The sequence below is a fragment of the Scomber scombrus genome, chromosome 16 (assembly GCF_963691925.1).
Source record: "Scomber scombrus chromosome 16, fScoSco1.1, whole genome shotgun sequence".
Lineage (NCBI taxonomy): Eukaryota > Metazoa > Chordata > Actinopteri > Scombriformes > Scombridae > Scomber > Scomber scombrus.
The window spans coordinates 24,684,249-24,756,337 of NC_084985.1; the positions used below are offsets into that span (position 1 = coordinate 24,684,249).

A 72,089-nucleotide genomic window follows, 5' to 3' on the forward strand; every position below is an offset into this window, starting at 1 on the left:
TCCCTCTAGCTATGTTTTTATTCTATTTAGTTCCAGCAACTCCAGAGCTAAATATCTTGCACCACAGCTATAAATTTATCAAAAGTATTTGGCTGAAAAACACCTGCTTGTTGCATCTGGCCACAAGGCTGATAAGAGCTGTGAGACTGAACCAAAACAGTCAAGCTGCGGGCCAAAGCAAACTGTTCTTTGTGTGTCCATCGGTATGAGCGTCAATTCTTACTATAAAAAGATTGATGGGAGCAGATATAAGGTAGGTCAGCACATCCTTAAAGACAGAAAAAGTAGTTTCACTGCAGCTTTAAGAGATTTCAAATTGAGTAAAATGCCACAATGAAATCATTTCTCTGCTCAGACATCTCACTGTCTTGCTGTAATCAAAGATGAACCTCCCGCAGACGACACTGACAGGTCGATATCTGATTTGACCTAATAGGCCAATATTGGCAAACACATATATCGGTCTGACTGTTGTTCGGTTTGGGGTGGAGTGTCAGCAGCAGCATCCGAGCTTAGGACAGTGCTGGCTCCATCCTGCAGTGCCACAGAGGGAGTTTCTGGGCACTGTGCCACCTGTCAGAGGAGAGAAAACACAGGCAGTGTCCTCCTCAGCATCCCAGCGGTCCCGGGCTTCACATATGGCCTTTAAACACCACAGAGACAGCAGAATCTGTCACTGCCACTGCCTCTTAAAGTACAAGGTGGTCCTTACTGAACTTTAATGACCGCAGAAATACATTATCAATGTGTTAAATATACAGGATTGCATGTCTGTCGAAGCTCATACATTCAGTGCAAACTGAGTAAAGGAGAAGAGGAGCCGTTTCAGGTATTTCAACACAGTGGACTGTACTTGGCTGTAAAAATAACAGCTTGTCTGGATCTAGAGGGTTGATGTGTACCTTTTTTGCATGAGTATGTGTGTGCATGTGTGTGTAAGCCCAGCCAGTAAATCCCAACATATAACCATAACCACCCCTTGCCTCCCTCCAGACGCCCAGCCACAGACAGACCAGAGACCCCCCCCTCCACCCTACGACCGCCAACCAGAACGGAACAGATGCCCCTCTCAACCTCAACCTGCCCCGATGGCCACAGAAAACAGCAATGTGACCGACACATGGTAGGCTATGGTGCCGCAATTTAAAGAGTCCACAGAGAGAAATAGCTATCCGAGCTCCAAAAAAACGTCTTGCTGGAAGACCCGAGTTCCCAACAGTAGACCATGTTGACAGATGTTATGCAGAGCTCAGCTGTGGTGGGTGGTGGGAGTTCAAACCCGACTACCTATTGCTCCAATAACATACTAATTCCATGTATGTACAAATGTGCCTTTATGGACCAAAGAGGCCTTTCTGTGTATTCAAGGAGCAATAATTAAGATTTTTTACTGTGCACCACATCAACGTGACCATAATACACCTACCAAGCAATTACAGTTTTAAGACACTCCCTAACCTACACACTATGCACCACGGCTAATACATTTTCATTGGTCAAGCACTCCGTTATTTCAAAGTACTTTCCATAATAATATGTTACTTGTTTTGTTGGATTTTTTGTTTTTTATTTGTCAGTTTACTGCTGACTGTGCTCAGGCTTTATTTTTTAGTCCTCATTAAAGGGAGATTAAACCAAAATACATCAGATTTAGGGTCTGTCATAATGTATTTTTGCAATATAGAGGGTTTGAGACAGAGTGCCATTGTGGCAATGACTGGAAACTAGGGGAAGCAGCAAGCCTACACAACACTCCAGGAAATTGTTGCTCCTGGTTAAAAATGGTCCAACGCATAACCCCTGAAAAAGTGCAGCTAGTTATTTTTACAATTTAAGTTTAGATGTACTTGTTTGTGGTTTTTGTTGCCTTTTGATAGAGCCAGGCTAGATGTGTTTTGACTGTCTGAAAAACACCAACAGAGATAGCAAATACCAGTCAAATACTGGTAAGCAGCTAATGATAGCCAAATGTAAAGAATAGTTGGAATCCCTCAGTTCTTTTATGCAAATCAATATTTTAATCTCATTCATTTGGGACTTTTGGAGCATTCAGCGCAGTTTGTCTGTCTGAGAAACTTTAACATTATATTCAGATTTAATTGTAGGAATTTTTGAAAGCAAAACAGTACAATTGTAGTTCGTTTTAGTACATTTGGGAAAAAAATGTCACAATCTTTGAATGTTGTTCTATTAAATCACCAGAGTGAATAACACACATCAGCAACACTGCCATTTCCTCATTGTTTGTAGACATATCAAAGTCTGGCAAAAGCCAATTAATCATCTGCCAGTGGAATTGCAACTGGTTGTCTGATGTGACTCAGGTACATCAATAATATATATTTATTTATGTATTTATTTATTCATTTTTATTGAAGCTTTTAAGCCCATTAATCTTTGTAGCATGCCTCAGTAACTCACTATCATGAACAAATACTGATAAATGCCTCTATTTCCTTGTCAAATTTCACAGGAAGCTGAGCGCATCAGCGTATTGAGCAAGGACCACCAAAGCATTAACCAATCCCTTAACACTTTCAGTCTATCATGCTCCGCATACTGATCTGCACGGGTGGTCCACCACCAAAGCACTATTTTGAGCCAGGAAAAACCCAGCTTCCAGGCCGCTGGAAGCTGTGCCAGACACTGGCTGATGTTACTGCAGCTCCTTGGTCAGCAAAACAGGCTGATAAAAGTGGATGCTTCATGGCCTTAAATTATAAAAAAAAAAAAAACAGCAAAGGAATATTATTTGAATAACTAGCCATACACTGTGTTTGTGACTTCAAATGGTGACAACGTTTAGAAGAATCATTCTAATCCTAGTAGTGTTGCAATAAGAGCCAATGTATTTTTGTTTGACAGCATTCATAGCAATACTGGAGATTCCTTTTTAAACTTCCCAAGACCCAATTTAGGTATGATACCTTAACCAAGGGCAATCACTCTATAAATACAAATTTCAATATGTTGATATTTACAGACAGAGACTCGTTGACAACGGCTTCATTTACAGAAAAGTATAATTTTAGACCAGCGGCAAGCCAAATCAGGAACAAGGAAATAGGCACAAAGAAGTGAATAATGGGAGGCATTGTGCAAGTGAAGAGAAAACAAGTTGAAAATGTTGAGGGGAAATGCTAAATATAGGAAAAATGACTAGCCGCTCCCTATATTTGTCCCCACATCTATGTTAGGCTGTTTTCTGCCAGTGTGTGTGGTTTCAGGGTGTGAGCGTGGGTTTCAGTAAGACTGCTGAGTGAAACTGTGACACCATTTGCATACAGTCATCACCATCATGATGACAAAAGTGTACTGCTGAAGGCTACACCTGCAGTCTAAATGAATAGCTACGCCTTGTTAGACTGTGTGAATCCATGTTCTGGACTTGTTGGAGCCAGGAAGAAAACCAAGATTCATACAGCACACTTCTGAGAATGTCTCCTAAACATTTACTGGACCTGATTGTTGACTATTCCCTGTTGAACAGATCCAGGCTTTATACATGATGACATCAGAGGGGACTTTCCTTGTATGGTTTTTGGCTCTGTCATACCAAACAGAAAATGCTTGGATTCTACTAAACACATTGGGCATTAACTAAAATTGTAAAGAGGAGATGTTTTAAAATCTAACAAAAATGGTTTATATAGGAAGTAATTGAAAGGAAAAGTTATATAAATACTGGTGTATCGTGAAGCATGTGAAAGCATTGACTGGGTATCATTTAAAATATTTTGATGCCAGTAAGGTACAATACCCAAGTTTCAGTTCCAAAACCAAGCGTTACTTTTTAGATATCTTACAACAAAACCATTTTCTCTGAGAACATAACCCCAACAACTCAAGGTCTACTCACTATTCTTTTCACGGTCTTCATTAACAGATGGACTTTGTTTAGTTGGAGGTGTTGGAGCTTGAGATGGATCAGTTACTTATAACTTATCATCTGTGTTGAAAGCTCCTGAAAAAGCCGGTAGGGGAACCTTGAGTTCCGACTGTTACATCAAAACGACCGCTTCAAAAGTCAAGAATGAACTTTAAAGTCGAACAAGAAACCGACGCCGAGCCCTAAAGGTGTTATAGCTGAAATCATAACTACTGCGCTCACATGTCGGCAGATCCATCTCCATGAACTACCGATGAAGACCAAGTCAAACTACTGAAAGATGCAGAATAAAGCTAGTAAGTAGACCATGAGTCTCCAAGGTCAAGAAAGAATGAACCTTCAATCGTAAATGATCAATTCTGGGCTGCCGTACAAGAACCTGGCAAAATTAATCTAAAATTAGAAGAAAATTTGATTTAATAACAATAAATGTAAGTATATGTGAGAAGATTTAATTATTTTTTCACAGTTTTTAATACTTGGTTCAGAAGTATTGAGGACATGTACCATGCCTGTGCACCACATAATCAATGTTCTGTTCAAATTCACAGGACCTTTGTTGCCTGTCACCAGTCTTTCTTTCTCCTGTATTTCTCTAAATTGTACATTCTATAATAAAGGGAAAAAAAACTGATATATATCTTTTTCTTAAGCATTGAGTTTCCACACCCGGTCTCACATACCTCTGTTCTACATTTCAAAACAAGCCTGTAATGACAGTGGTTTTGGCCTTGGTATGAGGAAACTGAATCTGAGCTTGAGATGCCATGAAGATGTTTCAAACCAAATCGTGACTGGTATCAGAGTAGTGAGAGCACACACACTGCATCAGTGCATGAAAAGAGTCGGGCAGAAAGGGGAAAAACCAGGAAGCTAATGGAAACCAGTGAATAACCGATAACAACCACATGCAAAGTCTTCACAGGGGCCTGAACGATTGCGGCGGGTAGCGACTCTGCGTGATGTGATATAACTCAGATGGATCAATACTAACACAGTTGAGCCTGATGCATCTGGCTGGTCTGTGCGCTGGGTTAAGCGGGATACGGGAGTACACAATAATACATCCCAGCCTGCTTTCAAGCAGAGAGAAAAAAAGTACAAAAAAAAAACCGAGTTGCTGACCTTTTGTGCATCTACTTCATTAAGACACAGTTCATTTCGGAGGCCAACTTTTGTAGAAAAACATGGCTCAGATGATAAAAAAACAAAACAACAACATCCAAATACAATCAGCTTTTCTTTTTTTCCTTGAGCTTTAAACCAATCTGCTTGGATCTCAAGGTGATGTAATGCAGGGAGAGAGTGGCCATATGTTCTCTTATTTCACTAACAGTGTATCAACACACAGGAGTGAGGCAGCCTGCCAAAGGAGCACGCCTCTCCAGGAATCTATATCATCCACCCAGAGACAGGGGGAGAAGCTACTGTTACTGTAGGCACCGCTAATATTTTGACACGCGCTCGCGAAGCAAAGCAATAATACGGGCCGAGCCAGCAGATGATGCTGAGGGTCTACCTGTAGGTACCGGCTGAGTCAGCAGTTAGCTCTGTGTGAAACCAGGCTATCTCCCAGCTCTGCAGTATCTATCTCAGGAGCATCGTGGACAAAAGACCTACTGTGGAACAAATACAGCAAAAAAAAAAAAACACACACACACAAGTGCTGTTATGTAATACAAAAGCCTGCGGTCTGCTACCATATAGTTCTCTCTCTGCTCAGAGGAAACATGACCTTGATTGATAATGTCAACAGGATTGAGTGGTGGAAGAGGAATGGACACAGTGTGGTGTGGATGTCAGTCAGATATTATATACCAGTTGTACTAAATAATATAAACGGATACAATGACAACTGGTGATGTGAAAGGTGTCACTTGTAGAGATGAACCCACATAGATGGACACATAGATTTTTCATAAGTCTTTTTAGCATCTTTTAGCTCATTTTAGTTTTTAAAGCATTTTTACTGTTTTGGTTCAGTAGATGGTGGAGAACAAAACAGAGATAAAAGCAGAGTGCATATTGGACTTATGTTTGCCTGATAACCGGAAACGTATCTCAAACTGAGTACTAATGTTGTAACCAGGCAACTGTTTGCTCAGATAAACAACTTAATAAGGTGATAATAAGCCAGTGTTGTGTTTACAGCTTGTTGCACGACACTCAAATCAACTGATTATCAACTATCGCAACTTTAAGATTTGCAAAAGAAAGTTTCAAGAGTGAATCAACATCTATAGGATTTGTGTGTCTGATTGACTTCAGATAACTTTAAGTATTATTTAGTACATTGTTTTGGCAATTTTCATCCCCTACATCATCCAAACATTACATTTTGTATATTTAAAAAAAATCTTTTTCGTAAAGATCCCCTTTGAACACGTTTGAAGACATAAAATTAAAATGGTTGAAAAAAGTAATAAATTACTGATTTGAAATTCTTAAAATGACATCTTCTCCTCCTGCTAATTCATAATAAAAAAAAATCTGAATCTATGACAATGTAATTTTTTTTCTTTCAAAAGTCCAAAAGTGTTTATAGTAATGATTATTGTGTTATAAAAGTAGTTGAATACTTATGTCGGCTAAAGTACTTTGTGTTACATTTATATTATTATTATCATTATCATTATTAAAGCTATGATATTATTCATAAAAGGGAAATTTAGCAATAATAGAACTCTCCTGTATGTTTTTTGTGACTATTAAAAGCTTTGTAATAAAGGGTCTTAACATTGTGTAATTCAACTTCTCAAGGAAGCAGGGACAGCTTCGAACATGAATGTAGATGTATTTTAAGTGTGTGTGAGTGTGTGTGTGTGCGTGCGTGCGTCCGCTAGGTGATTTGTGAATGAGACTGCAGCTGACAGGCCTTCTGCCTGACAGGCTGCTCTCTCCACAGGGGTTGCAGAAACCAGAGGCCCTTCCACCTCGCAGAGCAAACCAAGCTGGGTCCATACGCTCGCCTCCAGGGTCACTGACGGCATCCAACCCCTTCCAGCAGAGGGCTGCAGCTCGGCCAAGGGCCTAACAACTCGCAGCGAGCGCACACATGCTCTGATTCCCATGCACCTCTACACACACACACACACACACACACGCACACACGCACGCACACTGCATGTAAACACAACACTTAACACCCCGACGGCGTTCACAAAGCACACGTGCAAGCTTTTGTGCCAACACGTTTTCCTGTGCACAAGCACAAGGAAAAGCAAATGTAAACACACACACACACAAACACACGAGCGAGTGTATTCTTTCATTAACAAGGACGAGAGTCAATTTCCGCTACCCGTCGACTTCGGCTGGTTGCCGACGGAGAGGAAACCTGTTCTCTTACGGCAGTTCTGACATTTCAGCTCGTGTCTCTGCGGCCGGGGGAAGTCCTCCTGATGGATGACCACAGCCACCCTAGGGTCCCTTCCTGCATGACTAGCGGGAACGTTATCACCCTTATCAATGTGTATATGTATGTACGCGCACTACACAACCCTAACTCGCATGTGAGCACTGGTTACATGACACCATCTTAAATCATAAACACCAGTTTTGCAACCAGGATATCTATGATTTATTACTGCTGTACTCACTTAGAGTTATAAAATGCTTTTTTTTCAGGTTGGAGGCAAGGACATGGAGTTGATGATATATTGCACTGGGTAGAGATTTGTTCCAATAAGTGTAAAGCAAGCTCAGCATTATGTACTGTAACCACTTTGGGAAATGGTGAACTCTCATTTCCACCTTCATATTTTTACTGTACTGGACGGTCAAAATGAATGATTGTGACTTCCTGAAATTCTTGTAGGATATCCTGGACTTATAAAAATTGACCTCATTCACTGATACTGTCACTATTTAAAGTTGGTAGTGAATGTCTGGAGTTTGTTGGAGAGTCTCTACGGGGACCGCTACAACCTGCAGGGCGAAGGTTACATGGCTAACTGAGCTAACACTACGTCTAGCATCTAAACTGCTAGCATGTTTACTGCCACTACTGACTCACATTTCTTTGCCTTAGTTAAATCAGAATCAGGATGAGAAGGTACTGTCTCAAAAAACAGTTGGTTAGTTATTAATAAGACCCGACTGATATTGGACTTTTGGGGTCGATGCCGATACCGATATTAGGGAGTAAAAAAGTTCAATATATCGGCCAATAATCTTATATCAGAATATATACATAAATAGACATTTTTTGAAATGATCCATTAATTATCAAACACCTACTAACAAAAATATGTAACGGAGGCCATGATATTTAACAGATTAACAATAAACTGTATACTATATAAAATCACTTTAATGCACTGAAACAGTAAATTTCATAATTATAAATAACTATAAATAAAAAACAGAACAAAAAAAACATGTACGTATATAATAAATTTGAACTAAGGAAAAAAGATCATAAAATGCTGCTGATATATCTTTAAGAGCAATACTGGCACTTACTGAACAACATAAACACTGATACAGATATGTGATAGGCCAATATCGGACGACAATATCGGTGGACCGATATATTGGTCGGGATCTAGTTATTCATTTCACTAATATTTCAGAGACAGATGTGTTATATCACCCTCTAAAAGTACAAAGAGACAAGCTAGCAAGGCTACCAAAGAATAGCCTATTGAGTTAGGTCCTAGCATACTCATTTCAGGTCCAGCTGGTGACCTTTGTTGCATCTGCCGTCACCATCTGCTGTTGAAATTTAGTAAAGCAAATATTATCCACCTCTTATGTTTACATGGTTAATACTGGAATCAAGTGAAACCTCTTTTTCCTGATGTCATCCATACATTTCAGTTTGTCCTGGAAGGGTTCAGATTGGTAAACTCATGAAGGATGACTCCACATGTTCTCCACTGCCTCACCTGTACTAGTGTTGGTTTGATGTTTCAAAAAGGTTCAGGTTGTGTGTGTTTTGCTTCACATTTCCTCCCTTTTTTTAAGTGCCTGAAGACTGATATGTACAACGCCGGTGAAGCCCAACACACACAGTCCTTCACATTTCACCTGCTACCAAGGACACTGTAATGATTGACAGTTGAGGGATGAGGCGCCCGCTGGTGACTCCTTAAGAACGAGCTGCATGAATATCAATGTTGTCCCCCCCTGCCCCCGGGCTCCGCTGCCCTTGGCTGAACAGAGAGACCTTTGACAGGGCCGTACCCAAAAACCTGAGAGTGTATGTGCCATTTCATGATGCAACAGCTCACCCAGGGACTTCAGGACACACTCTGAGACTCTGCACACCGCATAAATGTTTACCGTACCACCACTGTATGTGTTATGAGCCGGGCAAGCGTCCACTGCGAGACTGCTTGTCTTTTGAGCTCCGCGGCTCGCGTCCAGTGTCGAGAAACCACACGCACCGTTCTGGCTCCGCCGGCAAACACGGTGAAAGCAGTTTGGGCTCGGGGCCTATCAGAGCCACAGTGAGGCCATTATCCTCCCGCGTTAGCAGCCGTGACTGCATCGGGCAACGCATTACAAGCTAACAGGAAGTACAGTGTCGATGATGATGGTTTTGTTTATGCTCGATACGCTGGAAGTCCCGTCCAAGTGCCGGTAAGATGCCTCACAGCAAGATTTTGTTTACCAAATGAGTTTTTCGTTTGCTACTGGTTTCATGGTTCATGGTTTACTGCTATAAAACAATAATGATTCAACCTCTATCCAATCAATGAGAGCTTTTCTGTCTGGTCTCTGTGGGGAAAGTTGAATATTTACTGTTTCAGTGCAACAAATACAAATAAGAATGGGTAGTTCAAGTGAACAGTCAATGCTATATTCAACATGGTTAAATAGAGACAACACATCAACAAAAAAAAACACGAAAGGGAAAGAGTAAGTACGAGGAAAACCATTAAAACAATGAGCGATAAACAATAAAGATGGATAAAAAGAAGATGAAGGTGAAAGTTGCATAGTACCACTTTAAAGAGGTATTCCATAAAATGTAGGTACTCACAAAAGTCACATCAAAATCAACAAAGCAGAGGCCGAGATATCAGTACTTTTAGTCCCACGTATGGCTCAGGCTCAAAAACACTACATCCTACATCTCCCATAATGCAACTCGATGGCTTGATTTTGAAACATTTTGATTTTGAAAAAGCTCCCTCAGAGCCACTGGTACCCAACTATTTTCACAGACTGACTAATACTCCTCATAGTAAGTAAACTAAGCTTGTTAAATTGCTGGACTGGCCCTTTAAATATGTACAAGTAGGCCTGTCATGATAACTGCTTTTATTGGACGATAGACGCAATACTGATGTCAAAAAAATGATCACGGTCATGTCCATGTATCATATGATAAGTCCATATGTGGACGCGATGATATTGATAATTACACTATGTACGATAAGTGGATAATTATTGTGACAGGGCTACGTACATGCTCAGCTTTGTGACATAAAGAATACATTCTGTTTTTAAAATGTTGAGCTGTGCTTTTAAAAAGGTTCATGTGGTTAATGTTGCCCTGACAAGCCATCCTACAACTACATAAACAGGATATGCCTGCTGTTCATCATGTGTTTGAGTGATTGATGCAGGAACACAGCATCAAACCTGACTGATGGCGCACACACACACACACACACACACACACACATACACACACACACACACACACACACACACTCACACCAGCAGACTGTTATGTCCCCTGTGCACTCTTCCCGAGGTGAAGGACGACAGCGAGGAAAGAAAAATGATAATAAACAACCAGAGTCACAGCCGCTGGCTTTTCCACCGACTCTCTGAGGACAGAGATTCCCTGTTGAAGAGGACACGGTGTGACAAAAGAATGCCAGAAATGTGGACAGCATGACACAGAGAGGCAGCTCAGGATCAAGTTTCTCTTCAGATTCAGAACAGCAGGACTGAGGATGATGAGATTATGGGGATGAAGAATACCAAACCTCTACTGTAAAACTGCTAATCCATTAAGAAATGAGTCATCTCTGTATCTGTCATGCATGACTGCTTCCTATCAACATTAAACAAACCAATGCACATTGCACATTTTATACTTCAGTCAAATTCTGTGATTGGCTGAATATTTTCTGGTGTCTTCAGTCCTTCATGACAGTAAATTGAATATCTTTGGGTTGTGGACTGTTGATCAGAACAATAAAAGACATTTGAGGACATCACATTTGGCTTAAAGAGGCAGTGATGGATATTTTTCACCACTTATAGACCAACAAACTAATAAATAAACCCTTATGTACGGTTTGGGTCAATTTTGACCCATTTTGACATTTGACAACTGTAAAAACACCACAAATATCTTTTATCCTGAAATTTGATGACTTTTCCTAAAATAAATGCACAAAAATGTAAATATTATAAAATGTTTTCGTATAAGTGCTACAAATGTCTGTTGAGTGAGTCTGTTCTGGGTCAGATTTGACCCGTATCTATTGACATGTCTTTAAGTTAAATGAATAGTTAATAGTTTGATGTAGCAGTGAAGACTGATGGCTCTAATGGTTATACAATAAACCCCACGGTTCCATAAAGTTCTTGTCATTTTCACTTTACAATAAATACATTTACATAATTATTGCTATGTTATATTTTCATGTCTTAGGTAAAATAGGACATATTGTGTGATAGGAGATGTTTAGTGGTGTAAAAGCTAAAAAAAATACACTCTCTCTGCTCTCTAAACATTAATCAAGGTTTCATCACACATTTATTGATCAGTCAGATCCACTATTGATACTTTCTAAACACATCTTGTTTGGCATTTGGTATAAACACTTTTTATGAGGGGATTCTTAGACGGGGTCAAAACCTACCCAGAACATACTGCGAGGGTGTAAAATATGAACAGTATGTAACAGTTAATCAAGAAAGTAATGGGCAGATTTATAGATAATGATAATAATTGTTAGCTGCAGATATTGAAATAGACGTGTGGTTACTGTATGCCTCTGTTCTGTGTGATCAATCAACCCAATTAAAAAGCATTTTTAGTAGGTAAATCAAGACTTTTTTCTGGTTCGATCATTTGAAACATTTTTCGTGTGAAAATAAGCTGATTCTCTCAGTTTAATATCAGTCAATCAAATCAATATATTGCAAATATGTCATGTAATATAATACATAAATCAATATAACACAAAGACATCAGCTGGGCTATGGGAAATGGTGATGGCATTTTTAAAAACTTTTTTTCCATATATTTCTTTTCTTTTTTATAAATTAAATGAGCTAAACACATGACCTATAGATGAATCAATAATGAAAACTAATATTAATGATAATTTTTTGCATCCACGACCGATGCTTTTTCACAGCTTGATAACAGGCGATTAATCATATTGATCAAACGCTGCGTATCCACATCATTACTCCGCTTTATATGCCCAAAAATGTGCTATGCCTTTGGAGAGTGAGCTTATTCTAAATCTTGTAATAAACCAATCACATTCACACGGAGAGAAAAAAGAAAGAAAAAGAAAAACACCCTGTTGTATCAAGTGTCTTTGCAGCAGAGCGGCGTTACGAGCCCCGGCTGTCCTCAGATGCCCTCTAATCCAGCGGGCATCATTGCAATGAGGAGGCTTCATGTGTACAGTAGGTCATTCTCTTGCTCTTTGTGAGCAGCATCCTCCTCTACATCCTGTTGTTTGGATCACAGAAAACACGGGAAATAACACGGGAACGTTACAGCTTATCCACTTGGCCACTACACAGACATCCAGATCAACCCACCCACCAATGGAAGCTGGGGTGTGATTATGTAATATTATTGGCGATTTTAGTTCCCGCGGCCCCAGGAATGGAACTGTTTTTTTCTCACGCGCATGATGTCATGCTTGTTGAAGTGCTCGCGGCAGGTTAGTGCAGACATGTCCGAGCCGCGTGGCAGCCGAGAGGTTAACGACGCTTTCTGTTGCGCGAGGGAAAAGCAGCAGCAGCGCCAGACTCCGTTATAAAAATCACACATTTTAGATTAAATACGTTTCTCAACAAGATGCGTACATGAAATAACACACAATAATTATATTGTCTAAATATTGAAAGTCCCTTTGTTTATTCGGCATTCACGAATTCAATAAATATGCAATAAAAAAAACATGGTCATTGATTTTGCTGCAAAATAGAGGTGAACGGTGGAGACTGGATGGAGTAATACAAAAAGGGGGATTTTAATAAAAGGAGTGTTGGTGGCATCTTTGTGCCAAAATACCAATAATTGAAAAAAACAGCTGGAGTTGTTAACAGACATGCGCGCTCACAGCTAAATTAATGAAATGCCTTAAAGTGTCAGATTTTTTGAATGGAGTTAGGCTACAAACGAGGCTCGTAGCGACCACTGCAACAAAAACAGTCAAGAATTAGATGAACCTGAGCAAAGCAGACAAACACCTGTGTAAAACAGCCTGATTTTTTGGGGGGGGGTTAAATGGGGTAACTGGTAATAAGCGGGGGTTGCTACACAGTGTTCTCCAGCAGCAGCAGCAGTCTATAACACAGTATCTATGAACAGAGCACCTGGGGGACATGCAGCCACACTACTCCAGTTTCTCTACATGATGCCACACACCGACCGAACCGTACAGTCCAGCCACCGAAATCAGCGTCAAGTTAAGAAAAAAAGGACCAACCCCCCCCCAAAATGAAGCGTTTCCAAAATAAAACTGCATCATACAACTACCATTTCTACTCATTCTTTCAGTCTAGTTCCGCTCTGTTTTTAAAAGCAGCGTTTTTAAATTTTATTTTAACATCACCTCTGTTCTGTTGCGCTACACGCCCAACTGCAAATATATTACACACAAAATTCAAAACATTATTTTGAAGGTGCCACACTTCCTGTCTTGTTTTGTCAGACTCTGGCTGACTTACCGCATCTCACCATCACCACCACCACCACCTCCTCCTCCTCCTCCCTGTCACAGACAATGAATGAAGGCAGTTTTGGGGGAACGGACCAGCCCAGGACCAGTCTAACATGATAACCAAAAACATTAGAGAAAAACAACATCATCTCCTCTTAGCTTCGGCTATGCTATTCGTTAGCTACATTTTATCTTCTCATTGTGCTGAAATAGCGACAAGAAAAAAAGCATGCTAAATGATATTACCCGTCCTTCCACGACATGTCAAAATGTTGCAATTAAAACAAAGCTACGCACTGCGTTATAATATTTCCAACAATGCCTCGCTGACACCGTGTATGAGCTTACGTTACCTGCAGGATGCTCAACTTCACTTCTCTGCGGTGCGGCCACAAGCTTCAGCAGCTGCGTCAAGCTAGCAGCGCTTGATCAAGACCAAACAGGAAATGTTCACATGTGGCCTTCAGAGTAAAGGCGGAAATGTGAGCCAAGGGAGTTGTTGACGACGCTTAGCGCAACTGAAAAACTGAATATCTGAGCTGTTTGTAAACTCCAAGCACTGTTGTAAATACAACCACGTTCAGCGTAACAGTTCACTCACTGCATCATGTTTAAATAGCCAAAGGTAGACCGGAAACGCCCTATTTAAAGCTCGCCCGATTGATATTGGCATCTTCAGCAGCACCTCATACAACACCCCTCAAGTAACAGTAGTTCTGCTAATTTTTCTACATCACCTCCCGCTGATATGCGGCTCTCTATCCGGTCACACGTCTGTCTCTATCTGCATTATCACACTGTTAAAGAGAAGTTGTTACCGGCTGTAACAGATGGGTGCTCCATTCCAGATGCTCTGCTGGTTGTGGGATGGAATGAATCCTCTTGAAAGTTGATGCTGCAATTTGCCAACGCGCCAGCATCACTGCTGTCAATGTCCGGTAAAAAGAAAACACAACACTTCCGGCCATACCTATTTTAAAGTGACAGTTCATCCCAAAATAAATCAAAAATACACATTTTTCCTCTTATCTGTAGTGGTATTTATCCATATCACACCCGCCAACCGTATCACTCCACAGAAGGAAGCATGTATCTATCCCATGGTTGGCAGGTGTAGAACATCTCTAAGGCCAATATCTCCCAAACTAAGCAACTCACACCATAACGATCTAAATGGGTAAATAGCACTACAGGTAAGAATATAAATGTGTATGATTTTGGGGTGAACTGTCCCTTTAAAATAAAGTATGATATAACCCCCAATAGATAAGATAAAAATAAATGAGGGATTTATGCTCCATTAAAAATAGCGTCCTTTACTTTATTATAGAGAGCAACCAATACTGGATTTTTGGGGCCGGTGCCGATACTGATATTTGGGAGTAAAAGAATTCCAATATAGATTTTGGTTGATAATATTATACGTACAGAACATATACAGTTGTTGTAATGATCCCTTAAATCAAATGTAATGAAGGTATATTTTACAGTTTAACAATGAACTTTATTATATAAAATGACATCAGTGCACTAAAACAGAAAACTTGTCTGGGAATTTAATGATTAGAATTAGCTATGAATTGGAAAAAAAGAAGTGCAGAACAAAAAAACAACATATTAAACGTGAATTAAGAAAAAGGGCCAAATATACATAAAATGCTATTGCCTATTTAATTCAAAATAATAATTGAAAAAATCTGTTCATATCAGAAAACATTTATTGATACCTATATCTCTGTGATAGGTCAATATCGGTTGACCAATATATCGGTCAGGCTCTACTATAGGTCAGTCCTCTCCCTTCAATCTATTAATATGATAGATAATGTGTAATATAATGTCATGAATCATATGAGAATGAATAAAGCAGTTAAATAATAACTTTGGGTCCATAAGTCACATTTCTGTGCAATTATTCTGAAAGCAAACTTGCTTAGATTCTGGTTTTAACGTGTGTGATTCAGGCGAGCTTGACTTACTGCCAGCGACAGAAAACCCTTGAAACCTTTATCCTAATTTAAGGATAGTCACACAAACATTTTATGGTTATTATTAGTACTGTTTTTATATCTGTGAATATTAACTCTGTCCTGGAAAAAGTCTTTCAAACCGCACTGAGAGCATCAGGACAACAAAAACGCTCCAATAACACACAACCTGAAATGTGTCATAGAAATAAAAGAACCACACAAACAGTGCATCAGCTCAACAAGATATGACTTCATCAGAATCATTGAAGGTCGTATTCATAAATGATTCAACTAATGTTTGAGTCTATTCATTATTTATCGATTTGAATATTGAAATTTAAAATGTAAACCATTTCCTTATAACACCTAACCACACACTCATCATATTCTGTACTTTGTCCTATTATTATTATTATTATGTCCTCACACACCTGTGATAACAAGTATGAGATGAACACCATACACTCGCCTAATGAAGACTTTTGGGGCTGCCTATTCATTTATGTGTCAGGGCTCCATTTAGCTTGTTTTTCCACCTGGGTTGCCAGGTGCGTCGAACCCTCCGAGGAGGGTTAAGTTGCTGTTGATGAGCCTGAAGGTGTTGATGATGATGATGGTGAAAGTCCCTCGAGGGTAGAGCAGGGACCAAACCGCACATCAGCACAGAGAAGAGTGGAGCGTAGTGAGCCCCAAATGAGAGTATGATCCTTTAACTGGCTTATGCAACTGATCGGAGCCTCATTTGGCATTATGTAACGGCATTAGGTCGGCCTGCTGCTCACAGCTGGGCCGGGGGCTACCGCTGTCACCGTCACCCGTACCAAAGCGGGTCAAATCCCAAAATTAGGCGAAAATACTCTGTTTATAGATGACCTGAGTGTTAGCCCTGCATCTAATGCCATCTGCTACCAAATGTTAAGCGCTAAAAACATGAGCAGGATGAGTTTCTAGAGACAAAGCAGACCAATGACAGATTTATTGATGTAACCGGTGGCTGTGCTAAATTACCCTGCTTGATGTTCTGTGTGTCAACAAACCTATCAGCTTAGAGGGAACGCTCGCCCTCAATGCCTCCTGTTGTGTCCTTTTTTCGTTTTATCCTTACTGTGATTTGACTTGTTTTTTTTAAAAATCCCATCAAGTTGGACTTTGAAATAAGGTCATCATATTTATTGAACAACATGGGGAATCGTATTTTTGTGCCAGAACCAGAAAAATGGCCACAAAGACCATGGTGACAGCAATTGGGGACAGGTAGTTTATTTCTTCAACCACTGGGGAAAAATATTCATTTATCCTAGAGAACACTGCTGCTTGTGAAATAACAACCTGTCAGACTGAATAATGAATTGAAATGAATGGAAGCAATCGAGTTATATAAACTTTATAAAAAGGTACATCTAAAAAAATGTCCCCTGATGATGTCATTGGGGTTATTTTGGCTTTAAATTATAGAATAGAAGAAAAAAGACTGTGTTTCAAAGTGGAGGTGCAGAGTGTTTCCAGCCATTGAGAGTCTGTTGATGCTTGCATTATGGGAAATGTAGTGTCTTCGGGAACTTGACCATTAATAGAGACTCAAAATGTGGTTATCTCGGTCCCTGCTGTTATGATTTTGATAATTTTATCTTAATCTTTATCCTTTGTGAGATTCCTGGCTGTGTGGAATTGCAGTACTAAACTGCTGCCGCAGCCTTTTAATCCAATAATTTGGTTTATGTGGTGCATTAGTAGTATTGAGAATGCATTTCTTTTATCAGACCGTGACATAAACAACTGCAAACACATGTCTGGTGCATATACTGTTGGTTTATCTGGGCGTCTAAAGGGATCACTGTGATGGCTGAAAGGCATAAATAAAAAGGATGAAAAACAAGCAGAGGAAGTCATTGAGGATATCCTATGCTTAAGGAAATATATCATTATTTAGTAAGCAGAAATGTGCACGGTAATATTGCAGGTATACCAGACTTCAGAAGTCAGTATTATGTCTTTCTTCCCCAGCAGCACAGGCCCTGAATGAATATTTTGAAGTATAATGAAGTGTTGTGTTCAGCCCCTCTGCTCATGCTGATCTTGTGATAAGGGGAAAGCACATTGCTTCTACATTACTTGCCAAGTGTGTGTGTGTGTGTGTGTGTGTGTGTGTGTGTGTGTGTGTGTGTGTGTGTGTGTGTCTGTGTGTGTGTGTGTGTGTGTGTGTGTGTGTGTACTAGGGAATCCTGCATTGAGGGAACACAATAAATCACATTTTAGCAGAATCATGTGATTAATAGGGAGGAGGGGGGGCCGTGAAGCATTTGGAAGTCCCTGCAGACCGAGACTTGATGACATTATGTTTGCAGTTTCTGGAGAAAACATTGACTAATTCACTATGTAGTGTGTCTAGAAGAAGAACAGATTCATATGTAGGTTTAGAGAGCCTGCAGCACACATACAGTTTGTCCACATCAGTTATCTATCATGAAATCCAGCAACAACAACAACAAGAAAAAAACCATTGTAATTTTGAAGAACAACAGCACCACCTACAGACCAGAGCTGGTGCCTTTTTCTTTTTCAGCTTTATTGATTATCATAAAAAGGTGCAAATATGGAAGAAACAACATAATGATATCTGAATGTCACATTAACAATTAAAGATATAAAAAAAGGTTCCTCTTAATAGGTTTTGTGTGCAAAACATAAGAAGGCACTTCAACCGTGTGTTAGAACGATGCTGAGCAATAAAAATCTATCATTTCAAAAAGTTTCTCACAAATTTTGACATTAGCTTAAACTAATTTAAATGGAATGATTTCAAAATATAAATGTCTGTAAATGTAGTGAAAGAAAACATTTCTGGACAGATTTTATTTGGTCTTGTTCTATAAAAAAAGGCGCTTAGTGCTCTTAATTTTAATATATTGTAACAGTAAAGAAAAGAGAATTTTAAAAATAACCTGAGATAAGAAAGTGGAATGTGGGATTAAAGCTTAACTCTTACAATCTTGTGTTTCTGAAAAACTGCTCATTTAAACTGGTTTAAGCCACAAGGATAAACATTTAGGTAAGATGTACAGTGACTAAAGTCTACAACAAAGCATATCACCATTTAAATCCCCAACCTTAAATGTGGAGCCGTGACTACATCAAAGAATCAAGCAGAACAACTTTAAGCTTTCTTTTTCCATATGGTGCAAATAGCGAGAGGCTAGCAACCACCTAGAGTGAGACTTCACCGTTTTAGTTGAAGTCTCTGTCTGTGAGCACCAGCGGGGCCACCAGGGTCCAGAGGTAGAGGGCCAGGCCGAGCCAGCTGGAGCTGATCTTCACCCACACGGCCGGCATGGAACTCTGCATGGCCGAGCTGTCGGTGTTGGGCCTACAGAGCCAAGAACAAAGTCAGAGGGAGTTCGGCCTAACTGTGGGAGTTAGTGAGGAGGCAAGGCAACATGGGAGGACACTTACTTGTACCAGTTAGTGAGGGTCATCATGATGTAGAGGGAGGCCAGAAAGAGGCTGAAGTGGAAGAAGGAGTAGCTGTAGGTGACTCCCTCTTCTTCATTGTCTATGGCCCGTCGGACTCCGTCTTCACTTGCCACCTCTTCGTTAGCGGTCAGACCCTGACCTTCCTCCGTCTGCATCAGCTTGTTCACCTGGGAGTTGTTGGAAGATCGGATGCTGTGGCAGGCGAGATCACAGGAACTCATATTGACATACAGTAGCAGATCATAGGACAAGAAACATCTGAGATACGTGCCTCCTGCTATGTGGTTGTGCGCTGTCAGAGAACAATATTAATATCCAGGATGCATGTCGTGAAGATCATAGTTTTCACAGTACACTACCTGGCGTAAAGAGTACAGAACAAGAAAATGATCAATCCCACGATGCCCTGTGCGTCCCACCACTGGACACTTGAGGGAGCTGTGGTAGGAGAAGCAGGTGGAGGTGTTGGACTGCTGGGCTGGACCAGACTCAACAGACTGGGGTTACACTGCTTGTCTGAGTTGGGAAACAAAGAAAACAATGAGGACAGCTAATAATAGTGAAGTTATCCAATTCGAGTCATGAATAAAATGCTGATGTGTTGTGACTCAGACTGACTGGACTTACCGGGATTGTTAGTCATGGCTGACCAGGTCACGTACATGGTGTAGAGGGAGATGATGGAAGCCTGGAGCAGGCCTGAGCTGGGCTGAGATTCCTGTGGAGGAAAATAAATAACGTAGTGACGGTAAAACAAACTGCTCTCCACTACTGCAGTAGCATATTTCAGTAGAAATAGGAAGACCAGGGCACAAAGTATCAATGATTAGTATCTCCCATATGAATAAAACCAATAGCATCTGCCCTCTAAAACGTCTACATTACCTGAACTTTAGGCAAAATGGCCACGATGGACACAATGATGCAGAATATGAGGTTGAGGCTGATGAAGACCTTGTGCTCTGTGCAGTTATCAGGTTGGGTGTAAAACACGTAAAACAGCACAACGGCGGTGAACGCCAGGGCATAGTGAACGATGGTGAAGGACAGCAGAGCTGCGAGAAAGAACAGGAGAATTTGTCACACATTAAAATGACTGCAGCTGGTTTGGCAGCTGAGTCTATAAAAGTTATTTTATATGAACACTGGCCTTTTTCCATGTAGTTCAATCAGTGTTATTTATTTCTCACATGGTGTAGTTTATGTAGTGTATATACTGTATATTCACCACTACCACACATGTGTACTTCAAGGTTTCTTGAGATAAATGGAGTGTTTGTTGCCTTTCTACCTGCAAACCAGCCTTTCTGATTTCCTTCCTCTGCCTTCTCCAGCCAGGATTGGTTCCAGGAGTGGGCGAAGTCTATGAGCAGGATGAGCTGGATGATGATGAAGATGAAAGAACCGGTGGCACCGAAATAATACCACACTGTGATGAGACAGAAGAGGGTTGAGGACATTTGTTTAGAAGGTGATTAGGTGGTGCAATGACAGGGACATTCATAAGGAGGTTAATTACCAAGTAACCAACAAAAAGCCTTACAGAAGATTAAACACAGAGCAACACATGGACCACCAGCCTTCTAAAACCTCTTGCTGTGACTAGTGCTACTTAACTGTCTGAAAATGTTCAATACTTTAATACAAGATAACCAAGCTTAGGGCTGTGTGATATGCTGATATACATCGTATGACAAGAGAAAACATCTATGGTTCATATTTAGCTCTGTTGTTTATTTAGTTGTGATGCAAATCACACATTTTATGGCAGCATTTTTCATCATTTGATGTCTATCCATCTTTTGTGCAGATTACATTGATAATAGATAGATTGGATGGGCATATGAAATTACCTATATCAGGATATGAGATTTTGGTCATATCGCCCAGCCCTACCCGAGTTTACTAAAACCAAAACAATTCTTACTTTAATTTACTTATTTTACTCTAATGTCAAAGAACATAAATACATTTTTCTAAAGAGCTGCAACAATTTGTTGATTAATCAACTGACAGAACATTAATCAGCAACTATTTTGATAATCAAATACTTGTTTTAGACAATTTGTTGGTTCCAGCTTCTCAAATGTGAGGAATTGACACTTTTTAAAATACCTGATAGATTTGTTTTGGGCTGATGACTGGACAAAAGATATGTTTTGTCACAAAATGATTAATTGGTTAATTGAGACAAAAAATAGCAGATAAATTATTGTTACTTCAGGATGTATCTTTTTTCATGTAAAGAAACAAACTTAAGTCCTAAAAAATGCTAAATGTTGTTTCAAGCTGCCGAAAAAACGTTGCCAAAACAAACAAATAAAAAGTCTATAAATGCCTAAGTTATTTAAATCTGATTTATAACTGACTAAAATAAAAGACAAAAACCAGACAGTATGATTCTGAGAAAGCATTTGTGGCTAGCTGTGACTTTATAGTTTTCCATCAGTCGTTCAAACACACTGTGGTGACGTACTGAAGCTTTTGACACAAACACACATTCTACCTGTAGTAAATTCTCCATCTGGAATGAAGAAAGCTCCCACAGTGATGCCGACCAGCGCCAGAAACTTGAAGAACCAGAAACTGAAAAGAAAAAAGTAAAGTTATTCTGAGTACGTGCAGAACAATCTTAGTGGTGCAGTACTGATGTTTGGCCAACAGAGTGCAGCACACTCTCATTACACAGAGCTGTGGTCCTGAAGCTGCAGTTGGTACAAACCCATTTTGGAGGGCGGCTCGGGGGTCCTTGCTGCTGCGCACTCGGATCATGATGATGGAGAAGAGGAAGAAGAAGCAGGCCATGGCGAAGCACATGCGGTACACTGACTTGTAGCCGACGATGATGTCACAGTCCACCTTGTTTTCTATACCAGGTATGGACGAGCCGCCTCGACAGAAACCTGGAATCTGACATGTGAACACACACAAAAGGAAAAAATGAGTGGAAGACAGCACATTGTGATACTGACTATCTTTTTTTTTTTTTTAATTAAACAATCAACCCTGGTTATTTAAAAAAAAAAAACAGCTCATCTGTTATGTCACTGTTGCTGGTTTACAACCTTGTGAACCATGTTTGTCTTGAATGGGAAATGAGATGTTGGTTGAGCAAACTTGGGCCTTATAAAAAGATTGATAGTGGCTGATGCAGCAGCCAAGCACCCCCAATTACACTTGATCTAATCCAGTCTTATCTAATGTACCTTTTTAAGATGTTCCTCCATGCCTGGCAGGATCATAATGACTGACACCAGAGTCCCGAGCATCAGGAGGAAGGAGAAGGCCAGCCGGCTCATGGTGGAGTTGTATGTTGAAGGGCAGCATGATGACAGGAGGCAGGAGGCCGAGCCGCACAAACAGGACGCCTGGAGTAAAGAGACAAGGGGAGAGAATTAGCAGATTCATATTAAATGAGTCTCAGGGACAGAGCTGCTGTGGTGTGGGATAATCAGGATAATGCATGCGTGGCTTGGAACGACTGTGGATGGAGGGAGGGAGAAAAAAACAAACAAACAACAAAACAAACATTGTGTCTGCTGTCACGGCAACCATCTTTCTCCTCCTGCACGCTTCCAGGAAAGCAAGAGACAAATGGTGATTCAAGGCGGCAGCGATCGGTCTCGTGATTAGAGCCGCCGTCTTTGCAAATCTCTTCCGTCCCTGATCCGGAGCTGTGAACGGGATCACGGGGATTCCTGCGTGATTCACACGGAGACTGCTGAGAGGGGACTGTGGCTCAGATCAGCCATCCTTCATTAAATATGAGCGTGCAGTAGAGTACACAGGCCCTGGGTGTAAACAGTGCAGTGACGATGAGAATCATCTGCCATGGCAATAAAACCACTCTTTAAAACATGACGGACAACAGCTACACAAAAAAACATTACAGTGGCCTTAAGTGCCTTTTTTCTTGTTTTACTTTTACAATATTAAAACTGGGTATGGAACAATGACTCTTTTTTGGTGTGGACCAATCACACAGTATCACAACACAAGTACTGAAAGCTCTCAGATTTGTGCATTTGGACCAGACAGCACTTTATTTTGAAGTTCTTGTACAGCTTCTTGTATTTAAACAGTTTATTTTAACAGGAAATGCATGATTATTTTCATGTCTCAATAAGTCGAATAATTGCTTTAATTTATAAAATATTAAAAAGAATAGTGAAAAAATTCAGTCCACAGTGATTTCTTTAGTTTGTATGTATATCTCACAACTAAAAAAATATGAACTTTTCTGCCAAATATATATAATTCTCACATTTGACAAGCTGAACTACAGCATGTAAAAGAGCTGAAACAGTTGCTTTGGTTTTAGAAACACATTAATTTCTCAAAATAAGGTATAAAAAGGTTTTGGTACCTGTACTCAAGCTCAGATGTGGATAATAAATAATATATATCCTGAGGTGAGCCATCTCCCCAAACCTTAGAATCTGCTCTATCTATGTGGGGAGAAGAGTCAGTGTGTAGCAATAGCAATAGCTGCAAGAAATGTTCAGTACTGTCAAAAACTAAGAGAAACAAGCTATGTGATACATGTTTCTGTGTGATTACCTCTGTGGGGGAAAAAGGCTTTTACTATATCAGATTTGATATGTTTGTTGATATTTCTTTTATCATCTGTAAAGCTCTGGCAACACTGATTTCTGAGTTGCCATGCCAATAAAGCTTATTTAAATTGTAATTCGCTGTATCTGCACGAGTGCAAAAACCAAAAACAAAGTATTGACAGTGGATGAACAGAACATTCTCTATAAAATGCAAAACACTAACATTAATAGTGAAAGTATTTTTCACTTCCTTCAAGTCAGTATTTGATGGAGGTACTTTTGGGATCAGTTACAGCTTTGAGAAGAGAGCCAACACACACTGTGTTGGCTCTCTTCTCTGCAGACCTTCTCCAGCTCTGACAGGTTGGATGGAGACAGTGAGTATAATCTAACTGTCAAATCCTGCTTTGGATGGAGATCTGGACACTCCAGGACATGTTATGTTTTAAGCCAATTTAACTTTGAGTAAATCTTCTAAATTCACAGCTCTCTTGCAGACTTAAGTCATATTTTCTTAAGGATTTCTCTGGATTTAGCACCAGCCTTCCTTCAGGGTCCAGCTGCACAGACACATCCCTAGAGAATGACACTGCAAAGCTTCAGTTTGTGTTTGGCTTGTTTTGGTCTCATTGGATCACAGATTGTTTCTGAGTCTTACCCTCTGGCAAAAACTAGCCCAGATGTTATTTGAGAATGTCTCAGCTGAGCACCCGGGCCACAGCTGTAATAAACAGAGGCAGCTGGTGGCCTCCATCACTGGTGTCCTTCTCACACAGACACACAAGTGTTTGAGGATTGCCTACTTGAGCTGCTTTTTCAGTGACTTTATTAGATTATAATATGAGGAGGATTCAGTGTGTTGGAAATCATATCCTTCCATTGTTTGGTGCTTAGAAGTTGACAGCGCAGCAGCTGGAGCTTTCAAACGCAGGTGTATCCAGGGTTCCCACACATTTTTACCAGTGAATTTTCAAAACTTTTCCATAATATTTTACCACATCTCCATGACTTAATTTAAGTGGTTTAACAAAGGGTCCTCCCTCAGAACATTTTTAACAGAGTAGATGTCATTTCCTGTATTCTGGAGCCTTTTAACAGGTGTTTTGACACTTTGATCTCACTAAATGATGGGTCCTTTTAATAATTACATCCAGAGGAAGTGTTTGGCCCCAGATCACATATTAGAAGATATTAAAAAGCTAAAAGTATAGAGATTGATGATTAGTATATTCTTCCAAGGGGGTCCAAGTTCATGCAGCCTGTCTTATATCCGTCAAAACTTTTCCAAAACATTCACCTAATTCCAAAGCATTTCCAGGCCTGGAAAACAGTTTTTCTCATTTCATAACTTTTCCATGAATTTCATGACCCTGGGAACCCTGTGTATCTGACCTAAACACATGGATTACAAACAGATGATCTCCATTCAAATTATTAGGCAACTTTTAGTAAACATCTTCACCTGGAATGACTTGAAAGAGGTGAATGCTTTTGCTTTGTAGTGGGTTTTACTTTACAGGTTAGTTTTCATGAGATTCATAACAGTGTCAAAGTCTCATATATATAAACTGCAATGCTATGTTGTTAGAAAAACCCAATGAACGTAAATGCACACAGAAGGGATCAATGCAATGATGCTTATGATGGATATCATTTATACAAATAGCCAACTAAAACAGGAACGCGTAGGATCCTTGAGTAAAACCCGGAAGTGTTGCATTTAAAAAAAAAAAAACACCTTTCACATTAAACAGGTTTACATCTTGTACATATACTCATTATAAACCGCAAATAGAAAAAATAGCTTATAAAAGACCTTAAAATAAAGTTAAAGCACAGCGCGAAGGCCCCTGCTCTCACACCAAACTCCATTCAAAAATCTGGAAATTCATGCATGTCAACATAAAACGTCATGTAGCAAAACATGTTAGACAAGTCGGTCTTGTTTAAGTCAACTTCATAACACCACCACTTTATTCACTTAAAAAATAAGGGGGCGCTTATTTTCACAATTTTCCACTAGAAGAGGACGACTAAGTTAACGTTATCCAACTGTAACGTTAACGCTTTAAAGACATGTATTATGTGTTAATAGGTTTATTGGTTGTTTTAAGGTTGTGGCTTGTTATGCCGAATTTAACAGTAACTACTTTTCAGCTTAAAAATAAATGTAAAACCACATGAGACATGTACAAAAGCTTTTATCAATAAAATATCGGATTTTTTTCTCTAGTTTCACAGGACGTTGTGTCGAAACCAAAACACCAAACGTCGTCTTAGCTAATAAACGCATGACCTAGCTAAGATACATTAGTCGAGAAACTGTTTAAAATACTACGTTTATGTACTTTATGTATCAACATTACAACCGGTAAATGTTTACTTACACAGCTGCCAATTGAACCCAGCGCCAAACAAGCCCCCATGATGGTTTTAATTCACTATTTGGATGGAAGTCGTACAAATTCACAAACTTCAGGAAGAAACTCAAACAAAATGGCGACGTCAAGTCTGCTTAAATCAACCCACGGACATCCCTCTAATCCTTTCAAAATAAAAGCTTTACAGCTCCTGTGAACATGATTGACTATTAAACATACACACTAACGACATATATGTTATTCCAGTTTGTATATTTATGTATTTTAGGGGATATATATCTATATGGAAGGCAACAAATTCACGGAATAATATATTAACGTGTTGTTGACACCGTCTGTGTTGACGCTATTATATTTTGATGGATATTTCTTCCAACTTCCGGCAGTATTCGGGTGGCTCACATCAGTGAGTTGACTTCTTACAGGGCGTGCCTGTCAATAACATGCTTGGTCATAAGGAGTCTCTGTAATCTCACACCCAGGCTGTGATTGGCTCAGCGAGTCTTCACTCCAAAAGTTTGACCAATTGGATGTCAATGCGCAAAAGCGAGAACGTCCCATTATCATAGTGTTGTGTTTAATTATGTCATATTCTTTATTTCCTCAAATGTGTACTATGTGTTTGCTTGAATGTGTAATCCACAAAAAAATCCTGCCTCAAACGTCTCATGTAGCCTATAAATGATATTATAAAATCACATGATTTACTATATCCATGTCACTTACAGAAAGAAAGCAAAAATAATGAGAATATAAATAGAAGAATAATATAGACATTTAAATCTAATAATACCAACACAACAGAAAAACACTATATTATTTACTTTTATTAGATTTGCTATTTTACTTGTTCCTATAATATTACCGTACATGGAGTATCCAATGTTATTAGTTGTATTATTCATATTGGATTTCTTGTGTTTTTACATAATATTTCTTAAATTGTCTTACAGTGTGTGTGTGTGTGTGTGTGTGTGTATGTGTATGTGTGTGTGTGTGTGTTTGTGTGTGTATTTTTTGCCTCTTGCAGCATCACATATTTTTCTAACATAAGAATGAAAAACTGGTTGCTGTTAAAGGTATATATTCTTATTGGGTTTTCCCCCCCATCAGCATATTGAAACTTTATATCCATTATTAACCACTGCATCATGAGCCAATGAGGTTTAAATCATGTTGTTTTCAGTTGTAATGTTCACATTGCTAGTAAATATTCATCAACATGGACTTTGTTCAGTGTGGTTGAACTTTCATGTTCACAGCCAAATAAAATCATATTTTTTGGCATCCGTTCCTCTGTGGTCACTTTGCCAGTCCTTAATCTCTGCTGTCATTTCAAAGCTTGCCATCCCCTCCCTGTCCAGCAGTGGTCCCCAGTGTGTATATTACTATACCTCATCACCTACTTGGACACCTGCTCTCAAAACCTGCCAAGAACCATAACATATCACCATTTAAGATACCACCATATCATCAGTTGGGTCACACCTACCTTGCTTTTTTTTTTTTTTACCTTTGCCTCCTTTTGGACTCTTGCCTGCCTGCTTATGCTCCTTTAGTCTTGTTCTGTGACGCCTGTTCTGATCACCTAACTGTTCAAAGTCCCTCCTAATGTTGATATTCTCATCAAAGGTGAAAGGATTGACGTAGTGACTGATTTGCAATATCTTGGTGTGACGCTGGATCCAAATTTGACCTTTAAGAAATATGTTTTAAAAAGTGGTTAAAACCATAAAGTACAACTTAAGCAAACTTTAGACATATTAGAAACTGTTGCTCTTTGGATGCATTCAAGATATTTATGCATGCTATATGGTTCTTTTCCATATGTTTTATTGTATTACATGTTGGTGACAGGCTGGATAAGCAAGGTTCTTTTTCTCATAAGCATCTCCGGTCTGATTGCTCTCTTATATAGTTGGTCAACGCAGCACCATGTTGGATGACATCAAGCTGTGTTCCAGCAAAAGTTGGCAACCGGTTCAACTTTTTTGACGGTTTACTTTGTTTTTTTTTACCGAATCTTATGTGGTCCCCACCCCTGCAGCTTAAATGCAATGCCCCCAATAAACAAAGGCTTACCGGTAAACATGCCTGTGAGCTGTGCCTGTTATAGGCAATTATATTGTTGCAATAGAGAAGTTTATCTGGACAAAATGTTGTCTGACAATCTGGACCTCTTTACAGTGAATGCTGAGTAAGGGAAAGACTGAAAATGACGCACTGAGATAAGCTGTGTGTTACATTTTAACCCACTGACGCAATCATATATCAGAATGACGGAGTTAGATACAATAAAACAATTTGTACATCTATCTGTGAACATCCACTAAACTGACCTCTTCTTGCATAAACATGTTTTTTTTTAGACTTGTTAAGGAGAAAGCAGTGGGAGCCTTATAATGCATCACAACCTGTATTCATATTTCCATGCTGAAGGGAATTGATTAGTAAAAGCTCTAATAGCCTACATGCACAATAAAGCCATTGCAAAGTCACCTTAAAAACAGGAGGCAAATAGGAATAATAATGATTTTGTTTCAGCAGAAGTGGCAGTGGGCAGTGAGTCAACACATGCGAGACGATGAAGGTCAGACGGTGAGTCGAAAGCAACAGGGGGGCAAAGCCTCCATCTGTGTGTGTGTGTGTGTGTGTGTGTGTCTGACCTTCACAAACACAGCGAAGGTGTTCACCTGTGAATCGTTCGTTTTCAGTGCAAAGATGAAGCTTCCCCTTCTCTTTATTTATCTCCCTTAAACTAAGGAGGGGCACTAATGAGTTTGATGTTAATCAGATAACAGCTTCATTACAGTGTTATACCAATGTCCAGGTATTTCTCCAGGGGCTGCTCCTGTTTACATGGATGATGGAGCTCTTCTTTTGATTGGATGTTGCTATAATAATGTGTCTATAGTTGTGAGTGGTATTATCAGCAGGATGTGTTTTCCCTGTTATTCTCCCATGGCTCTTCAGTCTGTTGGTGGCAGTGAGTTCATATAGTGACGCATTTGTTTCTAATTAACTGATAGCAAATAAGATAAATAAAAGACAAATACTGACACTGTAAGAGCCTGGTGATTAAAATAAGCCATTTCTATACTGGAAACACTGTTGATTATTCGCTCTCCTGCTATTACTAGACCAATGTTTCTATTTTAAGGTGGTAGTATGTACAATACACGTCCCTCGGTTTTATTATCCCCCTATGAAGCGATAGATGAGGCGGAGATAAATATGCATATGCGCGGGTTAGGAGCGCAGGGTAATTAGTGAGTGATTGGATCAAATGACAGGTAAACAGGCGGTGCCATGTTTGAATATTACAGTGTGGAGATAAGGTGCACCCCTTACCGACAAGACAATGGTACGAACCTTTGAGCAACAGCGGCGACACAAAACAGCGAGAGCTCACGAGAATTACGCAGGAAGCGGTACTACTGTCGCTTCAAAATAAAATCAAAGACTCAAAACATTGAAAATAAATACTTTAAGCCCCTCTAATAATATGCTACTTTTACTACCAGTACTACTATTTATGATACTACTACTACTACTACTACTAATAATAATAATACTGATAATTGTACCACACTGCACTCCATTGTAATTAGTCTATTTTGAGTAACTGAATGAGTGAATTATAGTTACTATATTGTTATAATATTGTGTCATGATGAATAGTATTTCTTAGTAAACTAAATGTTCTGTTTTAGCTGTTGAGCTTCAGTGTTGTTACTACACATGGAGAGCTTCAGGTCAGGAATTGGTCATTTTTTTGTATTGATCTCTATTAAGCCGATACATTTTTAATTTCATATATTCTGTAGGTCACTCACATGTTTATTGCTGTTGTTATTTTGATATGTTCATATTTTGCGTTTATATTTACATCCTAATAATTTGCATGTTCTGCTATATAACATTTCCCCACATGGAAACAAATTACGGGGAGCTGTTGTCTTAGTTTTTACTTTGAAGGTATGTCCCTCAGTTTTCCTGTATCGTCCGGCCTCACAGCGCGCAACTTGATGCTCCTCCCTGTTGCTGCTGCTTGGGTATGAGCGCACAGTGAAGTGGGGATCAGCTCTGTACAGTCCACTGTGCAGCGGCTCCGGCCGTGTCAGCTGTAATGAATCGGTGTAACGCTGGGAACCGGGCGGACTCCCTCACACTCCTCACTTTCTCGTCTCCTTCATCCCTGCGGAAGATGGTAGCTGGCGGCTAGTTCCAACTTCGGACTTGCTTCTTTTTTTCTCCCTTTTCCTCGTTAAAGCGCGCTGAATCAGTTGGTGAGTGTCCGTCGTTGCGCACATTCACTGTCACCTGTTCTGCTCCACAGGTAGGACATGAGAGTGGAACACATCCACCATCCAGCCTGCAGACACGAGCAGAGGAATGACCGCTGGAGATGAAGCCGCTTGCATGTTATAGTGTAATAGATTATAGGCGTGCAGGGAAAGAATCAATGATCCATGCTGGAGCCATTGTCAAATAAATCCAAACAACAAGGATGTGATTTATCTGCAAACAACAGTCCAATCTGATAATAGCTGTAGGCTTGTTGTAATGTACCTTTCATACCATAACTGTAGCCTCCAGTCAACTCCAGCCTACCTGTCACCTCCATATGGGCTCACATCATTGTTGTGTATCAGCTGTTCTTATTCAAATGCCACAGGCTCCCTGCAGGGTGCTGTACGGCAGCTGGATTATCTGCTTTGGTTTATTAAAAGGTGCTGTAATCCTGACCTTTAGATTATAAAAAAATGATGGTAAACTGAAGCAGAAACATAGTCTGGATTGATAAAGGACACTAACATTTGAAAGGTTAAATCTAAGAGTCACCTCATGCATTCTCAGAACAAGCATACCAGGGTATTGAATCAGTTTTTCAAGGTCCAAACTTACAGCCGGACAGTATATTTTGTGCCATTATTAAGTGTTTTACATGCATTAAAAATAGACTTCATTTCCCATCATCACATGAGACCTTTAAAACCTAAAACAGTCATAAAAGTCATATTTTATGACCCTTTACAAGCAAATCCATATAATGTTTGAGCAGTTCTGGGTGTTAAAAGGCGCTAAACTGCACATGTGTGTTTTAGGCCTTTGTGACCTTTTCCTTAGGAGAGCATTTTCACATACACACAACTGCAGCTCCACATGTGTGCAAAGGCCTTTGAAAAAGCCTCAGTCTTTATGCTTGTAGTGGAGAAAAAGATTTAAAGCAGTACTAGGTCGAGCCCGATTCATATATCAGTCAGCTGATATTGACCTATCACAGATATATTGGTATCGGTTTATGTTGTCCAGTATGTGCCCACATATATATATATTTTTTTAAATTGTATTTAGTAAAGTTATATAGGCAGCATTTTAAGGATGACCCTTTTAGGGTTTAATATATGCATATGTTGTTGTTTTTCTTTTGTTTGTTACACTTTTTATTATTCATAGCTGATTCTAGTTATTAAATTCCCAAATATTTTTACGATTGTAGTGCACTGATGTCATTTCATAGTTAAACTGTAAAATATCATACCTTCATTACATTTGAGGGATCAATACGAAAAATGTGTGTTTATCTATATATTCTGTACATATGATATTATTGGCCGATATATCAATAACTCTGTATCGGCATCAGCCCCAAAATTCCAGAATAGATCAGGCCTAGTATTAGGGTGTCTCCACGTAGGATAGTCATGCTACTGCTATCTAATGTGATACACTGTGTCTACCAGCAGCTCCTCCCTATTTCTTTTTTTTTTTCTTTTAATTTTAGCTTCAGGACACTAATTTCTATGACTTCATCTCATGTTAATTAAACATCCATGAGGTCATTTTTTAAAAATTGCTCAGCATCCCTGGTTCAGTGGCAGGCTGCTGTGGCGTTCTGGCTCAGTGGTCCAGTGATTACCAGCTGTCAGTCAGACAGTGTGGGCAGCACAAGCACTTCTTTTTTTCCCTTTATTCCTTTTTTTTTTCTTTATGTGTTGCTAATCTTTCAGTGTCTTGGGTTGGCGGTGCTTCTGTTCATTAAGGATGACTCTTCTTCCTCATGCTTACAACTCCTGTTTATTACTATGAAAAAAGCAGGAAAAGACTATTTAATATATGAAAAAGGAGTTAATTACCTGGTCACTTAAGTCACTAATGTGTTACATTACATGTAGTAGTGAAGATTAAGATAATATAAATCTAATGTTGACTTCTTTAAAGCTGCATTAACCCTCCTGTTGTCCTCAGGTCGAGGAAGGAATGAAAGAGGGAAAGAAGGAAGGAAGGAAAGGAGTAAGGAAGGAAGGAAGGAGTGAGGAAAGAAGGAAGGAAGGAAGGAAAGTAAGAAAGAAGGAAGGATAGGAGGAAGGAAGGAAGGAAGGAAGAAAGGGAGGAAAGAAGGAAGGAAGGAGTGAGGAAGGAAGGAAAGTAGTAAGGAGGGAGGGAGGGAGGAAAAGAGGAAGGAAGGAAGGAAGTGAGGAAAGCAGGAAGGGAGGAAGGAAGGAAGGAGTAAGGAGAGAGGAAAAGAGGAAGGAGGGAAGGACATGAGGAAGGGAGGAAGGAAGGAAGGAAGTGAGGAAAGAAGTATGGAAGGAGGAGGGAGCAAAGAAAGAGGGAAGGAGACGAAGAACGAAGGAAAAATTAAAGAAAGAGGAAGGAAGGAAAGAAGGAACAGTCAAAAGAGACAGGGTCAATTTGACCCGGGAGGACGACAGAAGGGTTAATGGATTGTTTTGGCTCCTTGGGGATACACAACACAAGTTGTTAGCTATCATGTTAGCAAACTGTTTCCTATTTACACTTTTGGCAGATATGGTATAACATTAGGGGATTTTGGCCACATGACAAATGTAATATTCACTTTCCTTTTAGCCTTGTTTACACTTCCACCAACTTCTGATAGAAACCTCTGTCTCCTGATGCTGAACATTAGCTGCTACAGTAAATGCTCCACCAGCTAACCTCTAACTTTGTCTCCCGCTTGGTGCCAGATATGTAGTTTATCAGAGCTTATTGTTGAAAACAGCTGCACACTACAATGGCTAACAAGTAATAACAAATGTTGCTTAAACCAAATCCAACATTTTGTAGGTGGGAAAAGCCAAAACAGCAAGTTAAAAGATGCTAAAATGCTATTTATAGCTGAGGGGAGCTACAGAGTCAGGTAGAGTTTATTACTACAAGTGGCACCTTTTACATTACACATAGTCATTTGATTCATTACTAGATATAAGCTACTGAGTGGAAATCTTTAAAATGTGCCTGTGTAACAGTTAGTATAGTGCAGAGGGGAAGAACAGCATCATAGTCATGGGAATACAGTCACTTCTAGTCATGTTTAAACTCTCTCAGTTCATATTTTGTCACAGGAAGTGAAGGTACTTTGCTCACACCGTCATCACAGGCATCCCGCTCTACTCTGTCACCTCTGGGTGAATCATCTGACTTCCTATCATCTGTTCTCCTTCCGCATCCCGCTCCGTCTTGGAAATCAGGCTTTTTGCATCACTGTGTGTTAACATATATGATAGCAGACAGATGATGACATCGCACCGCGTGCCCTCCAACCTCCCAGTCTGATTGTGGAGTCCCAGAGGTGCCAGACATGGCAGGCTGCTCAAGTCCTTTATCACTAACCTCCTGAGCGGCCTCTGCCTTATCGTTATCTTTTACAAGGAACAAAGGCTGCCACTGTAATCAGTGAACAGGTAACTGCTTTACCTATACGATCTGTTTAATCTCCAGTGGCCTTAACACGACTGAGCGGCTTATCTTCATCCCCTATCGCTTTCCCTCACTGAAGAGCCAAGACAGATTTAGACCAATATGGAGAACGTACTGTATGACACACATTTTGTTGTGTTGCTACTCCTACCTACTATACCTACATTTGCATATCAAGAGTAAATATTGTAACATTGGAAAGTTAATCAGCAACAGATTTTATAATTGAATAAGTCATTTATCAAGCCAAAATTCTAAACATTTGATTCGGGCTTCGGGATTGGCGCAAATCTTTGGTTCAAGTAAAAATATTCTCAACTAGTGCAGATGTTCTTTCACCTACATTTACACTGTTCAGGGCCATTACACATCTGTTTGTGTTTACTCGCATCACCTTTAAGGTTATCTTTGTGCTCAGTCTTAACACACCTGTAGACAGACACAACTATTTAAAGACTTCACTGTGAGCTTTGTGAAATTCACTCATGGTTAGTTTTAACTAGAATTCTCCTAACCAGTAACACGTCTCTTACACCAACAGGGCTGGGAATTAAATCTTGATACTTTTCTGTTACCAACCAAACTGTGTCCCTAGTGTTAAGAATCATGTTAACTTAAGGAAATTGGCATAGATTCTGGTCAATCATTCTCCTCTTTATGAACTCTTTGATGGTATTGAAAGGTATAGTACAAAGTTTGAAAAGATACCCCCAGCCCTGCTGATCCCTGCAGACTTGTAAAATAAAATTCTGGAGATCAAAAGTCTTCTTTCGAGTAGTTTTTAATCAACCTTTTTTCTCTGTGCCTGCTGTCAGCCATGAAAGTGTTATTGATGAACAGAAAATGTCCTTCACTTTTGAAGTCTGTCTCTCTGCACCAAGATAAACGGTGGCCATGTGTCGCCTGTCACTTATAATTTCACCACCTGGTGCTAAATTCAATTCCTATCGATTGTGGGCTTTGTCACTTTGAGGATGGAAACAGTAATTTCAAGCCAAATGCTAGTCATTCATTATTCCTCTTTATTGACCAGTGACCTAAAAGAGTTAAGTCTGGGCTGGTGCTTCTGTGAAGACCATTGCCCTTTAGTCTGACCTATGGCTGGCTGCCATTCCGCTATGGCTACTTTTATCTTTCTGCCATTAAAACATGTCAGTCAATTCTTTTCCCACCTGGGTCTAGAGGACATATAAGATGCTGTTTTGCAGAGATGTACTGTAGAGGACGGAGGATGATGATAAGAACAGAGGGGACCTGTTTCCTCTAAGAAACTGTGTTAGATTGTTCTGACCTCAACCACCCCGTGCCCATTTTCCCAGCAGCCCACCCCGATGAGAGGCAAATGGGGTGGCAGATTAACTCAATAGACTTCCCCCCGGCATGCCCGGGCTCTATGGGAAAGGACTACGGTTCGTCAATGTCATCTCTCCTGCCAGCCTCTACATACTGATTAGATGGGAAGGGAACAGTAGGTGAGATGGGATGGTTCCTCTGTGTAGACAAAGGGTTTATTGTAATTCCCTAGGCATCCATTCAGTCCACAGATCAGTGACCTTTTCAGTGTATGAGACCACACAATAGAATCAGCTGCTTCGTTTTCCCCCGCAATTACCGCGTGGAATTCCGTCTGCCCTAGAAACGGGCACAGCATCTCAGAACGGTTTGTCAGACATCAACAATCTGAAGAGCTCATTCTGTTGATGGGCAAATGGAGAGGCTGTAAGAGGGTGAGAGGTGCAATTGCTTGTTTGAATTGCATTTCAATGGGGACTGTCAACTATGGTTTTTTGCTGAAGATGCTTCTCTATAGCTGCACCTGGCAACTTGGCACATTTGCATCTTCAAACAGCGACAAGAGGGAAATGTTTGGAAATTATGAGTGTCATCATCCAGAAATCACAATAATCTTCAGTCCTCAGCCGATCTGTAGATGTACCCAAAGTCAAGGACGACTAGAGAAAGGCTTCGAGGTCTTACAGATGCAAATACTGTATATTGGAATGAAGTATTTTGGGGACATTATTTTAACAAAGGGTCAAATGATAAGTTATAATGTGAAGCCTGCCATTTGTAGTTACAACCCACAGAAAATCATCCAGCTCTCCTCAGCTCAGTGGAGCTTTTTAGCCTCCTGCCAACAAACTCTGCTCTAATCAACTTTGCTTCCATCTGCAGCAGGCAGCTGTTTTAAATTCTGATAATCCCACTGTATGCAACCTGCTGAGCACCAAAGAACAGTCAGACAAAGTTAGTGACTAGCTGGCGAACATAGTGGAGCAATTAGAAGCTAAAACTCAGATTTTTTTCTTATTAGTTGACAGAGGCCAAAAAAATAGCAAAAAATGTAGTTGATATAAGACTAAGATTCATCAGGTGGCCACAAACTAGACTCTAAATCCTCTAAATCCAATCCTACTGTCCCTCCTGCTAGGTAAATAGGAAACTGTTTAATATGCTTGAATGTTTGCTCATGAGCTATAAAAATGATTAGGTGCTAGTAGGTTAGATGTGCTATCAGCTTGTTTTACAAAAATCATTTCAGCAGGATATTCAGACCAATATAACCCCGCATTAAAACAATACAGGGGGCGGCTTTTTGTGGGGGCTTGTTGGTGCAGTTTGGTCTGAATACAACGTAATGCAGCTTTAAAAGGGGAGGTACAATACATGTTGTGATTGTAATACTGTTATGATGTTGAATGTTTATTTAAACATAGTTGAGGTTAACATATGTAAAAATGCTCCAAAGCCTGGTCTTTAACCTGTTTGGTACACTTCATTTTGCAATGTTACCTCTACTTCCTCGTCATGATGATTTCGGATTGTTTGTACATGCAAACATGCCACAAACAGCCATCTTTTCCATAGCCTTTGTTACTAAGGTCGTTGCTAAGGTTGTTCCATGTGTTGTTTGCATGGCCCAGAGGAACTGAGACCCCCCTTCCAATCTTCTAAAAAAATGCCAAATCATCTGTTTTCAGCCTCTCAATTGTGAGGATTTGCTACTTAACTTTGTTTTATGAGTTGATGTGTCGGTGGGACAAATACAAGCAATCTAATACCTTCATCTTGGGTGTTAGTCATTTATTTATTGGGACCATGTACAGTGTTAGATATAAATGATTTGATCATGTGACGTACTGTACCAGAGTTACATTATAGCACATTACATTCAGTAGAGTCACTGGTTACAGAGCTGAGAAGCTTTTAGCAGACTTTATCATCTGGTTTAAAATATACTGATCCTCAGGTCATAAGGTAGAGTATTCCACTAAGTAGTGGCTTTCACAGAGAATGCTGAGTGCCCAAATGTAATGCGACAAAATGTTATAGTACAATCCCCTATAGAGGATATTCTGGACCAAACCATGAATTGATTCGAACAGTTTGTCTGACACCCTTCAATTGTGATTAATCTCTTGCTGCGGAGAGAGAACAGGCCATACATGATAATGGAATTTTGTTGGGTGACATCCAAAGTTTCCTTTTTCCTCCTTCTTTTTGGTTTCATTTGCCAATCAAACTAGATTTGGCATCTCATCAGGATGCCTCCTGGACACCTGTGGAGGTATTCCAAGGTAAAAGTAAGGGCAGACCCAGAAGCCTATCGAGTTATGCTGCCACCCGCCCCACCATAGTGGTGGGCGTACATAACGCTTTGGGATACCCGTGGAGAATGTTGGTCTCACACTGTCCAATTTGGATATGTGTCGAAAAATGGCAGGGAATGATAGAGATGAAATCCTCCTTTGTTGCAGCTCCTCTTTTTATCATCATTGCTGTGGCTTTAATCACAAACACAACACAAGAGCTTGACACGTCTGCTTATGCTGGGTGGCAGTGTGTGTGTGTGTGTGTGTTGGCTTTACAGCATTGTGTGTCTACGTGCACGTCTCGATGCCCCTTTTTTGCCATGGTGGTTGTCAGAGAGTGCCAGAGGCCCATGGGTGCTAGCCAGCGTGCAGGAGCAGCACGTGCAGGCCGCATCGCTGTTGACACGATGGTCTAGTTCATAGAGCGCCCGGGGTGGAGGACGGCCTCGGTTCCACTCTTCAAAAACAACAGGCTTTGTGCTGAAATATTGATGCGACGGCAGCACACACTGTCCTCACGGTGTCACACATGAATTCAATGTGTGTGTAAAACATACAGTAGATTTATTCTCTGGTATCACTGTTGCTACTGGGGTCCAAGCAATATATGGATTCTGAAAGCTGACACTACTGGTTTTCCACTGAACAAGTGCTGAAACAATTAGCTGATCAATTGATTAGGCAATGGAGTGACATTCACTGGTTCCAGCTTCTCGTATGTGAAGATTTGCTTTGTTGTAATTTTACTGTTTTGGACTGTTGGTAAGAGAAAATAAGCTTTGAATTTGAACATGTACTGGGAAAGTATGATCATCTTTGACTATTTTTACAGTTTTTTTTTTTTTGTCTTGACCAAACTGTGTCTGTAGCACCGACTATTGGAAGCTATGATGTTCCCAAAAGCTGCCATTGAATGTCTGTATCTAAAAGAGTATCGAGTTTGTACCGGCACCTAAACTTAAGTATCGTATTGAAACCAATATCAAAATATTTCAAGCAATACCCAACACTATGCAGCCCCTAGATTAAAACTTTTGCTAACTGACCTCCAAGAATTTTGAGCAAGTTTGCAATAAATACAAATAAATATAAAAAATAAACACATAGTATTGAGTTTGTCCTCCAGAGAAACATTTTTGAGATACAGACCTTTTCATAGGATACTAAAGCTTTCCTGCTACTAGAATTAATGATAATTATAATAATAATAATACTGATATTATATGCTCTTGTTGCATGCTTGTGTGGTTTGAATCAATTTAGGTCAAGTGCTTCCAATAAAGATAACTGGTTGATGATTAAATAATAAATACAGATAATAGTGTAGTGACACAAAAACACTTACATATTATATGTGTCAGTCAAACTCGTAGTTAGGTCAACGTTTATTATACATGTTTTATAGCTGTCTCATCTCACAGCTATGATACATTTACTGCCTTTATATAGTACCTTTCTAATCTGACTGCTCAAAGTGCTTTACACTACCTACCAGCATTCACCTGTTCACACATACTTTTGCTGATCTTCTCATTAGTGGACGACCTGCTCTACCACCTGAGCCACAGCTGCCCATAAAAATAAAATATAAAACTCAAGATTAAATTGCAGTCTAAATTATTAATAGATGTCATCACGCCGGTATTAAAAGAATGCTCCAGATATTTTGTATTGCGTTCTCTTAATGTTGCAGAACTAGCAAGAGACAGATTAAATAAGAACTGTCAAAACTGATTCAGCAAAGTCAGCGAAATCCTGATTATTAGTTCTTGGTATGAGTCAAACTCTGATAACACAATAAGGGTTATTTTGTTAGACTTAACAAAGATCGAGAGCCCGAGAAGTCATTCTACAACAGTTTTTTTACAGGCTGAGTGGTACTCCAATTGACAAGTAAACTGGCTTTGATGCGCAAAATCGATGGAGTCCCCCCTTTGATCGTTTGTTGAATCGAACCCAACAGGTAAAAAATGGGACTCACAGGCCACTGCTCTATGCTCACTTTCTGTCAGTCTAATAAGCCCTGAGAGCAGAGACACATCAATAGGAACAGTGGTGTCACGTGTGCAGCCACCACCGGGCAAAAATAGGACATTCTGTAAGGTGAGGACACTGATTTCCTCATGTTTGACCTTCCCAAACAAATAGAAAAGGCTGCTTGAGTGTGGTCAGGATTAGTTGATAATCAGACCTGAATCAGAACATTAAGTGTAAATGCCGTACATGCACCAAAAACAGTCTGTTCTCGCTCGACATGTTCTGTTCTTCGTATCGGCCCCGATGCTTTCGCCAGTGCTGCCTGTCAGCCGTTCTTTACAGCTCTCTGTCAAGTGTGCTAATTGCTGTAAATAGCTGGGCTCTCCGTTGTTGTGATTGACCCCTTATGAAAAGCCGCTCAATCTGTCTCATATTTGGCAACGTGGCGGCCACTTTGTCGGCCTCATTTTGCGTAATGGCTTTGTTGTTATTGCACATTAAGCGCAGTTAATTACGGAGAGGGCGGTTTGTTTTAAGGTCCTACTTGAAGGCCTGCGACACAAGCTGCTCTTTGGACCTGTGTTAGCAGTAAACAACATAGCCAAAGTGATATCAGCTTGTCAGTGCTTGTAGCGTCATGGTAGTTTTCTGAAACTGGTAATGGTGTTCAGTCAGAATGCCAGTAATCATGAGACTGAAGCTGTAATATTGATCGTATTGTTAAATAAACAAAGAATTGAATAGATAAGAATCGACCCCTTCACTAAGCCTGCTGCATGTGTCTGACTTTCCAAACTAGCATGAGGTAAACCGTGATAAAAGCTGCTGGTTTAACTCTTGAAATTCAAAGTCATTTTTAAAGCCACACAGAAGTTCTACACAAGCAGGTTTCTCATTTTTAGCCGCCAACCGTTAGCAGCTAGCTAATTAGCTCTGTGAGTTTGACATATTTAAGTTGACTCCATTTAAAACACAAATTGTAAAAAAAAAAAAAAGGTTATGACCATAATGGCTATATACATGGTATCATGCTAAATGACTGATGCTAAAGCTACATGCCCTAGGCACATAATACATTTATTAGAAAAAGATGTTAGAATGAGAGCTTGGCTAACGTAACAAAACCTTAGTTTACTCCTGAGTGGGGCTTTTTCTATAGTTAGCTATATTTGGACTATAGCTGTTCATAGCTATTACAATTGAATGATTCCTTTTTGGGTGGAAAATCCCCTGAAACAGCATTTAGACCCTCACAGGACAGTGAAAGTAATATTATTGTTAATAGTAAGAAGATAAAAATATCCATCCATCAGAGTCTAAGAAGGGTATTGACTTATCTAATAAAATCCCTGTAAAATTCCTCCATTTCAAGAGCCACTGAGAGGTTTATCTGTGTGATACTGCACATGCACAGACCTGTAGCACAAGACCTTGATGATCTCTCTCTCAAAAGATTCCCCTCCTAAGTAAATTATCTACAAAGTAAAAACCTGCGCTCGTGTGTTTTTTTGTCTGCAAGACCTGGTTTCTGAAACATGAAAGCAGCAGCCATAGTGTGTGTGTGTGTGTGTGTGTGTGTGTGTGTGTGTGTGTGTGTGTGTGTGTGTGTGTGTGTGTGTGTGTGTGTGTGAGAGAAAGAGAGAGAGAGGAAGATCTGCCCGGGATGTTTGTGAGATCTGAGGGGAGGCTGTGATCACACTGTCTCATTAGATCAGTCTCACCTCCCTGCTTCTCTCTCTTCCTCTTTTCTACTGCTGCTCAAGAAGATGGAAAAAAAACACACACATACACATACACACACACAGCTTTTCTGAAAATCAACTGCTGATATCAGAGTCGTGCTTCACCTTCCAGCTTTTGTGCGTACTGTATGTATGACCTTCTGTCTGATAACATGATGTGTAGTGTGAATATGATGAGTGACGTCCATTTATTTTCACAGCTGGTATATTGCTCATTTGCACTGCATATACCTTATTTCATTTGATTTTTTTTCATTGTAAATGCTCCATTTTTTCTATTTAAAACCTCTTGATTTTTTAATATTATACGCTCATTTATAACATAATTTTTACAGTTTTATTATATTTCTGCATTGTTTTTATTATTTTAACCTGCAGCAACAATCCCAGTTTCCCCCAAACTTCATGTCAACATCAAATCTGATGTTAACATAACAAAAGACACCTCCACGAGCAGACACAAACCAATACCAGTGCTGTATAAAGATAGTCTGCTTCCTCCTTGGCTCCCCTCCTCCACTATATAGCAGCCTTATGACAATGGTGCAGTTTCCATGGCAGCTAGAGCATGTTAAGCTTTAGGATAACCGTGAAAAAAAAAAGTGGGGAGAAAGACAGGGAATAATCACAGGGTATGAGGGACTAAAAATAGTGAGGGACTTAATCCCAGGCATTATTTATTCATCTAAAACTTCTCATGTCTGCTCTGGCTGTGTAAACATCATTCCTTCTGCAGCCTCCTCACCGAGCTGGCAGGCAGTTTACTGACTGACTAATACGGTAAATACAGGAAGGTCAACACTGTCTGGATGGACATATAGAGGCTGCATAGTAGAAGCTGGTTTTGGAAAACCCCAAGGGACCTTTATTAACCTCCCTACTTCCTTATTATTAATGCTAACAAACAGTTTTTGAGACAGGCCAAGAGGAAGCAAGAGAGAAAAGCCGGGGGATTGTGTAATAAGAGTGAAATGAGGACTTCACTACTGCTTTGTCACTGAGAAACATTCACAGTGACAGCTTGCAAATTTTTAACTCTAACATCCGTCTAAATGATGCTATAAACGAGCAGAGGATGTGATGGCGTTTAATTCAATCATTGCCAGTTCATGTGTTCTATGCACTTCTGTGTAATGTAAAGACTACAGTGAAGCTGGAGTGTGTGCAGTGATGTTGGCTGCTTCTCTGTGGCTGTCACACTGTGAGTGTTAGACTGATGAGAAGCAGAATAGAGGTCAGCCTCAGGCAGCAGGCAGGGCCAGGCTGCTTGGCTCAGAGAACTGATATCTATCATTGTCTCTTGTTTGAAGAGAAGAAAGCTTCGACTGATGCTGAAGGTTTTTCTGTTTTTTTTAAAAAGCCAGGAACAGATATTTTTATGTTGATGTTGCCATTAGCTTGTTTATTTTTTGTGCTGGTGTTTCATATCTGTGAAATATTTGTGACTGTTTCATGCCCAGTGCAAATTCAGAAAAGTTTGTCATCTATAGAGGCATCTAACAACTGTGATGGAAATGTTTTGCCTAAATTACTCTATACTCAAGATTCACTTACTAGCTTTTTTTATTTGTATGTTATGCGGAGCTTTCTACCATATCTCACAGTCTTCTACTATGCATAGAACTTGCTCAGGTGTCATCATGTGACCTAAGTATGGAACTTTGTTAACATAATTGCTTGTCATTGGATGAATTACATTGAAGAAGGTCATGAGATGTAGTCAAAAGCTCTGGAAAATAGGGATGTAGGGTAATTTCCAACTGATTAAAGTTTCCAGTTATAAGAATAAAGGGATATTTACTTTATTTGCCATTTCTTTCAATGAAATTCCTATTTCCCCTACAATTTGTAGTATGAAGAAATGATTAGGAAATAACTCATAAAATACACTCACCACTAGAACTAAATGATTTTATACTCAGGATTCACTTACTAGCTTTCTTATTTGTATGTTTTGTGGAGCTTTCAAACATATCTCACTGTCTTCTCCTGTGCATGGAACTTGCTCAGGGGTCACATGACCTGAGTAGGAACTTTGTTAACATATTAACATTGGTTGCTTCTCGGTTGTATGAATTCCACTCACTGAAGAAGGCCATGAGATCGAGTCAAAAGCTCAGTTTAGAAAAGCAAACCATTATCTCATTTGAGAAAACGTTGATATTTTTACTTTAAAAAAAAAAACTAATTGTTGCAGCTCTACTGGTCAATAAAAAAAGTGAGGAAGTGAACTTTGACTGTACAATATTTTATACAGATGTGCTCCCAGTGTCAAGAATGATTCCCTGCAATATGTTTTTTTTTTTAAAGGATTAACAGTTAACAGGATTGGCCATAAACACAATCTTCAGGATAAACTTTTACTTTTACTCTTTTACGATATGATGTTTTATAATCTTGATTGCTCTTTCTGTGTTGGACTGCAAACCCAAGAGAGATGGTCACACCAAGCTCTAGGCAAAAATCTCTTTTATTATCAGCAAATTTGCACACCTTCACATAACTGGGTGACAATTTCATAGAGTTTATCATTCGATTTGATATGTCTCTCTGCTGTCACGATCTTATATATATATCCAATCCAGTATGTTAGTACATCTCTTTGTACATTTTCACTTCCATTTTCAAGTCATTTTTTAGTATTCTGCTTATAAAAAAATCATTTTTAAGACTTTGGAGTCAAACAGAAAAGTTCTTATTGACCCATTTAGAGAGTGGTTTTCTCAGCACTTTACTACAAAACAACACCTTTTTTTGTAAGTATCTGAGATAAGCACATGTGATTCCAACGAAGTAAATGCAGAAGGCATGTCTTATTTATTTTAAATTAACCACTGACTATAATGGGCATGACATTTTCAAATATCTTTGCTCATGCTTTGTTATCAGGCAGCTGCATCCTTAAAAGCTTCTCTTATGCAACTCGTTACACATATCAAGAATGACCCATTTATTGACTTGCAGTTTTGATATTATTCAGTATTATTGACAATATATTTTTAATCCTGGGATTTGAGAGTTTTGCTTCTTTTGTTATAAGAAAAGGGTTTGTCGAATTTTAAAAAAAATAGTCCCTTAAGTAAAGTACTAAAAAAGGTATATATTTGATACTACTGTATGATAAATGGTAAATGGACTGTACTCATATAGTGCTTTTCTAGTCTTTTTGACCACTCAAAACGCCTTTACACTACATGTCACATTCACCAATTCACACACACACAATCATACAATGTTGGCACGGCCAACAGGAGCAATTTGGGTTGAAGTATCTTGCCCAAGGACACATCGACATGTGAACTGGAGCAGCCGGGAATCGAACCGCCGATCTTCCAATTAGTGGACGACCGCTCTACCTCCTGAGATACCAAAACTCAAGTATTGTATTGTACTTCCTAGATATTGTGCATGCTTGACTGATCTTTTATGAATGATAAAGTACCACAGATGAATTCTACTGCCCTACATGGCTTGTTTTGGTGGCAGCAGACAGTGGCCAACCAGCTCTAAAAGTCAAAACTTTAATGTTTTACATGTGTCTTGGTATCCTGGTGGACAGTAATGGATCTGTTTCTGAAAGGTCTTCTGTCAGGTTCTACACACAACAGAAAAGACAATATGTCAGTGCTGGTTGCCAGGTTATCCAGCGCCCAGCATCTGTCTTGTCTGTTTCTCCCGCTTTCTTTCTCTTGCTCTGTCCGTGGTGCTGAAAGCCTCCATTCACCATCACTGCAATGTTTGTTGAGACAAGCTTTCTTGTTGCTCAGGGTCCTTGGACCTGTATTCCATTTAACATAACAGCCGCTCTCTCAAAAGCCACCAAGGCTTCTTCTGAATAGAACCACTCTCACTGCTGTTGAGATTACTGTGCATTTTGATCAAAAACCCTGTGCTGTTGCGGTCAAAATTACCCTTCAACATTGAATTTGATGGTTTCAGCAGGAGCTTTTTAAGTTCAAAGATACAACGGACTGCTCTGTTAAACACATAGGGGAAGACATGGATGAAAAGACCTGTTTCCATTTGAACATGTTCAACTGACAAGATATGAGCGAATAATTTTAGCTGCACGATTATTTACACAGTGCACCTGCAAGATAGAGGAGTACATACTGTACAATTTGATTTAAAATTATAGAGGTCACTGTGTTTAGAAATAGCCCAGGTAGCAATTTGCAGCATTAATGAGCTCTTATTTAATTGCAAGGCTGTCACATGTTAACAGTTTAAAAAAAGAACCCAGGAAAGTCTTTTTGTCTCCTTTCTTTCTTTTAACTCAGCATCTTTGGACCCTCTCGGTAGACAATCCTTGACTTCTGACAGTTCTTCCATCAAAAGGCTTTTATAACTTTACCTTGTTGCATAACATACCTGCGGCTTGTTCCTGTGTCTGACTGAGCTTGCACAGACTTCACAGTATCTAGGTCAATTTTCTTGACAAGATAATCCTATCTAAACTGTTGTTGGATTAATGGCTAAAATAAACCTGTTTAGATGATGGGTCACTGCCTGTTCAATGTATAATCCCACGGCTTTATGAAAGTTACCAAACAGATGAACTAATTAGGAACGGACTAATGGTGGTTTTCCAAGGTTGTTATTGACACTATTATTGAAAGACAGTGTTTTGTGTTGATGCCCCATTGTGAATATTTACCTAAAAAAATACAAAGGGAAAAAACTTTTAAGCCACACTTAAAACATCATTGGATGCTAAAACAAATTCTATAACAGCTTCTTAAGTAGGACTGAGGCAGCTTCCACTCCAGGTTTTACAGAACAAAACCCCTCAAGCTGCTGAGGGAAATCCTCCCACATCATACAGGACAGATGTCACATCAGTAGTGTGTAACTGTGGCCGGTGTCTAGTATTAAATAAAAGGTCATTCCAGACCTGACATTACAAAAACCCAATACAAAAAAGGTCTGGTTTTCATTATCCAGATTAACAGACAAATCCTAAATCAGTTGTTCAGTTTGACAAGACAGTTAAACAGATAGAAGCAGGAAAGAGAGACAAGCTGTGAGCTATGATTACATTCCTATTGTATTTGACTTTTAGTTTAAGCCTCTGATCCAAGACAAAGAGGAGCTTTGACATGTGGGTCCCAAAAAAAGAAAACTGGAATGATGCCCTGGCTCACCTGGACAGTACAGTCCTGCTGAATGCCATGTTTAATATGGAGCAGACAGGGTCACTACAGAGCACATCAATTTAAAGACCTGAAATTAGAGTGGTCAAAGCTACCACTGAGGACACGGAGGCCAGGTCAGCTGTACTTTATATTACAGTTAAGTAACAGGGTGGACTTTACATTCTATAATTAAAGTGTACTCACCGTGGATTATGCTGTCACTGTGAACCAATATTTGCTTTATATTATCTATTATCATCTGTTTGCATTGCAGTGTACTAAATGTATTATTTATTATTTATCGTTATCAAGCAGTTGAAGCTTGTCAAGGGCTTGATAACGAGTTAATAATAAGAATGGAGTGTGTTACAGTGGGGAGATAACTAAAACATGCAGGGCAGTAGCTCTACAGGAGCAGGGTTGGTGACCACTGATGTACATAGACATTAATTTTTTCTATTTTTTTGCTGACACTCAGCACAACTTTCAAACTAATGTATTACAATTTGAAGTATCTTTCATACCTGCACGACATTTTTTGCATCAGTCGGGACATGGGAACAATTGCAAATTACTGTTAAGAAATAATGATGTTTTATGGTGTGACAATACTGCGGTTAAGGTCTGGTTAGGTTTAGGTACTAAAACCAGTTGATTAGATTGGAGATCATGAGAGAAAGATCATGGTTTGGGTTGAAATGATCACTTAAATGATAAAGTTACCAATCTTACCTCCTTAAACCTTGGTCATAGATGGCCATCTGTCACTAAAACGTGGTGTAGGCACGAAGTATACTTCCAATTGAAATACATCAGTTTGAAAATTAAGCTAAGTGTCACAAAAAATAGATTAATGCCTGTAAGCATTTTTGGTTTGAAACCGCACAAATCATGGTTAAGAGTTAGGTTTCTTTTGTCTTAAATGTAAAATGCAGATGACTTACAATAATGTTAACTTGTCAGTCAAGTAAGGCACATCGAATGAACAAAACAACCTCAATCCAATTAGTGTAGGACTAGGAATAGGCTACATGGGTTGAGTACAGAATTACACGTTAGTTCAAATACATTATATATATATATTTTGAAAAGCCCTGTAGTGGGTATGTTACAAGCTGTTTCCAGTATTTTCTGATGTAATATATTTACAAATAAAAAAAGAAATTAAAAAAAACAAATACTGTAAAAGCATCAATATTAAACACCCCCATGGCATTGAGACCATTAATAAATGAATAAAATATGAAAATCATGATCATTTAACTCTAATTTAACTCTTGTCCTCATTATTCAAATCACAGCCACAGCCCTGGTTGTAGCATTGTAAGGGTGTCCTGCAGGGCATGACATTATATGTGCAACAAATTTGCTGCATTTAGACATCAATAAATAATGACTACATTAATTATTAGTATCTTTGTGTATATTTGTCTTGTTCAGTTAAGCCAAGGATGTTACGTTGGGGGAGGGGCAACGGGGTAATAGGCTTGAACTGAATAAAATTGAAATGCTATTTATGCTGTTAAATGGAGGTTCTCAATCATTAATGGTAATCATGGGTGGCACAATTAATTAGATAATGATGTATTGATGTTTAAAAATTCTATTCTGCTTAAATCAATCAAAGCCATGCAGAAGCTGCCGTTTTACTGTGTTCACATCTCCCCGCCATTGCAGGCATTCCTCCCTCCATGTACAGAGTCACAGCCTCAGCACTCAACGGGTGATTATGTGAACGTGTTGGAGGAAATTATTCTTTAAAAAAAATAGGCACTAGTGTTGCTTCTATGAGCTCAATGGCTAAGCTGCAGTAGCTCTTGATGCTTACAGATGGCCAACCTGTGGCCCGTTTTCTGGATATCTAGATTGTGCATATGTGTGTGACTGTATAGCTGCAAGTACACATGAACTCATATGTCATTCCTTTGTTGAAAGAGAGCGATGGAAAATGGGATTTTGCTCCACAGAATGGTGTGGTTATTTAAAGCGAAGCAACACAACAAAAGGGGGAGACGGGGAGAGAAAGTGAGATAGTGAGAGAATGGATCAGAGTCATATGTTTACCTGCCAGTGGTGCTTTTTCTGTGTTGTTGCCATAGCAACAGCGGCTCGCTGTATTTGTGTGTGTGCTCGGCTTGTTTGTGTGTGTGTGTGTGTGTGTGACAAGGGATGTAATTCTGCCTGTCACCAGTGTAGCCTGGAGCTGACTCCCCAGCTGCTGGTTGCCATGAGACCAGACAGACACATCCTCCGCTTCAGTGATAAATCTTTTCTCTTGATGCTCAAATCACTCCACAGATTAGCTTTTTGTTTTTGAGATGTACATGTCAACATAAATGACCACTGCTGTGCTCTGTATAACTCCCAAGTGTAATGTACCAATTATTTTAGAAGTAATGTTAATAGAATATCATTAAAATATCAGTGTTAACATCTTCTTAGGGAAGATAACAGGCAGCCACATTATTTAAAATGTACTTGGAGTAGAACTCAGTTATTGTACTAGATAGAGGTTTAGAGGTTTTCTAGAGGTTATTATATAGAGGTTTTCTCACCATGCTAACAGGACAAAGCACATACAATAAATTGATAAAACATAAGACACAGAAACACATGTAAACATTTCTACTACTCTGCTTCTTTTCCTAGTAGCTTTGCAACAGTCCAATAGAGCAATTAGCTTGTCTTAGCTAGTCATTTGGACAAACTCAGCAATCAGGGAATTATTGTTGAGTAAACTTGCTGTTTCATTACGGGTTTGTTACTTTACAACACAGCTTTTTCCACGAATGCTTACAGGACAAAAGAATAAAAGCCAGTCAATCTAGGCTTTCTTTAATATTTAACATTACTGTTTCTTGTGCTATTAACCATTTAGCTGCCCCCAAGCTAGTTAGCAAGAGCTTGCGAACTAACAAACCACACAATCAGCATTAATACTTTAACTGCACTGGTTTTGTTAATTCAGCTAATACCACTCAGATGAGGATTTACATTGGGGGGGGAAAAACTGAAATAATGTATTATTCATGTTTCCAAAGGGCATATTTACTGAACTGAACATGTGTGATTTATAGAACACAACATTGTCTCCTTCGTTGTAATTGACGTTCCCCCTCTTTAACTTTCTCTTTCTTTCTTTGATGTAGAGAACTACTTGGCAAAAATGTTACAATGTGATCTGTCCTTCTTTTTATTGCAGAGAGGGGTCAGGTCAGAATGACGGAAGTAGAGCCGGTGTTGGACTTTGCCACCTCGGGCCGCTCGGGGAGGAGAAATGCCCTGCCTGACATCCTGGGCTCTCCGGCAGGCGTAAACCCCGGCGACCTGCCTCTTAAACTGGCTGAGCTGTCCCTCAAAGGTGAAGTTAACTATAATTTCAAGTTTTTTTTTATCATTACAAAACTAAGAATAAGGGTAAATTAAAACTGTAATCAACTTTTAAATTGAATTTGTAGTTTGTCAGGTGTTAGATTTCTGCTATTTGAGTAGAAGTAGAACAAGAAGCCAAGAATTTTACTTTAAAAAAAATAATTTAAGTCTTTCAGACAAAGAAAGGAAGACCCCAGGTAGCTGGATGTTTGTGCATTCAGCTGTGACAATTGGTCCCCCGCTCCCAGGCCATGGTCCATGTATGGCTTTTAGATATAGCAAAGATTTGGGGGTTAAGATTCAAGATTGCTTTGGTCTGAGAATCAGCTCCAGATATAAGCATTTAGGCCCGCTCTGGGCTAGCATTGCTCCTTACAAACCAGCATCATCCTTCAGTCAGTCTGTTTACCATTGTGCCAAATGCAGTCTTCTGTGCTTCAAAATTTAATGAAATACAACTCTGGCTTTGCTCTTATTCTATCTTTAAAAGCCTATCTCTGTGATGCGTCAAATCTTGAGACTGTTTACTGGCCAATTCTGTTTGTGCCTGCTGAATAGTTTTAATGTTAGTTAACTTAGATTGTTTTGTTACATTTGGTACATTGTGTGTATGCAAGTGCAAACAACACACTTACTTGTTTCCCAATGATCCTAGACCTCTGGACACCATGAGCTAAAGCCCCAAATTAGTCCAAGATGTTTAAAGACTGTGTAAAGTGAATTCAGACTTTTTTTTCTAAACACATTAAACAGGTCATAAATGTATTTCTAATAAAGGTGTAAAAAGCATTTCAACCATTTAGATTTGAATTGTGGAGCTAGGCTTCACAAACTGTGTTTCAAGATTTCTGTGTTCAGGATTTAGTGGGCAGGTCTGAAAATTGGCATAAACCCGCCCCTGCTGCTGTAAAGGTATAAATACATTCAGCGCACACTACTACTACAACAGTCTACAGTTAGCCAGTTAGCTGAGTTAGCTGCTGAGCTAGGAGCCGAGTTAGCCGCCGAGCTAGCCGTTGAGTTAGCCTCCGAGCTAGCTGCCGAGTTAGCCGCCGAGCTAGCAGCTGAGTTAGCAGCAGAAAGCTCTCAGAAGTAGTGTCCATGTTTCTGGTAGAGGTTCTGACTTTGATTGACAGGTGACACTTGGTAGGGGACGGGGTTTCAGCAAACTCTGCGGCCACTCCCACAGCGTTTGGGAGCAGAGAAAGAGGTTGATTTTTACATAACTTTAAAGCCTAATTTCATATATTTGGCGATTTTTTTAATCATTCAAATTTGGCAGGGTGGTTAACAACACACTTTTCTGTGATATGTAAAACTCAGAACACATATTTATTCTTACTTTACACTGACTTTAAGCAACAGACTTCAATTGTTACTGGTAGTTTGGTAACTTTTTTGGTGTTTTTTCATACAATAGGAGCCACAACATTACTTTGTTTTTAACTTGGGACAGACTACTTATTCTCTTTTTGCCCTTGACTGAAAATTTCTTATTGTGTCTTTTATGGGTTTTGTGTGCAGATGGTCCAGGAGGGGCCCAGTCACCCACAGCAGAGGAGCCTCCAGCACCGCCGGAGAGCTCCGAGGGGAAAGAGGGATCGTAGGGACTTGTTTATTTACCTCCTGGGAGGCCTGCAGCGATAACCTGAGAGAAGGGATGGAGAACGAGATAGAGGGCGACCTGTGGGAGAAAGAGTGGTGATCTGTGGAGAGTCAGTCTGTTTGTGAAACAGCTGAACCACAGAGGGACAGTGACGGACCAACTCCTCAAGGACTGAAGCAAGGAGCTTAGGACTGTTTGGCACTCAGCACTATTTGAAAGGAGTCAGATGTCACTTAGTCATGAACCAATGAGTGTGTGTGTGTGTGTGTGTTATACACTCACCGCAGACTTTACACTGAGAATCAAAGGGACCGTGACAGATTGTAAACTGTACACTACTATTTTTGTATGATTTATTTAAAATCTCTAAAGAAAAAGATCTCAAATGTAATATTTACCATTTCCTTGCATTCCCTGCTGATTACTGTTTTATAGTGATGTGTGTTATTTTACATTGACAGTAGTGGGAGAGAGTTTTAAAGTAGCCAGCAGTGGCTAAAAGCATTTTAATTAAGCTGGATACAAAATCATACATGTGAAATAAGAAGACAGTAGATTTAAGAAAACTGGGAACTATCTGTGTTGTCTTGCTCATTTCTGCTTTTGATCTACTGTATGTTTGAAACGCTGAGGCTGTTGTACAGTATATCTACATTATAAATGTGCAGTTTTTACCCCACATCACCAGACATTTTGATCTCAGTAACAACGACCAGGGATTTGATCCATCTTTTTTTTTTAGGTGTCCATATGGTGTAAGGTGATAACGTGGAAGAGCTGTCCATATCTCGAGACATTCCTTTAGAGAATAGTGTTCCACTGCCAACAATGTACACACTGCTTCATTATAATATTGGGGGAGAATTCTAAGATTTCCTTTTTGTTCTTTGCTCAAGGCTGCTTTTAAAAGTCTCTTCATTTCCTAAACCTCTGAAAATGTGCCTAGTGGCAGTTTACAACCGAAAATGTGTGTTGTGTTATTTCTCTGTGAAGTACTGTTATAGACTGTTTTTGGGGCTACTGATATTTCCTCAATTTTACTAGGAGTAATCTCAACACATCTTTACTGCTTAAACTGTAAACACTTTTTTAAAAACATTCTGTAAATCTTGATTTGCTGATCTTAATATCTGTCAGGAAAAAAGCTGGCACTTTCGGCGTCAACTCGAGCAGGGCTTCTTTTTTTTTGCAGAGCAAGACGACTCCTCGCACGTGCTTATAGCATCAGCAGCATATGCCCGCCGAACAGGCATGGGTGCAAGCATCGAACAACACCAACCGCCGCAATGTGTTTGGAGTGCAGAGAAAAAACGGTGGCGCACTCGCCTTCTGCCGCTCCACACGGAGAAAAAGTCTGTTCGCACTCATCAACACATAAGCAGAGCTGTGAATAAGACGCAAGACGGAGAGCAAGAAACACAGCGAGAGTCCACAGTTTGTTCGGCTATTCACTCACTGCTACTGTATATACTATATTGTAGTATAACCCGTGTGTGTCATACATGCTGCCTGTATGATTACCAGACTTTATTCACATACTGTACCCACAAGGAAGTGATGTTGTGTAATTGTCTCTATTTGAAGATGTCTTGCCGTTGGCCGTGTCTTTATGTGGATGTGTTTCACAACATGCAACAAGGAAAGCCTGGCGTGCCGCTGCCCAGCCTCTGTTTTTGATGCTGTACTACTACTAATGCTGACAAGAAAGAGAAAAGTGTTCATGGTCTATCTGAAGCTGTGTGATCAACACTTTTATTTTCGGGTGTTGATGAATCAGAGGTGTATTTTGTAGTGTCCTGATCTCTAAGTGGTGCATATATTTTACTTAGCTGGATCGAATCCCATGTGTTGATTCTATCTGGTGGTGGAAATTGCCATATTAAACCCACAAGCTTTACATATCTGTGTGTTGAATAGTTTCATTTCAATGCAAGGCCCTGAATCTTGGTGCATGACTTTTTTTTACTTTTACATTTTTAGAATGCATGCAGTAAGGTATGTTGGAAATAAGGATGGTCTTTCAATGATTATGATGATATTAGTATCACTGTTTTTAGTCATACTAGCAGCAGGGCTTTGTGGAGAGAAAGGTCTGTTGTTCCATGCACCACTTTGGTACAAAAATAGATCAACAGCTATTGAATAGACTGAATAGATGATTTTTTGCACAAACATTAATATTCCCTCAAGGATGTAGTTTTAATTTGTGCACTACATTGGCATTGGTGCTATGTCCAAATAGATGCAAAACTATGGTAATTACCTCAGCTGCTCTTCATCCTTAATGCTAATTAGCAAATAACAGCATGCTAACATGCTAAACTAAGATGGCCTTGGTCAATATTACCTGCTAAATAGCTTTTTTTTTAATGTAGCTTGAGTTTTGCTGTTAGCTAGCTTTTTGTAGTAATGATAAGAAATGTATGTTAGATGGTGATGGTGATTTATTATAATTATGATAATTACAATAATATTGTTGTAGCAACGGCTGCAACCAACAATTATCTTCATTATCGATTCATCTGTTGATTATTTTTTCAATTAATCGATCGGATGTTTGGGTGGATGTGGCTCAGGAGGTGGGTGAGGTTGGCAACTAATCAGAAATCCAGTGGTTGATCACAAACTTCTCCTGTCCACATGTTGAAGCGTCCTTAAGCAAGACACAACCCCAAATTGATGGTTGTGCCTGCACTTTGCATGGTAGCTTGCAGCCATCAGTGTGTGAATAGGTGAATTAGCAGCAGAAAGTGCTTTGGATAAAAGTGCAACATTAATGCAGCCATTTACCAGAAAAATGTTGACCACTGGTCAAAGATCAAGGTAACCAGAAAATATAGACATTTTAGAAGCTGGAATCAGAGAGTTTGGACATTATTTTCTAAAAAGATTACTCAAAACGATTGGATTTGGCAAATCAAATTATTGTTGCAGCTCTAGTTTTAGCTCTTAGACCTGTCAGGGGGGTCTGTGGTTGTCACATTGGTGGACTTAACATCCAACACAGTGCAAGTTATCTTGACCTCTACTCGCCAGATTGCCATGAAATTCAATATGGGTAATAATGGAGGTTTGCAAATGCTTTCACTGACCTCACTGCCCTTTCCTCTCTCCTCATATTGCTGTCAGGTCAAAGCACCACCATCAGACCAAATGTTCAACTTCTACACAACCAAACACAATCTTGCACACTGTTCATCACTTGCACTCACTGTATTTGTGATGTTTCAATCAATTTCATGTTCATTTAACTGATGAATGTCTGACGTGTCACCCTCTGACTTAAACATCACCTTTAAGCATAGACTGTATATAATGATGGACCTTCCAGATAAGGAGTATGGGGTGTTGCCTTTCACACTCTGGAAACCTGCTATCCGGGAACCCAGAGTGCTGTAAAATTGGGCTAAAAACATAAAAGGTATAATAATCCTGTAACATTAAACTTGCCAAAATATTGCGACTATACTCCAACTCAGTGTGAGTCCCAGGGAAAGCAGCAGGTGAGCCAACTGTGGATCAATCAAGGAGTGTTGAGAAATAATTTCTAACTCATTAGAGGGCTTGAATTTAGCAATTGAGACTATAATGACTTGAAAAAATTATGGATACATTTTGAACTGGAGTCAGTTTTGAGGTAGGGATTTTTTTTAAGACAGCATCTAGTGGCCGTCAGTGGTATTGCATCTTATGGCCCTTCCACATTTGCTTCAGCTTCAAGCCTTGGTAATTGCTGCTTGCCTTTAACTTAAGATATTTCAATCTACAAAGGTTGCCATTAATTTTAATGTATGAACATATATATATTCAAGCTTTCCAGAGAACAATCCATGTTATCTTAATGTCCCAATAGCTTTTTACAGTTATCAATATGTTCATTATTACATCCAATAGTTTCATATTGTGGGGTATAATGAACATTGCAGCCTGTAGTGCATGCTGGAAGGCCTGTAGATATGTGATAATGCAAAATTACCTTTTTTCTAACTGGTATCTGCTGACCTGACTTTATATGTTATCTTTGCTTTAATGCACAGCTATACAGCAACAACAATATACCTAAAGCGGTTGGATATGGAACATGTTGACACAAAATGGGGAATCAAAGCATACAGCATGGAGAGTTTGACTTTTTTTTATCATGTAGATCATGTAGCCATAATAACAGAACAATTTATTCACTTTTCTTTCTTCTTCCTGGAAGTACTACATGGCTGTGTTCTACTTGATCACAGTCCATTTACAGGTACTTGAAATGGCGCCAATCATTTTTACATCTCCTGAATTGTGAAGTAAGAGCATACAAAGAGCACTTGAAGGGAATGCAAAGCGAGACATGCTTTCTTTCTGCTCCTTCTAGAGTGATCCTCTTAGTCTACACTCCTATTACATAATGCAGCAGTTCCTCTGAGCGAACAGCAGATGGAGACATTCACTAAATTATCATTCACCCCACATCACGCTTCCACACTGACGGGAGGATTTCTTTTGTTATGTCTGGTACAAATAAAATGGCTTTAATGCAATTTTTTACAACAACTTTGATATGAATACACTTTCTTACATATAAATGGGGCCTAAAACCATGATTAGAAGGTGTTACTTTTACATCCCTGCACAGGGTTTCAGCATTAAACCCAGTGAGGAGTTTGACTCGGACACACCCAGTGTTGTCTCGACGCTGGTATCAATGGTATCAAGAAAACTTACGCCTCAGCTTTTATTTTGGTTTAATCACCTCGAATGCTGCTTCTAACCTGTGGAGGTGGAGATTGGTAGTAAAGGGGGCAAGGGCGAGTGAGTGTGTGTGTCTGGAAGCCACGATGAGTGAACCTTTGTGATCATATGCAGTCTGGTTGTCTGGCTGCGCCCCAGCATCCCTGCTGACAGGAGATGAGACCATACACCCAAGGGCTCTTTTGTCTCTGCAGACACAGTAAAGCACTTGTGTGATTTATATTATTTGACAGCAGCTAATGCTTATTTCTTTCTAATATTACGAAACAGAATCATCATTCTTTAACACATAGTGACGGCTCTGCTGCACATGGTGTGGTTACGTATTAATCATCATTTATTCATGCTAAACAGAAACGTGTAATCCATTTCTGACTTGTTTTTGCTAAAATATCCCTCTGTTAGTCTCCACCTCCACTCCAAGGCTTCCTCTCCTCTGAGGTAGTTCCATTTCCCAGACTGCTGCTACGTAACTTGTTGCTAGGGTAACCTAGCCTTGAGTGAAGCTTGGGCCTTATTACATTGTTTCCGATCAAAGAAAGTGCAAAAATGGATTTGGCTGCACTGAGGGAATGCAATATGCATGGGACATAGGGCATATATGCATGATGTCAGATGAGTATGGTGAGATGTGGGGCTCTCTTAGCCTCTAAAAAACATTAAAAAAAGATTGAATAAATAAACCAAGATAATAAGTAATTCATGTGGAAGCAATATCTAAAAGTAGCAGTGGATGTGGTTTATGTCAGGACTAAATGCCACAATCATCCATCAACTCTAACACTGAGAACCTGACTGTACACACTTTTACAAATCTGAAATAACAGGACAGTGTTTGTAATCCTACAGAGCAGAAGAGCAGCAGAGAGGAAAGCTATCTGTCTTCTTACATAATTGAATAGCTTGGTATAAGCGGTCAGCTATTGGTTTCCGTTAAGGAAGTTGTCGGGTGATTGCCTCACAGAAATGCGCTGTGGTTCCTTTCTCAGGCTGATTAGAGCCGAACGCTGCGTTATCAATCGAAGCTAAGTGAATGAACTACAGCAAGCAGCAGCCTTTTTCTTTTCAGTCGCTCTATGTCTGTCTGTGCATCCCTCACTTCCCCCCCACCCCATGAGGAGGCCAGGGATGGAGGAATCCAGCTGCTGTGGAGATAGACAGCGAGTGTAGAGAGACATATACTGAAAGAGACATAAAGTGATAGGGAGGGAGGTTGGATGATAAGACTGGCACTGAGGCCATGCAGACATGGGTCACAGAGGATGCCAGGCAGGCAGGCAGGCAGCCCAGCGAATAGAAAAGCCTTCACGTGGAAGTCAACGTGCCATTTCCGACACACAGGAGCCTCAGGAAGAAAGATGGAGAGAAGAAGAAAAGATAGTAGACATGGGAGAAAGAAAGAGAGAGAGAATGAGGATAGAAACATGAGGTAGAGAGGAAGGAAAATACTTTGTAAGCTGGATAGCATCAGTTCAATAAATTCTTGAGCTGTGACAATGCGGCTGCAAAATAACCAATACATAATAATAAAGAAGAAAGGCTGGAATTGTTCTACATTTTTCTATTGTCGACAAATATGAAAAGGCCAAAGCCAACACTGTGAATCCCTTTTATAATTCTCTCCCACTGGTTATTGCTGAAGATATAAATCTTTAAAAATTTGTCACAAACTAGTAGTTTAATTCTTTTTGGAAACACCACTCAAACAGGAATAGACAAAGCATTTGTTGGGGACTATTTTCAGCTGTGGATTATTACACATTCGGCGCTGTAGTGAGTATTTACTTTACATAGTAGCAGGGTGGTCTATGTGGGACTCATCATGGCTCATTTATGTGATTTTATTGTAGCTTTAAACAACAATAGACAATTTAAAAAAGGCTATATCAAGCTTTGTTAAGGCTGAAATGCTCCTCTGGGCTGCATACAGGTGCACTGAGGCTGTTTCTTTTTTAGTTGTATATTGATTTCCTTTCTCGTCTGTGGTTCGAACACATCTCTCGATAGAATTAGCTTGCATAATGCGCATTTGGGAGATTTGGGAGATGTGTGTGTTGCCTCTTCTGCGACCTACATTAACCTATAACACCCTTTTCTGCCCAGGTCTTTTATATTTATCTTTGCAAAAGCATCATTTCAGTTTCAACTGGATTAATTCATTCGCTTATCCTTTAGAGCAGGCATGTCCAAACTATTCCATAAAGGGTTCATGTGGCTGAAGGTTTTTATTCCAACCAAGCGGGAGCACACCAGGCTTGACCCATTTAATCAACTGATCTCAGTCTTCAGACAGTTGATTGGTTGAATCATGTGTGTTCTGGTTGGAACAAAAACCTGCAGACACACAGGCGTTTATGGAATAGTTTGGACATGCCTGCTTGGGAAGGTCGCAGGGGAGCTGGAGTTTATCTCAGCTGACACTTGAGTACATCAGTCCGCCAGTCAATCACAGGGTTAACATATAGTATAGAGACAGACAACCATTCACACTCACAGGTGAGTCATCAATTAACTTAAACTGCATGTTTTTAGTCTGTGGGAGGAACCCATGCAGACACAGGTAGAATATTCACACAGGGTTCGAACCCTGAACTCTCTTGAAGTGAGGCAACAGTGCTAGAACCACTGTACCACTGTGCCGCCTGGATGAACTCATTGTTAATCGAATTCATCCATCCATTAAGACATAGCTACATAAGTGCCTGCCTTATCCTTTCATTTCTGTGGAGCAACACAAGGAAGATGTGTAGTGACTTCATCTGGGTGATTACTTGTTAAACATAGGTCAGCCATCCACTTTGTCTTTGTGTACTCTTTGTGAGTTTTGCCCTTTTGTTTGATTGACCCTCAACAGTGTTGAAGGAAAGAAGGTCACAGGGTTTGAATAATAGAAACATTCTATATTTTTGTCTTAGTTAACTAATTCCATGAAAATACCAAAATCATCAATGAAGTGATGCTTCCAAGACCTGTATTGTTGTCCAAAAACTATTAAATCACCTCAATGGATTAAAAATAACCAAAACTAAAACATAACTAGACTACGTATATAACCTGCACTGTAATTTCTCTGTATGTCTAACGCCTTGTATGTCTCTCTGTTTTAAACAACTTGTTGTTTTAATTGTGCTGATTTGTCACTCTGTTGTTCTTTTTTAAAAAATGTTTTATTATTATTATTATTATTTTTTTCTCTTTAATTTATTTGAATTTTTTCTTTCTTTCTTTCTGTCCTGACCTGCCAAGGGACAACGGATGAAAACTAGCTATTTTAGCTAATTCCGGTGCATTTACATTTTAAATTGAAATGTTCATGAATGTACGCTGTCCCTTTTTAAATAAATAAACTAAAATAAACTAAACTAATGAGTGACACTGTTGCACTGGGTTGACACACATACTGTTGTTAATTTTGACTTAGTCCTACATATACTGTCCTGCTGCTAGGAATACCCACTAGAGCAACAAATGTGTAACATTAGCTAAAAACTAGAGTGAAGAATCAAACTAAAGATCCCCACACTGTACTGGCAGCTGCCAGCTATTTTGATTGTGCGACGCTTCATCAAGAGTCGTCAAATCACCATCACAAAGGAGGATGAGCAATACGTACGGGCAAGCAGATTCATCACTCAGGTGTGTGACAACCCCTGAATTGTCACAGCCAGGCTGGACAAACTGTCTGATACTCTAATATGGATGACAGGTCGTGCCTATGTGAAAAAGGCGAAAACAACTTGAAACATCGAGATCAGCACTTTACAGGCACACAATAGATACAACAGATCAAAAGTTGAGTCAAATATAGATCACGAGTCACATATAAAACTGCTGTGTTTGTGTCTACATATTTTTTGACGAAGCATCTGATGAAGATCTCCAGTAGATTGAAACGTTGCCTTTAGTGTGATTTTTGATCCAGCACCTAGAAAAGGTTTTCTTTGGATGCGCATGCTCTACACCTCATTTGTCCGGAAAACTAGAGTGCCCAGGTGTTTTAGGAAATTACTGAGCTTTTTGAAAAAAGAAGGTATTCATTTGTGACTTGTGGTTGAGTATCATGGGCATGGTGTTGAAGTCTGGAAGTAGTTGTAGGTTCTGGTCATTAACAATAAGGTAAATATATAACATTGCAAGCCCTATCCTTCAGTTGTAAGAACTCTGATCCCTTTAAAGCATTTAGTGACGGACAATTAATTGATCCTTCAATCATACCTTTTGAGTTGTGTACTTTAAGAACAGGCTGTTGAGCACCAGCCAAGCATCAATCAAGTTAAGTAAGTGTGACTAAAACATCATTCTAATCCTCTGTCTTCAATGTAAGGAAGGTACCAAGACTGCCAAGATCTGTGTGGGGGGGGGGGGGGGGGGGGGAAACTGAGAATGCATAGGCCTAAAGAATTGAGGTCAGTTTGTTAATTTACCCATCTGATTTTGTACTGAATTTTGCCTGCCTCCTTCTTTCCTTCCTTCCACTGCATCCAAGCTTGGCAGTGACTTCATTCTTTTGTCCAGAGATGGATCACAAGGCTGCAAATACACATGCTCACACACACACACAGAGAAATATGACATCACCCAAGCAGTGACGGGGCGGAGACTGGCAGCGTTAAGCCTGGCATTGCACATACACACACAGTGGAGTAGCACAACTCCTCTCCCTACATAAGCTCTCTGTCAGACAGCTCAGCCTGGCATCACTCTCTCCCAATAAGATGAAACGAGCATTAGCCCTGACCCCGTTCTCACGGAGACCGAGTCACTTTGCACGGACAGTATGTGGCGGTATTGCCTTGGTCTGGCATGTCTGACCTATTCTCAAATCTCCCTCCTCTCTTCCAGCATATTCTTGGTAATAATATAATCATATGAAAGGGGCCCCCCTGATTTTGACCTCTCCTCTATCTTTCCGACTGACCTCTATTCTTAATTGGCTATCTTAAACCGCAGCCTCTGAGGGAGGAATGCCCCTGTCCCTGTTCTATCTCATCAATATTTACACTGCACAATAATGGCCAATGGACTCACTGTTAGTCAGCATCCTTTTATATAGATTTTTAAGGCCAGTGCGTGTGCAGCATGACTTGAACTAGATATTACTGTGTGTATCTGAAGTCTGATCTGTGTTATAAACTCGACTGCAGTGCAGAGACGTTCATACTCAGTAGGACATCATAAGTCTGTGATGTGCCATGTACCCCGGGAGTTATTTTGGAACGAAGCAACTGGCATTACATTTTCTCTTAACTTGCCTTATCTACCCTAGTTAACGAGCTCCTACACCTCCCAGAATACTTTTCGATGTTCAGACTGTGTTCCTGAAGCATGTCAGACGGTTGTTTTCGTCTCTGGATGTAAAGAGTCTCTTTTGGCTGCATCCAGCTGTCTCTTCTGTCATTTGTGACTGCTGATGATGATTTAGATTGCTGAATGACAATCAAGCTCTATTGTAACAGCACCGGAAAAACATCATGACTCAGTTTCATTAGTTATCCACTTCAATAAAAGACTACAGACCCCCCAGGAATACAAGTGACATTGTTATTAGTTGAATGTATCAGCAAATTTACATGAACTCAGGGAGACGTTTTCTCTAGCACTATCAAATACCGTAATATTTATTATAAAGAAATCACTTTCTATATAATTCCGATATTATTTTCATATTCAAATGAGCTAATATTTCACTAAAGTGGATAAATTTGCTCATTATTACGCTTTTTTCTCTTGATTTTTTTCTCTAAGCTAGCAACAGGTAAAACATTTTGGTGAGAGGCTAACCTTTAATAGCCATATGACGAAGAGGCTACAGCCATGCTTTGAACTAAATGGTAAAGTTAGCATGCCTATACTGTATGTTTAGCAAGTAGAATGTTTACGATGTTAACCATCTTAGTTTAGCATGTTAGCACTGTAGCAGCCTGTGTGCTAAATAGCTAAGAGGCTAAAGTCATGCTTTGAACTAAATGCTAAAGTTAGCATGCCTACATGTTCACAGTTACAATGCAACGTGTTGATGTTTAGCAGGTTAACGTTTTCCATGTTAACCATCTTAGTTTAGCATGTTAGCATTTTAGTAGTACAACTGAAGCTGAAGGGAATTAGTTTTGCAGATATTTGACCCAGTGGGAAACACAATTGTTTGTCCTAAATTTCATAAAAATGCATCCAATAATAAGATATTTGGACCAAAGTGGTAGCTGACTGAGACTTTACCAGAGCAATGCTGCTAGTGTGGCTAAAATCAATATCTACTGCAAATGTGATCTGAGAAATGTAAATGTCATTCTCCAGAAAAAGGCAACTAGCATCTTTAGTTGTGTGCTTTGTGTACTCAGTATACAGTGGTTACAGTGTAATGGTGTGTTTCACATATATTGATCTTATGATGGATAGCATGTTGTTGCTGTCAGGCAAAAACCTCATATCTCCATATTTCGTAGCTTAAATTTTACCCTTCACGTTCATCTGTGGGTTTTCAAATGTTCAAATGAAAATTGGAGCCATTGGATATTTTAATTTTGGACATACAAGGTTTGCACCCAAAAGCGACAATATCTAACATTTGATTAATTAACAATAAATCTGATCAGTTATTGACATTTTCACCTATGGTGCCTTGGTGGAATGCTCCCTAATTAATACCAAATATCTGCAAGTAGGAACAAAAGTCGACTGTAAATTCTAATACTTAGAGGCAGCAGTCAAAGCTATCTGTTGAGATTGAGATAATAGCTTTTCCCCCATGCACCTTTACTTCATTTCCTTCGTCAGTTACGATTGTGCGAGATTTGCTTTGTCCCTCAACATGGCTAAAGAGATCAGTGTTGATGTCTAAGACCCGAAAGCTGACGGCCACTAAAAAGCTTGCACGGTCCGAGATAATACTTCCAAATGAACGGAGCCGAGCCTCACATCAGGACATCTGGCTTGTATGAGAGGATGATGGTATGATAATACGATAATATCAGGATAACACTAATCGCCCAGACTGGGATTATGATTATCACTTGCCGGCACACAAGCAATCTTTCTTCTGTACCTCAGGCCTCATCTAACAGAGCAACAGTAAACAAAGCAGAGGCAAGTTTGAGCCAATCAGTAACAAGTAAATCAAGGTTGTACCATCTAATTATGCCAATCAGTGTAATTCAGAGGACACCAATAAGCATCATTCTAGTTTTAAAACTAATTTCATCAAGGGGGATAAAAATCTGATTTGAAGCTCTGTAATATGTCTCCATTGACGTCTTGTGTTTTCCTGCAGCTTTCATCAGCCATCTGTGGATCATCTCTGCAGGTCTTTGTCAATCCCCCCGTGGATTCCCTCGCCACCTCTACCTCCCTCTCCCTTCTCATCTCTTTGTTTGTCTCCCTTGCTCTCTCTGTCCCGGGGCTGACATCACTGTCCCAGAGGAGCCCTGTGATGGTAACAAGCCCTGATTCAGCACCAAGTAGTTATGCCTCCCATCCTGCATCACTTTTTAGTCAGTGGTGGCTCCCTATGTATATTGCATTTCTTTCCTCATTTCTCCTTTTCTCTCTCTCTAATCCTCCTCCCTTTAACATGCATATTACCCGTCTACCCCTCAACCCCTCCAGCCTTAAGGAGGTTCTGGCGTTCAGACTGCTTTTACTGTGCTGAAAACAAGCTCTCCCACGTGGGCAGGGCTCTTATTTCACTATAGGCTGTGCCTGGGGTGGCTACAGTGCATTACTGGGAAACATCAGGGCAACACCAAAATGAAATATTCATCTTAAAGCATGAATATGAAAGAAAACATCAAAGTATTACCTCCTACACTTTGCCGTCTTTTTGGAGAAGATTGCTTTCCATTTTCAAGAAAGAGAGATTTTGTGTCTCACTTGCAGTAAATAAATGTCAACCGAAGAAAAGAACTCGAAGGTACCAGGTCTGAGGGCTTGAGATTAATTTTTTAAAATGTTGCTTAAAAGTACTGTTACAATGGAGAAGGAGGCTGAAAACAGGCCAGACAACGCCAAACATTCAAAGTTTCCTGCTGTGATGATGCAAAAAACAAAGAGCAAATAAATGAAGGCTTATCTAAGAGATAATTTCCGTCCAAGCTACTGTCTGTACAGCATTACCATTAACACATTAGCTAAATGATGCATAATTCAAATAGTATTAAATATAGATATATTTGAACTAATGCTAAATAAAAATACTGTGACAACATGGTAATAAATTGTGATTTAGGTTGTACCATGACAGTGCAAAAATTGTCAACATGTTTCAAACATTTGAAGTGAAAATTCTAAGCAATCATTTGTATGACTTTACCATATACAATTGATGTTGATATAGCGTAACAATTACCTAAATAGATGCATGAAGAAATCAGGATTAATAATGCATGCTGGAGACAGATGAGGATAATGGCATTTTGTTAGCTTTGCTACATCAACAATATTTTTGAAAGAAGACATTCAAGTGTCAAAGTAATAACCTCACCTTGACATACTTATTGTCATTGTTTATAAGCAATCCAATGGAACTCTTTTCTGTTTTTTGATTAATGGTCAAATGTGTATCTAGAAAACATTACTATTTTATTTGGGATTTTGACCCCTATTCTGAGTAATATATCCAGTCCTTTAGTTCAGTTTAATCCAGAACTAGAATCAAATAAATCTTTAAGTAAATGTCCAACATTTTGGAAAATACACATATTCCCTTTGTTTGGGGGTGTTAAATGAGAAGATTGATACAGTATCACTCTCATGTCTGTGTCACGCGCTGTTGTTCTCAGACAACCAGCGGAACAAACAGAATTATCACTCTGAGCTCTGTCCCTGCCTGCTGTTTCAGTTGGTGTGAGTCCCATCTGTTGGGCCTCATTAGGGATAAAAAAACCAAAACAAAACCCCAAAACAGGACTATTGTGTGCAACCTGAGGAGACTGGACAGTGGGAGGCCGAGGACAAGGTGGAGGGATGGGTGGGTTGGTGGGAGGGGTCCTAGATCAGGAGCGAGCTGATAGGACAAATGGGCTTTACCGCAGTAGTAGTGGCTGTGGTTGGGGATCTGGATGTTGACAGGAGAAATTGCTTTGACCTCAAGGGTCAGCAGGTGGTGCAGGCAAGACCACAAACACTTGCTGTCAAGTTGTATTCATTTTTTACTATAACAGAATACCTAGCCAAAACATAGCTCAGTCCTTGCTGTCATCTTAATCAAATTGATATTTAGCTTTTCATATTTATAATTTAAAAAAGACCACTCTATCTACTTATCTCTACTAATTCCATTATTATTTATTGATTCTGAATAAAACATAATGATTCCAATATAAAAATCAATGAACTATATGATGATGAAATTTGAACTACAGACAGGTAATACATTAAAGGAAACACCAACAGCTTCAATGCATCTTGGCTTTGATTCTACAGTCTGTGAACTCTACCAGGGGGATGAACACCATTCTTTCATACTCATCCAACCATTCAGTGACCTCTCATGCCCCATGGATGGGGGCATTGTCATCCTGAAAATGACCTCTCCCATCAAGATAGAAATGTTTCATCATAGGATAAAGGTGTCAGAACAACTTTGTATTGATTTGTAGTAACCTTTCTCTCTAAGGGGACAAGTGGACCCAAACCATGTCAGTAAAATGCCCCCCACAGTATAACAGAGCCACTGGATCCCCTCACTGTATAGGTCAAACATTCAGACCGGTGCCAGTTTTTCCTTTAATTTGTCACCCGTCTGTATATCTATGTCAGTTTTATGTTTGGCCTGTTGCTTTCTTGGCTCTGGTTAGTATTCTAAATGTGCAATATACAGTGTAGTTCTATCTGCAATTATTTGGTTTTAAAATATTTTGTTGGCATTCATTATGAGCTGTCACCTGCTGTGGCCTCCAACAGCTTTCCAACTCAACAATGCTGCCTGCACATAGATATAATAAACTATAAACCACATAACTAAGTTTGTATTTTAACAACTTATATACTGTTATTAGCAGGCCAAGCACATCATTTGGCTGGTCTCAAGGAAGTCTCAACAAACAGTCAGACAAACCTTTGAATACATTAATGTTTGTATTATCTGATTTGCATAAGATTTGTAATGTGTGCACACAAGATTTATAATGTATGCATACACATGAATATCTTGTTAGCGCAAGATCATCATGGTTTAGCACTTTAGGAGCTCTGTAAATTACTGATGTTAGTGTGCCATCATTACAAAAACACCATGGGACAGTGCATCATTTGTATTGGTTTCATGGTTTCCTGTTAAATGCTGTATGAACATGACATGTGCCTGTATGTGAATTCACATTAACAGTATGTGACACGTGATTCTGGCAATCACACTGGTATTCATCCCATTGGCCTAACAGAAACAATAAAAAAAATGCGCTCGGTAGGGATTCTCTGCTAAACAAGGTATATATTAAATAATAAATCATTACAAACACTGTATTGTACACTTGTGTTACCATATCTGACTTATTGTGTTGAAGTATGGGGAAACACCTACGGAAGCAACCTACAGCCAATATACAATATGCAAAAGAGAGCAATAAGAATAGTGAACAAAGCAGGTTATTATGATCACACCAATGCAATGTTCATAAAATCACAGACACTGACATTTTGGGATCTAGTAGAGTTCAAAACCGTAATTCTGTATTCTGTATAAAGCACATCATAAATGACTTCCTGGCCATATACAAAAAAACTTTAGTGATAGAGAAGGGGGATACGATCTAAGAGGGAGATGGAATTTTAAACAACCAATTGTTCACACTACTCTGAAAAGCATGTGTGTATCTGTCTGTGGGGTGAAGCTGTGGAACAAGTTCACTGATGAGATCAAAACAAAAATAAAAGTAAAAATCTGGTGCAATTTAAAAATAATTTCGGAAATTTTGGAAAGATACAGTCTTGACGATGGGGAATGATTTATGGGACAAATGTTAAATGTTTATTTTGCTTGGTATTTGCTGAGTATGTACATGTAGGTGTGTGTATATGTGTGTAGATGGCATGTATGCTTGTTTGTTTATGTATAGGTACTGTATATACATATATTTACATGTATGGTTTAAAGGTTAGGGCATCCATAAGCTTGTAGCTTCAGCCCTGACCCTTTCGATCAGCCATGCAGCCCTGTTGTTAGAGGGATGCGTGATTTTTGTGGTTTTATTTATTTTTTTCTGATCGAAATAAACTCAAACTCAAACTCAAACTTATTTGAGGGATCACGCATATCTGCCAATATAGTCTCCAATGACTTCTGCGACCCAGCTTTAGATAAAAAAAATCACAACCTATTCAGAATGAACAGCACAACACAGCTCTACAATACACTGCACATTGAGCACATGAGGAGCCATCATTCAGACATACACACATGCAGAACAAATGTGGGGTGGGGGCAGGGATGCTGAAGCCACTTCTAGACAGCCCGCAGCCTCCCAGCGAGGAGAGCAGCTGACTTGGCGATTATGTAACCTGCAGTTACATAAAAGTTATCACTATACTTTAAGATGACCGTCCTATAGGTTTGGTTAAATGGTACAGTGGACGTACTGTGTCGCCTTGCTTGCCGTGATCCTCATGAATCAGCGTTTGATTTCTCAGAGAGCTCATCAGGTTACTCTGCTAACACTTAAACCTCTTTGGGATATGTCTAATTGCTGTGTTCTGGCTACCTGCACATGTAATAGCCCCAGAGACAAACATTACGCCCGCAAGGCTTACTATGTGGACAATTACAGCGCAGCCCAAAAACCCACTGGACTCTCTGGTCCCTGTATTCACTCCTGAATCCTGCAGCTTCTGTGGACGGGGAGGGAATGGGCGGGGTGGAGTTGGGGAGGGGTGCATGCTGTATTTGTGTGGACTAAAAATGGGTCAGGCATCCAGCTCCAGCCACACAGCACACACACCAGCATGGCTGAGTGCTTCTGAAAGGAGTGTCCCACGCCTCCGCCGTCTTAGTAGGAATGCACCTCCTGCGGAATCAGCTGCTGATATGTGTGTGTGACACAGTGGCAGCCCAGTAGGAGATACATAGATTATTAGTAACCCCCTGTCATCCCTCATCATGAAACCACTTGCCCTCTCTTTTATCACAAAGCTTTGAAATCTCTGAGCGGTTAACCCCAGACAGCATCTGCCTTCACCGTGAAAATGTTTCCAGCACTTTCACAATGCAGGAAACTCATTTCTGAGCCAGGCAGCATGAATAAATCAAAGCGGATCTCACTTATAAACATAGAATCTGAACCTTAATATCGGAGGAAAGCTCTGAGCAAGCAGAATTTACTCCCTGATGATCTAATTGAACTGTGTGAATCATTTCTGCTAACGCTGTTTTTGGAAAAGCGAGGCAGGGGAATATTCAGGGCCCTGTTTGGCTGTCGAAAACTCATCTAAAAATGCAAATGAGCGAGAGAAAAAAAGTCCTGTTTCAAAGCAATGACCTGAATACCCAAAATGACTTCAAATCTTAGCCACGAGGCTGAATGAATGAAAAGATAATCAGCAGCACAAACACACACACACGAAAGTCCAAAACACTCGCTCCTCTAGACACAACAGATACTTTACCCAGATCCAAATCCTCTTCCCCACACACACACACACATCTGCAGATTTTGGCTGGTTCCGCCACTGGGCTGCGCCTCCTCCCACCCGGCCCCCGCCCTGCCCATTGCTCTCTGCCCCTCTCTCATTTGCCCGTCTTTGTCCTGTGAAGCACCACAGATCCAGTAAGTGAGGGAGACTGATGCTGGCAGGCCGTGAACACCATCTGCTCGTCTTCACTCAGACAGAGCAGCTCAGAGCACTGAACACACAAAACCCGACAGGCTCCTATTGATAGGTGATAAATACTACAGGAAGACTGTGTGACGACTGTTATGTTTGGGTTTACATCATTAAGAACAGTAAGATGGGTCAAACTCTGTAAGTGCTAGAATGATTCATCAGTCTATAGTGGATTGACTTGAGTGGATTTTTACTGTGTGTATCTTTATTCAATGTACTAATGATTGTCTTTGTATTTTTTAAGCTATTAAATGTATAAATCTTATTGTTGCCAAAATGTCAGTTAGTTTATGGACTAAAATGTGTATATCATGTCTGCAATGAAATACTCCTACTATACAGCAAGGAATGTTGCTCTCCTTAAAAAGGATAAACATGGTGGTGTTAAAGGATCAGTTTACACAAACTCTAAATAAATCTTCTCATTTATCTGTAATGTTGCCATCAATGGTGGAAGAAGAACACATATTTTTTATTAAATAAAAGTCAAAGTATCAATAGTATCATCTACCTTTAAAATGTGTACATGTAAACGTAAATGCATAGAAGTATTACCAGCTAAATGTAATTAATTTGCTTAATCTACTAATGTACTTAATGTACTTAAGTTTAAGAACTTGTTTATAGAAAATCAGGCTATGACATATGACTATGATATATTAAATACACTGAACAGTCATAAGCAGCATTTTACAGTTGTAGCTGCCTGAGGTGGAACTAGTTTAAACTTCTTTAAAAGGGTCATGAGATGATTGATTGGGTAGAAATTATATATATTTTTTAAACTGTTCTGCTACATATATTTTGGATTCATTATTCAGAAGTTTTCTTTAACCTTCATATTTTTGTGAACTATTGTACAGTTTTACTTCAAACCGGTTACTTGGTTGCCATGCAGATAGATTTGGTTTCATGTTACATGGTTTTGATATAAACTGCTGACTCGTAGTGTCTACACGAAACACCCACATGGTCAGGTTCAGGCATGAAGAGTGGGATGGGTAGGGTTATGGTTGGGGGTCGGGGGGGTTGTGTTGTGTAGCATGCTGTTATAAAGACCTCCTCTATTAATCTGCATCCTATGAGTAACTGCTGGCATCTATACGGGCGTGGTTTAGGTGTGACAACAGGTGCAGTTTGCAGTACCCAGTGATAGACTGTGATAGACAGATGGTTCGTCCAATCACTTGCCAAGTCTTTTTTTTAAATGTTCCTGCCCTTTTCCAAACAGTTTCCTGGGATACCCTCTCAGATAGCTCAGAGTAACAAATTCTATTAAATTCTACACAGTGCTCCTTTAAAAGAAACATTATGCTGCCTGCAGACATGTTCACTGGCAGCTATCTCTCAGTGTAGGAAGCATTACATTCTTGGTGCGCAGGCCTTTGAAATTAGTGATGAGGAATTGCATGCTGAGTCCTGTGTGTGGTCGGGTTTAGGCAACGAAAAGAAGGTGGTTAGGTTAGAAGAAGATGGTGTTTGTCGATATGTTACCAAGACCACATCAACCAAGTGCTGTGAGTGCTTGAACAGAATCATACTAATACTAATAATGCTTTAAATATGTTTCTTACAAAATGTATTTTGCAAATGAATAACATCTCTACCGTCTTAGATTTCTAATGCTTTAAACCCCTTGACGAGTATCAGCTGCTTGATAACGAGTTCATTATTAGAATCAGGTGTGTTAGAGGGAGGAGACTCCTAAAACATGCAGGGCAGTAGCTCTCCAGGAGCAGGGTTGGAGCCTTCTGCTTTAGACTATGATGGATGTGAACTGAATTTTCTTTCTGTGCAAGATCTAAAAAAACTCAGCAGCTGAAACACTGTCCTCCATGTCCTGAATAATCCACAGTACTGACATATGAGGATCACTTTATTTTCTACATTTTCTACATCACACAGTGATGAGTAAATAACATCATGTATGTAGATTTTATACACTGAAAAAAATGAAGATTTATTAGAAAATAATTAGATTTTTTTCATTTATAAAAGGTAATGCATTCACACTGCTCAGTTTTTATTAATAGTATTATTACAATTATTACGGTTACTTTAATAGGGACAGATACAACTGCTAATATGAAACACTGTCTGTAGAAGGGCTTTTGTGAAAGTAAAAGATTAAAATAGTAAAAAGAGTAAAAAAGTATAATAAATACAATGCAGCACAGGATAAAAAGAAGATAAGTAAAGTAAAACTTTGTATGCACTTCCATTGCTGACCACTGTGCGGTAACAGTGGGTTCAATGGGTTCATTGGGTTCAGTGCTCAAAGGCACCTTGACTATTATCTGTTTGGGTGTGTCCTTCTTTCAGTTTTCCCGCCCAGACTCTGGGGGATTTGGTCTGGTGACCTCTGGGGAATGTAGAAGGATGTTGGAGTGCTGATGTGAGTAATTATACTTCACGTCAGACGGTGAGACCAGGCAGCCCCGAGTTGGTGACTCAGCTACTGTAAAGTGTGAGACTGAGTCAAGCTGAATGTCCGCAGGCTATCTGTGACCATCTGATCGGTCCAGCCAGTGCTGCATCCGGCACCACCATGGAGGACTGTGCAGCATAGATTGATTTCTCCCTGCCTGCGCTCACACATCCAAATGATAGTGCCTCCAATAAAAAATAAATTAAAAGTAGCCTAAATCAGAAGATGAAATGACATCCAAGTGGCAACAGTAAAAATAGATCTAACAGTAGGTGCTGCGGTTACAAATATTTTCAGCTTCACTGTGACTGAACAAACAAGTGATCTGCTCCTCCTGTCATCAAAATAATGTTTGGCTAAAAATAGAAAACAAAAAAATCTAATAGTCTAGGTTGGGTCGATTGAAGCAGAATTCAGTCCAAGCACTGGCATTTACATAATGCCTGGCAGGTTCGTCGGAAATTGGTTGGCAGCCGCCGCAAAGATTGTGAGATAACACTTTAAAACCTACAGTTTGAAAACTAGATCGGAACAGAACATGAATAAATGAAGGAGGAAGCAGCACGCAAGGTACTTCAACTTCTGGGGGACACAGACGAATAACAGCATTGATAATTCATCAGATGAAAGAGAACATTTGAATTGGGAAGGAGTAAGATTGGGTTTTGCGGTTCAAAATGACAACACAAGGTTGAATTGAATCAGCTTATGAGCAATTATTATTCAGAGGATACACAGTTGAAGAAGGCCTGGTGAGCATTAACACACCCAAAAGTGATGGTAAAAGAAAGAAAAGTTGATATAAGATAT

The 72,089-nt window shown here is 39.6% G+C and overlaps 2 protein-coding genes across 2 annotated transcripts; one reads left to right on the forward strand and one right to left on the reverse strand.

Moving 5' to 3' along the window:
* Positions 1-18,287: 18,287 nt before the first annotated feature.
* LOC133996529 (serine incorporator 1-like) lies at positions 18,288-26,272 on the reverse strand. The gene is made up of 10 exons (XM_062436113.1): positions 26,155-26,272; positions 22,418-22,579; positions 21,934-22,121; positions 21,718-21,797; positions 20,503-20,640; positions 20,097-20,266; positions 19,839-19,929; positions 19,571-19,727; positions 19,191-19,403; positions 18,288-19,104 (listed from the first exon to the last, which is right to left on the reverse strand). The coding sequence occupies exons 1-10, from the start codon at positions 26,191-26,193 to the stop codon at positions 18,966-18,968; spliced, it is 1,377 nt and encodes a 458-aa protein (XP_062292097.1). The 5' UTR covers positions 26,194-26,272; the 3' UTR covers positions 18,288-18,965.
* A 23,270-nt stretch (positions 26,273-49,542) lies between these two features.
* Positions 49,543-51,302, forward strand: pkib (protein kinase (cAMP-dependent, catalytic) inhibitor beta). Its single transcript, XM_062436516.1, has 2 exons — positions 49,543-49,684; positions 51,220-51,302. Exons 1-2 carry the CDS (start codon positions 49,543-49,545, stop codon positions 51,300-51,302), a joined length of 225 nt encoding a protein of 74 aa, XP_062292500.1.
* Positions 51,303-72,089: the final 20,787 nt, after the last annotated feature.

Excerpts from the sequence above, each read along its gene's own strand:
- LOC133996529 (XM_062436113.1), bottom strand. The coding sequence starts at position 26,193 with ATGGGGGCTTGTTTGGCGCTGGGTTCAATTGGCAGCTGT. Across the intron at positions 22,122-22,417 it reads TGGAGGAACATCTTAAAAAG|ATTCCAGGTTTCTGTCGAGG; the intron begins GTACATTAGATA and ends TTCACATGTCAG. Across the intron at positions 19,105-19,190 it reads ACCCTCACTAACTGGTACAA|GCCCAACACCGACAGCTCGG; the intron begins GTAAGTGTCCTC and ends TTGGCTCTGTAG.
- pkib (XM_062436516.1), top strand. The coding sequence starts at position 49,543 with ATGACGGAAGTAGAGCCGGTGTTGGACTTTGCCACCTCGGGCCGCTCG. Across the intron at positions 49,685-51,219 it reads GGCTGAGCTGTCCCTCAAAG|ATGGTCCAGGAGGGGCCCAG; the intron begins GTGAAGTTAACT and ends TTTTGTGTGCAG.